Source organism: Mastacembelus armatus, chromosome 9 (assembly GCF_900324485.2).
Source record: "Mastacembelus armatus chromosome 9, fMasArm1.2, whole genome shotgun sequence".
Classification (NCBI taxonomy): Eukaryota; Metazoa; Chordata; class Actinopteri; order Synbranchiformes; family Mastacembelidae; genus Mastacembelus; species Mastacembelus armatus.
In genome coordinates, this window is record NC_046641.1 from 3427398 (window position 1) to 3499486 (window position 72089).

The 72089-nt window shown below is 39.8% G+C and overlaps 2 protein-coding genes across 4 annotated transcripts; both read right to left on the bottom strand.

The window, feature by feature from the left end:
• Window positions 1–647: 647 nt before the first annotated feature.
• On the bottom strand, window positions 648–27986 carry slc4a5a (solute carrier family 4 member 5a). 3 transcript variants are annotated; one of them, XM_026321207.1, is made up of 25 exons: window positions 27941–27986; window positions 26965–27177; window positions 24923–25052; window positions 24094–24254; window positions 22256–22408; window positions 21550–21672; window positions 21065–21120; window positions 19648–19805; window positions 19450–19537; window positions 17370–17524; window positions 16886–17014; window positions 16019–16193; window positions 14531–14664; window positions 13084–13355; window positions 11408–11442; window positions 10877–11068; window positions 7553–7666; window positions 6906–7067; window positions 5768–5946; window positions 5537–5609; window positions 5030–5098; window positions 4236–4409; window positions 3569–3739; window positions 3397–3455; window positions 648–813 (listed from the first exon to the last, which is right to left on the bottom strand). In XM_026321207.1, the coding sequence occupies exons 1-25, from the start codon at window positions 27984–27986 to the stop codon at window positions 648–650; spliced, it is 3387 nt and encodes a 1128-aa protein (XP_026176992.1). The 3 variants fall into 3 exon arrangements, with proteins under 3 accessions (XP_026176992.1, XP_026176991.1, XP_026176993.1); XM_026321206.1 differs by having other exon boundaries at window positions 11408–11469; XM_026321208.1 differs by lacking the exon at window positions 27941–27986 and having other exon boundaries at window positions 11408–11430; window positions 26965–27103.
• An 11651-nt stretch (window positions 27987–39637) lies between these two features.
• LOC113139323 (tetraspanin-15) lies at window positions 39638–57100 on the bottom strand. Its single transcript, XM_026322445.1, has 8 exons — window positions 56799–57100; window positions 52222–52407; window positions 50024–50098; window positions 49840–49935; window positions 48616–48732; window positions 46771–46821; window positions 45343–45459; window positions 39638–40829 (listed from the first exon to the last, which is right to left on the bottom strand). The coding sequence occupies exons 1-8, from the start codon at window positions 56883–56885 to the stop codon at window positions 40494–40496; spliced, it is 1065 nt and encodes a 354-aa protein (XP_026178230.1). The 5' UTR covers window positions 56886–57100; the 3' UTR covers window positions 39638–40493.
• Window positions 57101–72089: the final 14989 nt, after the last annotated feature.

The window sequence follows — 72089 nt, forward strand, 5'->3', positions numbered from 1 at the left end:
GTACATTTCTTGTTGTCATATGTATGTAATGTGCTGGAAGGAAATTATGATCTTATACAGAGTCTTTAAAAGTAAAAACATGAGTATGAACATGGATACTACAGCAACATCAGAACATCAGGACTTTTGGTTGTTTCTTTTTGTTCCAGGTGAAAGTGCCAATGTAGAGTGTTTAAGGAAACAGGGGAAAGGAGAGCTGGTTCTCTGGGATCAGAGACACACTACATCATACTCGCACCAACACACATCAAACCACAAATATGACAAGACTAACATACAGTTAAAGATTTAGATTTAGAGTAATTACAATAAAAGCAGAGTATCAATATTTGACAATAATAAAGACATATGTTCCCATCAAATATATGAAGCTTGAGGGTAAATATTTTTTCTTTCATTAGCATCATTTACATCATACAAGTAAATAAATAAATTCCATTTTTGCATGTTAGTTGGAGTAAAATCTGTCATACAAATGCACCATTTAAAACATTTATTTCTCCATCTGCAACTGTACCAGTCACATTTCAGTCAATGACTTGCTCAGGTGTCTGTGTGCACTCAGCTGTCTGTGCCACTTTGTACTGTCTGTGGGTCAGCACTGGCTGCATTAGACTGTTCTGCCGACAACACATTGTGTCTCAGCTTTATAATGTGGTCTCACTGCTCATGTCCCGGGGCTGGTGGTGATCGATGTCCGAGTCGTAGTCTGATTCCATCTCGATCTTGACCTGGGGCACGGGACAGGCCATCCCTCGGCCCATGGGCATGGCCGGAGATGACGGACAGGAGATCTTCAGGTGGAGGGTGATGCTGAGGAAGGGCAAGTTCTAGTTACCACACACACCCACAGGCAAAAACACAGAGGGAGGGTGGAGGAGCTCAGCCATGAGACATCAGGGCTCCAGCCAAAAACCACAGCAGCTCATGTCAGCAATTAGCAAAAGAAAATAAAGCAGAGAGTGAAAGGAGCTGCTGCAGTGGTTGACGGTGGCCACAGTGCCTTCTGGTGAAGACTGGGACTGAGGGTACAGAGACCGGCAACCTGGATGTGGGCCTCTACAAGCAAGTCGTTTTTATCATTACCTCAAGTGGAGTGCAAAGCTCCCACTCATTTTCTACTTTATACCAAATAAGCTTCATTTCTTTTTTATGCTACTGAAGAGAGTGATGCAGTTTTGGTGCTAAAATTGAAGACCTTAATATAATCAAGAAATTTGATGTAACTACTGATAACAGAGAAAGGCAAGCTACAATATACCTTGACTTGAATTTTACGTCCTAATTCCTTTATGCTAGTCAATAAAATGCTTTTTGCACAGTAACTGTCATTATCTGTTTGTTGTAAGTGGAACATTATTTGGAAGCTATCTTCCTCTAAAAAAAGATGTACTTTACCAAAGAAATGCTGTTAATAGATACTGTATGTACTTTTAAATCACAAACCATAATTATCAAAATCCACAGTTGACAACATGTCACAAAACAAGTGCATTTCGATCAATAAGCAGTTACACTGTCAATTCCAAACCATGCCTCTTTCAAAGCAATGCAGAAAGGATGGACAATCTTGAAACTCCAGTATATTTATGGGGAAAAGCTGCACTTTCAATGCAAAACATTTCCACTGAAACTGCCGTGGCTTCAGGTGAGGGTAGTACAGAGAAAGTTTGGGTTAGGCTGCATTTTCACATGCAGAGATTCAGCACATGGAGGAAAAAGAAACAACCAAAACAATGATGCTTGTTGCATTTGGATAATTATACAGTTTTAGACAAGCCAACCTGCAACAAATCCGTCAATACACTATATGTAGAACAAACAATGGACCACACGTTGTTTTTATTCTTCTATTTAAATTCCAGATATGCTAAACTACACAAAAGAAGCAGCCCAAGACAGAAAACTACACAGCATGCACATGAGTTTATCACCCTGGACCTCAGAGTTACAGCCTAATTTTACACAAGTAACAACCACTTATGATGAATTACAAAATGGTGAGCTGTAAAGGGCAGTAATGTGCACAAACTGTGGTATGTTTAACTCATAATACATGAAGAGTAGCAGCAGGACTATATGGTTAACATTACAATGATCTGCATTGCCTTAAAGTGCATGGAGAGGAGACTGAGCCCAAGCATGACAATGAGGGGAAACTGGACTGTGGTTGGACAATATTACATGTAAATAACCTGTCAAATGTGGAAGCTTATGTTCACAGGCAAAAGTGAACAGGTCTGTAGTTTATATTTCTATTTCTATTTATAAACATCTGAAATTAACATAAAAAGGAATGAAACAAAAGAAGTATTGCAAAAATGAGCTGCTGTTTTTAATAGGTCAGTTCACCCAAGTTACAAAAAGTACTGGTGGGCAGAAAGGTCTTTTATGTATGCTTTAAGACATCTGTCTGATAGAGCATTTCTGTTGCCAACATATTACAAGGCACAGACAAACAGAATTTAGTTTGTGGTGCTCACATCACAGAAGACGACATTAAAAACACAACATTGCATCTTTTCAGAAACAACATACCAGGTCCTCTGGACAATCCAAAGATCTCACTATCAACAATTTTCAGTGGAAACTGCTTTGTGTGTTCCAGGGAGGGATGCTATTTTGGAAAAGAGCTGCTGCAATTTATTTTTAAATGTTTCTTTGCAGAGAGCACCACAAACAATTTCCCATCACTTCCACTGTAATGTGGTGGAGACTGAAATGTCAGCAGCAGACCTCTGCAAATAATGTGAAGCCTGTGAGCCGGTTCAGGCAGTGAGCTTGAGGCTGCTGCTACACTCATCTGGCATAGACTTCACACTGCCACATATATCTGAAACATTCTTTTAATAAAGGCGGTGTGCCTAAGCCATTAATATTATGCTCATTGTTTTTTACCATCATACCACAAAGCTATGTTGCCACAGCTACATCTATGTTCTAGTATTTCATAAATCCCAGCTCGACCCCTCCATCCATCTGTATGTTCCTATTGTCGCTCATCATTCCCTGCTCTGTGCCTTTTTACCTTGTCGAAAGTGTCAGAGCTGGACATTTACATACTCTACTCTCATACTTCATGAGTAGGCTGACTGAGATGAACTATACTGATGGCTTGAAATGTTAAGAGAAAAAATATGTTTTACTTTTGTAATTTTTGTGAACTGGCCCTTAAATTTGGACATATTTACTGTATATGACCAAATGTTTATATGCACACAAGGATTTTATATACACACACATATATATATATATATATATATATACATATGTGTGTGTGTGTGTTAAACAGCACTGTGTGTGGCGGCAGGTTGGCAGTATGCTCCCCACTGGGACTGTGCAACATCAGGATATATGAGATCTTTGTAAGGAATATGCAGTTTGAGGACACAGTACCTGCGATCCACGTCTGACTCTGAGCTGGGTGAGTGATTGGAGTAGGCATGGTACTTGTCCTGAGTAGAAACACACACAGACAGACACACACACACACACACACACAGTTGTCAGAAACTCATGTCATGACCTATTGTTCCTGGAGGGGGCAGCAGAAGCTCATGTTTCTCACCTCTTCCTCACTGTCGTCTGGTTTGGGCTTCTTCTCCCTTTCCTTCCCTTTCTTCTTATCATCATCCTTCTTCTTCTTTTCTTTCTCAGGCAGAAGGTCATCTAGCCAGGCCAGGTCATGCTGTGAGAAGACCATGTCGAGCATCTTTCGGACCACCATAAGACCAAGGATCTGAGGGTTGGTACAGAGGTATGCTGACACAAAGCCCTTGATATAGCTCCCAATAACATTCATTTAATGTAAATGTAAAACATACATGAGTTAACCTGATGTCATTCGTAGATATCATTAAAATGAGTCAGTAGTATACACAGTGAAATTAGATCACTTCCTCTCTTAACACAGTATAATCTCTTTAAAATGGATATCAGGGAATGTTTCGCTACATTCACTTGAAAATCCTGATTAAGTCTCCACAAGACACATTATTTCTGCTTCTCCAGTTTCTGTATATAGAGTGCAGATGCACTGTTTTTTCCCCGAGTACTTCTCAGACCACCTCCGGAGCATCTTGGATGCTTGGATGAGATCTCGATTTCATGTGTTCTGCCATTAAATTCTATTCAACTATATGATCATCCAGTATTAACATTCACACCCAGTGTAAAAGGAGTTAAAAAACAGCTAAAAGGATTCTTTACAAACCCAAGTCTATTTTATTACAGACCATAACAGGGAAGATGATGGCCAAGAATGTGGATTTGAGGATCCAGAGCACAGCTAGACAGGTGATCTGGATCAGCGTGAACAGATGTACTCTCCTCAGAGGAACGTGACGGAGGTAAGAAAAGTCTGGCTGGTGCTTGGACGGCATCATGTACAGTTTAATCCTGTCCCAGAACTGTGGAGGACAATGAGACAAGGGGGCAGATAGAAGAGGAGAGCTCAAGTTCTGAGTGGCACAGGTTAATTACATGCAGACCTGATATAAAAGATTAATCCCACATTATTTAGCTGTGATTTGTATGCATCATATCGCTGTTTGCCTGTGCAAAGATTTGAGGGAAAGCTACTGAGGAGCACCTGCTCTGGCACAAAGTCATCAGGCACTGAGCTACAGGTTTCTAAACTCATCTAAATGCATCTGTAAAATTGTTAGTTTAGATATTGGTTATTATAATGAGACACCTGGCCTTTAGAAAGAGACACATACAAACTGTACAGGTGCAGTTGATATATTCAGCCCACAGTTTGATATCTCTTGTTTTTCCATTCCATATAATTTGCACTTTTACAAAATTTGGATACTTATTAAAAATCCTCCAGATTTTTTTTTTTCATATGATTCTGGTGTGCAGTGCAGTGCCACTACAGATGATGTCTGTCCGCATGCTTGTTTGTTTGCTTGGCAGCTCTAAATGAGCCACTTTCCTCCTGCTGTCAGAAATACAATATGCAAGTCCAACTATAATAACTGTATTTATTACAATAAATAACACCTACCACTGGCACACAGCTTACCTGGATTCCACTAAGAGAGGCTACACCCATGTAGAGAAAGACACCATACAGCACCGGCATGGGGATGAACTGCAGGCAACAGGAAGGACAGACAACATGTTATGTGCGCACAGTTTAGACAGATTGCAAATACATTTTTAGATTGCTTATAGGTACTGTTATATAGTATGGAGCCACAGAGTGTGTCAAAACTGTCTTTATTTCATAATTTAGCTTTTACTAACAATAACAATTTGACTCCATGTCATGTAATCGGAACTGACATGACAATTTAGCTAATTAGTCATAGTGATTTAGTGCAAACTACAAACTGACAACTAGAAGATATGAAAGGTGGCTGTAAAATGATCAGGCATATTTTCAGAGAAACATCTGTTTTGGTTTTCAAGTAGCGTAGATTTAGATGGCTGTCCCCTCCATTATAACCATGATTACAAGCAAAAGGAAACAGCACACAGAATAAAGTCATGTATTGTCTATGCAATTCATCCACCATGTCTTTCATACCTTAAGTACTGGAGCAAGGAAGATGGAAACCCCAGTGAGAACAAACACCAAAATGCCTGTCATTCTTTGTTCTCTGTAAATTGGGGATTGATGAAATATACATAAGAGACCATCCAGTCAATTTCACAAGGCTTTTCTCTATTTCAACTACAAAGGACCTAACAAAATGTTTCATTCTCTGACATTGCCAGTGGCTCTTTTTTATTTCTGTATTCTGTGTTAATTCCCAACCTGACCCCGAGGAACTGCGGCTGCTCTCCAGGAGCACTCGACTCACTCTCCATCTTCAGAGAGTCAATGTGGGCGATGGATATGACAGTGGCAGCAACGTACCACGGCAGGCCAATGAAGGAACAGACGGCCATCAGGACACCAACCCAGAACAAATCCAGGTGGTAGCCACAGCCTTTCTGCCAGGGAAACCAGATCATTGTAATAAAAACAGCCTGCGATAATTCTTTCTGTAATGGCTATGTTATATTTTAAATGCTGTCTGGATGTGATGTTTTTAAATAAATTATTAAACAGATTAAACCAATACATTGAAGGTGTCAACAATACAATGCTAATACTATTTTATAAAATACCGCTCAAAAAAATTAAGAAACACTTAAATCAAATATCAGATCTTGATGTCTTCATTTTTCAAGTTGAAAATCTTACTAATAATCACACTAATACATCTTGTATAATTTGTTCAGAACAAAATGCAATGACAACAGTCAATGGAAACCAAAATCATCAGCCCATGGAGGGCTCACTCATCTCAGTGAATATCAAAGCAAAAGAATTGAAATCATAGGCTTACCCAAAATGGGTCAATTTCAGTACAGCAACTCATAATGTGACTCAGAAGTGTGCATAGCCCTGCGTGCCTGTATGCACTCCCAACACAATCTAGGCTGCTCCTCCCAGACCTGGGCCAGGGCATCACTGAGCTTCTGGACAGTCTGTGGTGGTACTTGGTGGTGTACCAAGACATAATGTCCCATAGGTGCAAGCACAAAATTTGAGAAGAATCAGTCAGGAAGGATAAGACTTTTGTCTGTGGCCACCACATGTAAAACCATGCATTTTTGGGGGGTTGCCTGACTTTCGTCTCTCTATTGCACCAAAGCAGGAGAAACTGATTCACAATCACTTGTTCCTCATAAATGGACAGATTGATATTCTTGATATTTAACTGACTTGGTGTTATACTGTGATGATTAAGTGTTCCCTTCATTTTTTTGAGCAGTTTAATAATAAAAGACCAGTATCGTCCATAAATATAATTAAATTGAAGAAAAAGATCATGTCCAATCCTGCCCTAACATGGGTTTTCTTAAGATTTTGTATGTCCTCAGTAATACAGCAGTAACACTTGTACCTTAAGTTTGTTCTCCTTGCGGTTAACAATGACAGCACTGATCTGCTGATCCATGAAGATGAGGATGGTGACGAGGAGGGCAGGGGCAAAGCTGGCCAAACATACCCACCATGGGTTCTTACCTATCGGCATCACCAGCCAGCCACGGTCAGGCCGAGTTGGCTGGTGGGAGATGAAAGTTAATTTTATTTCCACAGCAACTGAGCATTAACATTTCCACAGTGGCACATGAACATGAACAGGATATCATATTACATTCTGATTATCAGCTATTGCTCATTTGTCTGATGTGTGGGACTATTTGTTACCCAGGAGCACTGTGACAACACAGCTGAGCACGTGACACAGTGACTGTTCCTGACAGAGGGGGACAGTTCCAGGATAGCTGCTTTCCCCTGATTTCAGTCGTTATGCTAAGATAAGCTGACCATCTCCTGACTGCAGTTTCATATTGAGCAGACAAATATGAAAGTGGTCTAAGTTTTATCACAACACTTGCGAAATAAAGGGAATAAGCATAATCCCCAAAATGTCAATAAATTCTATCAAAGCACACATGATCCATTCTCTAAAAAAAGGGTCCCTGATGGCAACAATTTTTTTTAAATAGATGAATAAAACAATAATATGAAAATGACTTGCTGTACCTTAAATTCTGTTGGGACAATTAGCTTGGGAGTTTTGAGTCCAACCAACATATCAAGCCCCACAAATGTCATTATGGACATGAAGATAGAGAAGTCACTGATGAGTTTCCTTAGCTGGTGTGAGAGGGAGAAACAATAAATAAAACAGTTTGAATGAGAAACAAAACCATTTCTTTGCAGAGCTGAAAACAGCCCAGGTGTAATAGTAAGATCTCATAAATACTGAAGAAGCTGAGCTATGTGTGGCTAAAGTTGGCTCAAAAATGAGCCTTTTATCTGAAGTGCCATGTTGGGCCGGAGGGAATTGGACAGGTACTACTACACATTGAACAAAATTCATTTTGCAGCCAAATGCATCATTAATTATCAAACATGACAGTCTGACGACACTCTCTGGTGACAATCTGCTTTGTGTGTGTTGAATTCTTTACAGTTTCTCTGACTAAATCATAAAAAGTCATCATCAAACACTTAAAAACCTTATTTGGAGACTGAAGCTGGGCACACAGTGTGATTTTCACGCTGATTTGGTCTAAGACAATTTTTTAAAATCATAAAAGAGTCCTAAAATTTGGGATAAAACCTGTAGCCTTTGATCGCTGGTTTGACATGTTCACTGACAGCCGATTAATGGCTGTTGCAATCACTTTTTCCTCCAATGAAATTGTGGCAGTGTCAGAAGATTTCAGACACTTTCCTGCAGTGACACTTCTCCTGCGACACTGACAAGCCAAGAACCAATAGGACCGCAGAACCGGATAATGGAATTTGCGTGTGAGTGAATGAACCTATTCACATATATATAAACAAATTCACATCTACAAATAACAAACCGTTCATATGGGGACACTTCTGATGCCATTATTTATAAAAACAAAATATGAACAAAGTAAAGTTTACTTTAAAGTTATTAAGGGGAAGAATGACTAGAAACTAGAAACAAATAACCTCAAGTTCACTCTGTACAACTGGAAGGCCATAATGTTCCCTTTTGCCCAGCCAGGAGTTGCTCCACACACACTGTCTTCATTTTTTTCTGTTTTTATTATCAAGGCATAAACAAAATGAACGCTACAGATTGTTTTTGTTTGCTGCTACCTACCATCTGAGAACGCAGATCTAAATGTGTCACGGATTTATGATGTTAAACTCCGGACGAGTCTTTTTGTGTACATCCATTTTTGACACGTCTTGACTGTCATACAGTCTGACATTATGACAGCTGTGATCCTACAGTGTGACATAGGGATCATGTTTGCACAGTCTGACAAGCAACAATTGTGAAGGACTATTAAAAATCACACAGTCTGTGCCCATCTTTACTCAAAATTTCTGGTATTACATTCTTGTTTACATTCTTGTTTACATTTACCCTTTTGTGTGCATCAGCATTCAAGCATGTATTCACTGCATCAGCATTCAAGCATGTATTCCTCTTAAAGGTGCCCCGTGGAGGTTTTGACAACTAACTATCCTACGGAACAATGTTTGTTATGAAGGGTTTTGTTTCTCTTATACAAAGCCATGGGTAACATATTACAAATTCCTGCCTTTTCACTGATCAGTGGCTTTTGGTGGCAGTAATGGCAAAGAAGCTGCAAGCTAGCAAACATGAATACAAATAGTGCCAGAAGGAAATGCATTCAATATGTTTATTGTACATACAATCAGCCTCATGCAAGAACTACATGTTCAGTCGTTACTAAAATCAACTGAGTCTGTGAAGATTCTCAGTCATACGGGTGAAGTTTCCAAGAAGCTGAGTCATGGCAACTGGACTTCTAATGGTTGAGTTGAAACGTTTCACCACTAATCAAGTGACTTCTTCAGTCTGAGGGAAAGCTGGTAGGAATCTCAAATTTATCTTTCAGGTTGGTTTCACTCCACCTCCTGTCTGAATTGGTTGGACTATGAAAATGGAGTGAGACACCCACATTTTTGGGTGTATTCCCAGGAAGTTAAGGAACACTTGACATGTCCTACAGGGAGGACATCCTCCACACCCAGTTTGTGGATCAAAGGGATCACAAGAGTCGACCATTAGATCCTAACAACGCTCACCTGTGCTCACTTCCATTGTTCACCCAATGAGCCTATTCAGACCAAGTGTAAAGTGAAACCAACTTGAAAGATAAATTTGAGGTCTCTAACCAACTTCGCCTCAGCCTGAAGAAACCTCTTGATTAGTGGTGAAAAGTAGTGAACTCAACCACTAGAACTCCAGTTGCCTTGACTCACCTTCTAGGTAATGTCAACAAATTTAAAAGCAAATAACTAAAATAGACTTCATACTCTTCATGTTATGTTGATCATATCATGGCTTTGACAGTTTACAATGGATTTTTCTTTTTTTATGTTATTGGCATACTTTGGCGAAACAATATATGCTCTTTACTCTCTCCCTCCAGCAGCTGCCTAAATGACTTTAAGCAGGATGCTTTACATGGAAGCATCCTCTCATATAACACTTGACAACATAACATAACCTAATGTTAGATATTTACCTGTTTATATCTTTGACTGTCACATCACTATAAAGGTGCAGTGTGTAAAATGTGAGAGATTTCACAATATGTTGTGGTGCGATTGCAAAATGCAACCCTCTGAGGACCCCTTAGATGTTACCCAACCTGATTCCCTGGAGCCAGTGTTTGGTTTGTCTCTTCTGGGCTACTGTAGAAACATGGCAGCACAACATGGCTGCCTCTGTGAAAGGAGACCCACTCCCTGTGTAGATTTAAAAGGCTCATTCTAAGATTAGGAAAATGCAACAGCTGGTATTGTGATTACACACCAGTGGCAAAATAAATACCTGATTACATTTCTGCTAATAGATCACTCTAAATATTATGCATTAAACCTGTAATTTGACCAATGGACTGCTTTGCTGTAGCAAGATGTTTTTTATTCTCTTTATTTGTAACATTGCTCTAAAGACACATCACTGGAAGTAATGTTAATATTTTCTAATAGTCTCCAGCCGTCTAATACGATGACTAATTCACCTGAATTTGTTAAATTTTTAACCTTTTCTTTTAAATTCTGTGTAGCATTTTTAGAAATAAAACGGTCTCATGTATATGGAGTAGACGCTTTACCCTGATGATCAAATCATGGTGAATGTTTGCGCAGTTGGTGAATATGACCTAGAACACTTATATGAGGCTCATGGAATAAATGATTCTAAAAATGAGAATATGATCATTGTCTTGCATGAGGGCCAGTGTGTTTAGGTGAGAAACACTGAATGAAAAGAAATTCACAGAGCACCACATGTTGTGCCTGGATTTAAAGCATTGTGTAGTGTTTTTGCTGGAGTGTCACCTTGGTGGGGAAGTAGCGGCTAAACTTGAACTTCTTGAGGGTGACTGTCATGGAATAGGTGCCGAAGAAAAGGATGAAGGACATGAGGGCCAGATCAGGGACATACTTGCAGGAGTTTCCCACCAGAGAACCTCCATACTTCAGACACTCCCCTTTGCTCAGCTGGCTCCAGTCCAGAGCTGTCACATTCAACTGGGGTGGTGGGTGGCAGTGGTGGGGAAACAGTAGAGGATGAAAAAGAGTGAAGTGGTTTGGCAAATCCATGTAAAGTGTAATGATAAATAGAGTGAGAATTGTTGGCAGGGATATGAAGTTATAATCAGTGGAGTGTGAAAGGTTGATGGGATAGATGGTGAAAAAGAAACAGAGGAGAGCAAAGTGACTTCTTTTGTCAGAGTGGATATTTTGGGTCAGCTATAAACAAACCATTCTGCTCCGTTCTAATAATGTTGTCATTTGGGCTTTATTTAGTCTGAAAAACAATGTACCAAAATGAGTCAAAAATGAAAATTGAGGAAAACAAGCACTTACCCCAGAGACACTAGAGCTGTTATCTGGTATTGGAACTAAACCATTGAAGATCATTGCAGCCACTGTTGAATGGGAGGGAGACAGGCAGAGACAGGGAGGTAATGAGACAGTAAATGAAGAGGTGATGAAGAGAAATACAAAGGGGAAAGAAAAGGAATGCAAGACACAATGAGAATCCAGCTGCCGGACGTTGCAGAGAACAGGTCCATGCACACAAAGAGATACTTACTTGTAAGAGACGGTAGCCAAATTGTGTGTGCATGACAAAAACAAACAAGAGACAAATCAGTTACAGAAATCAGTGTCTATAGAAGTTACTGCTATTTGCCTTCATAAAAACTAGACATTTAGTGAGCAGAAAGGGAATTTGTACAATGATTGAATGTCATTTACATTTACATAATGAATAGTAAATGTTGGTCATCAGCACCAATCATCCTCGACAAAACCGGCTACAGCTCAACTGACAAAGGTTACAAATAGTTGGTATAGTTGAGATATTAGAGTGTTTTGGGAAGCTGATAGACATCATTTGTTGAAAAGGATCCATTCTATTTGTTTTTTTATAGAATTATGAATGAGATATGCACAAAGTGATCCATTTTAGAGTTACAGCAAATAAAAATGAAAGTTAGCAGTGCTCTGTGGCAGTACTCACAAACTCTGTGATGGTGACACAGGTCATTTAATGACCTGGTCAACTTAGCGACAACAAATAAAAGCAAAATCACAGTTAGATTTTTACAAAAACACCTGATATTTTCCTTTAGTTTTTATTGCCCCACAGGGAGATCCAAATTGAGTCACTGCAGCATGTCCAACATGACTAGAGTTGCATATTGGCAGTTAATGTGGCGGTAAGAGGCACCTGTCTGAGACATACAGTATGACATCATAAACTTTAAGAAACTCTAGCACTGACGACACTGACACCAAAGGAATAAGAAAAACATAGAGTTAAAACTTAGAGCTTCAACTAGAAAGTGCACTTAACTGTGTAGGACAGCTTTTTATTCCAGTCCTAAAGGACTTGGCTGTTCAGCTTGTGCCTTACATTACTGGCCCTGATTTTCCAATATATACCCAGGATTATCAGACAGATTTTTGTGTGGCCATTGAATTCCTTTAATTTCAGCTTGAAATGCTGCTAAATTTTTTTAGTGATATCACCCTTTTCTAATGAAGCTTTGCCCACTTAAAACCAGTGAGTGTAGTTCAAATATATCAAATATATAATACAGAAATCTCTTATGTTCGACAACCAAAACTGTTGTTCATTCATTTATGTCAAAATTATCTAATGGAGCAGAGCAGCTGTGAGCAGGAACCTCGTTTAGCAAGGGAAATCATAAAAAAAGATCTCAGAGGATTTTGTCATTTCTTTTATGTTGAAGTGTTTTCCAATATACCAGACTTGCATGTTTCTCTGGTTAAAAAAATGTATGCAGTTAAAACACTGTGATGGATTATCTACAACTGAACCCACGTTTCAAATGTCTACAAGTTGACTTTATTGCAGGAATTGAATCTATTAGCCTATGGTATGCTTTAGGAAATGATTAGCAATTATATATTTGTAATTAATACATAACTGGCACATAATTGGGCCAGTTTAGCCTCCTCTCTGTCCTCGCGATAACCCTGCTGTAACTCCCTGAGCCAAGGGATGAACTCACTCGGGTCTGGTGCCAGGCACTCGCACTTGTAGGTGGTGACGTAGTCGGGCTTGAAGTTGGTGTTGATGGGGTAGTATTTGAAGGAGGCTATCAACTTCTTGATGGCATCGGAGATGAAGATGAAGGAGATGAGGCTGGAGAAGCCCTCCTCAGTGAAGCGCGTCATGTACCTGATGATGTAACTGGCGTCAGTAGCTACCAGGATGAAACACTGTAGGCAGGAATGGATGCCGATCCACAGACGCAGCTCCATGTAATCTATGCTGTTGTTCCTTTGAGAGAGGAGTCAAAGTTGTGGTGAATCCATAGATGGACAAAGTACTGTTAATCAATGTTATCGATTTACATTACCTGTATTTATAGTGAATATGTATTCATGAGATAAATATGAAAACACTATTGATTTTGTGTGTTGGGCATGTAGAACAGCATGTTTACAAATGTCAAACCATAATCTACATAATGAAAACATCATCAAACAGTAACAGATACCTTTGCTGAATCCATTAGTTACACACTTAAGCTTGGGCTTTTATTCTCTGGGTGATGTTGTGATATTGGTGATTGCATGAACCTTCTCATGAATACTATCAAACATTTGTTCTTTGTAGCAGTACAACTTTGAAATGTTCTGTAATAATATTTATATGTTTGATCCTCCTTTAGACATTTAAAATGGCCTGCTAAATAATGTACCTATTTATGCGCTTATTTCATTCATCATGTCACGTTGTATATACTGTATATACAGATGTAATAATTCTGTGAATAACTACTCTATCTTTTGACTTTTGTGTTTTTATTTATAGTTAGAAGTGCACAGTAACAAAGAATATAAGCACGCTGGACTATATTTACATACAGTACAGGAGCAGTAGGGTTTATATATAATATTTAAGTCCTGGGGGTCTGAGGACATACAGTACCAGTCAAATGTTTGGACACACTTTACTAATAACTGAATGAGAAAGTGTGTTCAAACTTTTGGCTGGTACTGTACATATTGTAAATAAAGTGATCACAAACAACAGCAAAGTTTGTTTCATTGCTAGAAGGAATATTTTTTTCATCTTTAAACTTTCAAGACCAGAACCCAATTAGACCGTCTTCAGCTTTCACTTGGGGCAAATTAAATTAAATCAATGTTTTGTTCATCTACAAATCAAACCTGTAAATATGTTTTTGATTTGAAAAAATGTGCGTTGGCTTTGCTGTTGACTACATATGTATAATTTTCACTTGGAGCAGATGCGAGTGCACATCTTGAACAGAATGATGAACGGGCATACACTGTAGAGAAAAAGATATTGTTCTCCATGATGACTTCACTGCTTCTTAACTGACATCAAAGTGTGTGTGTACACAGTACTCCACAGTATTCCCACAATATGAGTGTATTACTAGAGTCAAATACGGTACATGATCATTTGGCTATAAGGAGGCTCACTTGCTGAAGTCATAAAGGAGCTTTTCAAAGATGAGGATAGGTCCAGTGGAGCTGAGGATGATGAGGGGCTGACCGCTGAAGAGACAGAAGACAGAGCCAGCCAGAGCTGTGCCCAGAAAACTCTCCATCACACCCTGTTGGAAAGGTGGGAGGAAGAGACAGGGGAAGTTGTTAGGGAAAGGGATTTCTAGACCAAATTAATGGGGAAAGAAAATGCAGCTGAAAATAGCTACATGACTGGGACAGCAACAGTTACAATTAGCAAATTAAGGCTCGGGTGAAGAGAAGAGCAGATGAATAACATACATCAAAGAAGAAGGATCAACTGCTGTAAGTGAATGCTGTATAGACACAGGTGTTGTATTTCTATGTGACAAGGAGAGAGGATGGTGAACAAGTCAAGAACTATGCATGTGCCTGTGTGTGGGCTCTGATGGACAAACAGAAGAAACCAGCCCTGATCGGATGTAAAACCATAATGAGCTAAAACACTCTAACCTCACAGAGCAGTGGACATCTTTATGATGCTACACACTCTCTGGCAAGAAGTTCATATTAGTAAATCACTGCAACATTATCTGACAGTAGCAAAATGAGGTGAATGCTGATGTAGTTTTTCCTCACACAAGACGATTGACATGCTGACGTAAATGATTTGATTCAGTAGAAACTTGATTAAATAAAGGAACACAGTGTCACTTGTATGACAAACAAGTTCCATATAGGTTAACACACACACACACACACACACACACACACACACGCACACGCACACACACACACGCACACACACACACACACACACACACACACACACACACACACACACACACACACACACACACACACACACACACACACCATATATCTTACTGGATCTAATCTAATAAATATGAGACACAAATTACAGTCGAACTTCCCGGGCAGGCACAACTTGATTTTAATCTAGTGACGCTACTTGCCTGTGTTTATATTTGGCTCACTGTAAGAAACATCCCAAGCATGTTAAATGATCACTGCCTCACTGCATAACTCACTGTTTAAACAGCCTTACCTTAAAAGAGACAGGTAGACCTGTTACTCTCATATACTGAGAGAATTCACAAGTTCTCGTCTCTTCCTGTCCTTTCTGCTATCTTAACCATTGATAGGGTTGAAATAGGCCTGTAGTCCTGTAGTTAGAAACACTGTTTGCTTCACCAGACTATGGTGATTACTCCAGTCCCCCTATTTTGATTGGTGATATTATTTTTGCCACTACCTAGATTTCTTTTAGCGCTTTCATAATCTTTGCCATGTTTCAAGTTAACTCCTTTCCATGGAAACACTAATTGACACTTTTCCTATCTAAACTGTGCAGAGTATGATGAGGAGTGATGTTCACATTGTTTCCATGATGGTAAACATGAATCACTAGCCAGGAATCCATGGATGCCACTATAAACGCAGGTTTGTATACCCAAATACTGAATAAGAAAATGTTTTTACCTGGTAATTGTCTGTAGCGTCTCCCAGCAGGCCACCGAAAGTGATAGCATTGGTGATGCACCCCAAGTAGATGAAGAGCACAGCAGAAATGGACTGAATATGGAAACCTTCGTAGAAATCACTAGGCAGCCAGGGCAGCTTCCTCTTTATGTCCAAGTACAAACCACCACAGAAACTATTGAACACACAGTGATTAGCATGCCTCACACATTCTACCGCTCAGTATGACATACGTTAGTTTCTCTAAAGCAGACGGTGAGAGTATTTAGCAACCACCATTTCCCATGTCTTATTGTGATACGTAATTCAATTTTATTTGTGTAGCGCCAAATCACAATACAATCATCTTAAGGTACTTTAATGCATGTAATACTTTAAGGTAAAAGACAGGCACACATGTAGGCATTAGCATTTGTTACTTTCAAGTCTCCTTCTTGAAACTTTAAAAATAACTCTATACTGTGTCTTGACTTTGACAAAATGAAAATGTTATCTGCACTTTTCAGATTTTTACATTTTTATTTTCCAAAAAAATCTTTTCAAGATAATCAAGATAAAATTACATATTTAGTTTCATTGTAACATTCACTGCTGTAAATGAAAACGAGATGTGGGACATTTGGATTTGTTGTTTCTGTTTCAGATACTGCTGAAAGTTGCAGTCCAACCCTGCTAATCTGACAGACGATTAATCTTGATCCTCAGCTCATTAGGGAGTGTCTGCATTTTGAATTTGTTCCAAAATATATTTGTCCATTTTGCCAGATTTTGATTAATACATATTCAAATTCCCTTTCCATATGCCAGAGTCAGGTTAAGCTTAATTCAATCCTCTCAGCAGTTTGCCATGTGGCCTGGACTACCTACCGTCCAGTGAATGCCAGCTCCTCCCCAAGCTCATGGTGTTCTGGCATCTCTTCATCTTCAGCCAGGCCTCCCCCTCCTCCAGCTGTACCATTCATCTGGCCTAGTTCGTTCAAGGAAAACACTGACTTCCTGCAGAAGAGATACATATGGCACAGATGGGACCAAATATTGGGCATATAAATTTATTCATTTGTGTTTATTAGAAGGGTATTTTATTATGTTGTAAACATTCTGCTTCAGAGGATTTTCGACCAAAAAGCTTTGGCTGATGCTTTTTGCCGTAGAGGCATTATTCCTTTAATTTAGGTCTAATGTGTGTCGTTCATTCAGTAAACACATTACTCTGCTGTATCTCTGAATCTTTCAGAAAAGAAGATTCTGGTAAAGGTTTAACTTCAGACAATTGTAGACTTATTGCTCATTTGTGCCACAAACAGGAGCAGAGTGTGATGTGCATTATTGAGGTGAATGGTGAAACCCCAACCTTTTGTCAGCTGAGGGGACTTTCTTTGGTGGCTCAATGCGGATTTTGGGATCCCATTCTCCAGGTGGAAGCACAATCACCTCATCTAAAAACTCATCTATGCCTGCGATGAGGTCTTCCCGATCTCTGGCCTTATAGGCTACATCACTGAAGAGCTGGGGGGGGTGAGATATAGACAAATGGAAAAGACAATGGACATTTCACATGCCATATATCATGGTGATAATGATCAATGTGTACTGCTCTAATAACTAAGATTTTACTCTTTTCCATCCTCTCTGATGGCCTCTGGAGACTTGTTAAACATAAATTGTGAAAGCTGTATTGATTTTTGACCCCAGCTGGATTACGTTTAAAAACAACTGTCAAGTAAGCAACTAATCATGTCCTGGATACACTTGTAGTGAGGTATGTGAGAGTAATATAGATGAAACATTCAAAGGGCAGGTTCGAACTGGCAATGGCTTGGGTCCAGCTCTAGTTTTGTAACTGGTCAGCGCTCACTGCTCAGGCTTTAGGTCATTAGGACTGTAAAACCAAAAGACAACACAAACCATATATCAAACTGAAACTTTTTAAAATTGAAAGCAGCAGGTGTCTGCGGTTTTGGAAAGACAGAAATGTTTTCCCAAGAGTGGTACCTTCATTGAATTTCACCCTCCTGCAAAAACAGCCAAACTTAATTCTGGTCTGTAAGAACAATCAGTGAAGATACAGGAGCCTTTTGCAAACAAGTTTCTAGATTAACCCAAATCTAGTTAATAATGCCACATGTAATTTACAGGTTGTCTGTAACTTCAGTATGGTAAATAACAGTAACAACTCTCAAATTAAACCACTTGATAAGACAAATGTTATACAATTAAAGTCAGTGTTACAATCTTTGGTCTTCTGCTGCCCTGTTGCCAGTTTATTTGTGATCACATACAGATAAAGTAAGCAAAAAGCCATGGCAAACCACAATAGGCAACATTATGGTGAGGCTCAGAGTCCGTGGGAGTGCTACAGAAAAGGTCAGAGGATCACCAAAGTCATTAGGCTTCATCCTCTGGGCATAATCAATGTCTGTACCAAATTCCATGGCAATAGTTGTTTGAGATATTTCAGCCTCAGCCAAAGTAACCAGTGAGCTGAGATGTCCATCCATAGAGACATGTCACAAGGGGGGCTAAAAGCAGTACTACTATCAAATTCAATTCCTAGTCATTTATGCTGCTTCCTTTGTTGAGTGGTCATATTTGTCAAATATTTGTCATGTTATTTAAAAACTGAGACTTCAAAAGAAAAACAAACTATAAAACAAAGGGAAATTGACCATAAAACAGGAGTCAAAATGTCAACCCCTGAATCAAACTGAATATAAACCCATCAGCAAGACTGTATAAATATGTGTTAAACAAATAATAAACAGTGTTTGTTACTCTTCAATATCTATATATTCTGTATACAATATTTTCTGTAAGGCTTTAATGCATACGTTTTGTGTTACTGAACATCTTTTCACAATAGAGATTAGATGTTAAGAAAAAAAAACTGCACTGCATCATCACGTTATGACAATATTCTGTTTAAGAAGAACAGTTTAACTCCTATTGAAATCCCAGATTATAATGGAGGTCAACTTTAAACTATCAACCATAAACTTAAAGTGTTTGAGGCTGATAAACATGCTATTGCTTTGCCTTAGCTTTACCAAGTTTAGTGTACAATAACAGCCTTGTATTTTATACTACTAGTAGTACTGTTAAAAGAGCACATGGGGCTTTTTGTCCAGGCATATAGGAGGCAATAAATTCTATTCAGTATCTATATAACACTGCCATTATCAAACCACAGGTGGGTTGTTATCCGAATAGAAACCCTGCTTCTGTTACTTAATTAGTATTTCTTCCAGATGTAATTAAAACACAATAGTGGGTATCTCAGTGGATCAGCAGGCTAAATCAGGGACCATACCTGATGCACACATTTCACAACCTGACACTTTCTCTTTCCACAGGTTTACTGAGACAATGTCAGAGCCAACCTGTGCTGTCTAACTAAGAAGGCATGGCACGGAAACACACGGACAGATACTTACATCATCCACCATTAGGGTCGCTATGGCTCGGCCAATTTCATTATATGATTTGGCCTTTCCTTGGGGTCCCAAAAGAATAAACAGGAATCTGTATAGTCATGAGACATATGTAAGGTATGTTCAAGCATGGCAGGTGTCTGTGAAAATGTCTTTGTTCAGTGAGAATGAAGAAGCATGAGATTTTGCTTGGCATTTCACCTGGTGGGTACAGGCACCTCAGTCAGACCTCCTAGTGTTGTGGCTTGGGCCAGGCGGACAAAAGCTACAAAGGGTCTATTGAGGAAATCCACTTCACCCACCAAGACGTTGGATGCCTCTGCATCTCTGGGGATCTTCTTCATAAATTTATTTTTTAGCTACAGAAAGTGAAAGGACAAAAAACATGTTAAAACATCGTCCTCTAGAATTTGTATCACTTTTTTTTTTTGAGGAAAAAAGACCTTTCCCTGGTTCCAGTTTGTCGAATCTGAGGATTTGCTGCTTTTCTTGGGCATGTGTCATTGTAAAGTCAATATCCTTCAGTAATAAAATAAAATAAGCACTTCAGAAATATCATCTTAGGCCCTTGGAAGTTTCTTCAAGAAAATAAATGAAAATGAAGGGCAGTGCAAACTCAGGTGAAGTTGGCATATAATAAATCAAGAACTATGCACAGCCATTTCAAGGCAGGGCAAAGAAAGTCCCTCATCACAGTTGCACACACTCACGTTTTCTCTGTATAATGGTGTGGTGTGTGTGTGTGTCTGTGGTCTTCAAATAAGAGTTCCTAGCAGATATCTCATAACCTGACCCGTCTAACTGAATGTAAAGGTGTGGCTGGACACTAGACAGCAATACAATAACACTCAGTAATGGAGAGCCTTTTAAATAACCCACATCCCGAGTCTGAGGCTACATGTGAGGGCCCAGCACGCATACTGGACAATGAGATCCATGTTTTCTCTGGTGCCAGCTCGATATTGACACAGACAATGTGGCACACACATACACACACAGCAACAAACTATCACCTCTCCATTGTCACATGTGACCTACTGTAGTCCTGCAAATACAACCACTCATAAGTGGGGGTATTTAGAACAGCACAGCCCTTCCCCACAGTTGCACTAACAAATAAAGTTAATAGCCTACATCACACACACCTAATCAAATTCTCATTCATTCACTTTTTTATTTGGTCATCACAGTGAATGACACTTCATCCTGACCTGTTTGTTTCAAAGCTTAGCAGCATAATCCAAGCAACAACAGCATGCCTGTGCATTGATCCATGCATGACACTGGGTTTAAGTTGCACTATTGAATAATCAGTGAGTTATGTGTTTGCACGCTTCCAGTAACATTAGCTGTCACCTTCACTAGCAACTATAATGAGAAAGTGATGACACTCAGGACAGGATTGGCTATCACGCTCCAGAGAAGCATCACTTCAACACCCTCTCGAGACATAAAACAGGTAATCTAATAACAGCAAAGTGGAAATTGCATAAACAAGCTGTTCCGTAAAAATATTCAGTATCAAAAATGTGTATATGATGAAAGTATATGAAAGATGGATTGGCCCTGAAAAAGACTGAAACCATGTTGAGCCATAAAAATCTAAATAAAAACTCACCTGGTCTGTGCTCGGAGCGTCAGCAATATCATTCATGCTCCTACTCTGAGCGTGACCTGGAAGGAAAAACACCTTAATCACATGCTAATTGCTTTAGACAGAAAAGAGAGAGAATTTTGGTACTGCTTCTATGGTTTTTCACTTCAATCAACATTATGCATGACAATATATGACATAATATTTGGAGAATAATTGCTGCACAATTACCCTCTTAGTTTACAATACTAAATATAAAAATAGGAACCTTCAGGCCAATCCAACAGTTTTACCGCATTAATTCTTGCTGAATGCCTATTAACTATTTGTTTTATGATTTCTTCAAATATGTTATTTCACCCACAAAGGGAGTGAACACTTCTTGAATTTGAGGACATCAACAGCCATTTAATTGATAAGTTGGGGTCAATAAAAAAACGTTTGTGTGTTGGAGTGTAGATGGTGAGGGGTTAGTCTTTCTTGCTGAGAACCCATTGACCAGCACTCACGCAGACGGCCATAGTTAGCAGACTGCTGTTTCATTCTGAGGTCTTCCGTGGATCGGTTAAAGTTGGCCACTGGCCCCAGACCTGGCCCTGGACCCAGACCACCTCGAGACCCTACATTACGATCTTGTAAGAGAAAGGATACACAGACAGACACATGAAACAAAAGAGTAGTTGGAGGTGACACTTTACGACTTATCTAACAGTATGTGCTCTGCCCAGATAACGTGAGGAAATGCAATTAACTCATCAAACATTAGTGTATCCCCTGTGGAGGTTATGATCCTTGTTGACTACATGAGTGTGATCATTTATTTATTCATCACAAATACAGTATATGCATAATGACTTTCTTTTAGGTTCCAAAATTACTTTTTGGAACCAGAATTGACCATTGATCATTGATAAAGAAAAAAATGCTTTACCTCAGGGGGACACACTGTTATTTCATGTGATGGCATGTGATAATATAATATAATATAATGCATGCTGTCCAGTGCTGTATGTAGTAATATTAACTATGGAAATAAGATAGAGCAAGTCACCACTACCACCTTTTCAAATTTTACACATGCAGCAGCGTTTAATAAGTGACCTGGTTTTATGTTTTGGTGTAGGTCAGTAAACTAAAAGCCTCCTGCCCTGCAATGTGGTTTGTAGCTAAAGCTAAATGACAATTTCTGCTGTAGCTACAGATAAGGGCACTCACTGGTGGAGGAGCTGGACTTGCCAATGTCCGCTAGCGAGCGGTGGATTGGTTTCTTGGTCTGGTGTCGATGTTTCCTTAAAAGGACAAAACTGATCTTCTCTCTCAGATCAGGAGATATCATGCCTTCCTCTATCTGTCTCTCAATTATGTCATCTGGAAAAACACATGGGAAAATACTGAGGCACTCCAAAACTTTAATAGTGTGGTTTGTTTTGCAGAATGTATACAGATCTATGAAGGCATGAAGATGCATGTAATCAGTACATGTAGTCAGCAGTACATGCTTTACATGCAGCAAAGTGGCATTTTCTAACAACAGATAAATAACCAAGGATTCAAGCCAGTCACTTTAAAATAGCAGCTACATTAGAAGCACAGCAGGACACCAAATCAGACTTTACTATACTAAGAGAGATGTGTGATGCAGTGTAAAGTAGATGACAGGGGAAGATATTTGTTTGTTTACCACAACACCCTAGATAAAACACTTTTAATTGTTCTAAATGAACAAACTTACCTCCCTGATAGCTGTGATCCATTTACTCTATGTTTTATCTATACATTTAAATCCAGATAATGCATCCACATAGCAAGTAAACAGGATATTTAGTAAAAAAATGTGTCTGGCAAAAGGAAATAACTTTAAAGCTATTTTGTATTTTTTTCCCCAGTGTTTTTAATGAAAATGATCAAGTGAGTAATAAACATCTGTCACTATTGAAACAAATGTAACAGATTTTTCAGAATAAGTGGTAAAAATTAGCCAACTAATCTTGACCAAGAAGTGGAATATTGGTTTACAAGCTATTAACCAATAACATGGAGTTTTAAGAATATAAGAAGAAGATTTATTTGTCCCACAGCAGAGAAATTCACATAGTCAAAACAGCAAGTCACAAGATTAAAAAAAAGGCAGCATATGGTATTTACAATAAAAAAAATATTAAAAATTGAACAAATATAAAAAGTCAAATTTAACAATATAGAACTCTGTTATATTGTATATTTACCAATTTTTATAGTCTAATGTATGTACATGCACATAAAACCTGTAATGTCGTGAATCATCCATTAATGTTACCAGCAGTTAAATTTGGTGGCAGCACGGGAGAAGCTGCAATTGTTGTCGTGCTGCGTCACTCTTTAACAACATGAAGAACAGTTTTGGTGTCGGGGTATGCATAGTGATGTAAAATAATACCTTGTACATTACATCAGAATTGTAGGTTAACCTAAAGTCACATTGCCTTACAGAAAAGAGCTCAATCTGTTCTTCTATAGTGTTGGGAGTATGGGTCTCATTATAATTATTATTTATAATAATAATAGTAATTGTTAGTATATATGTGTGTAACAATAAGTTTTATATTTTTAACATATTGTATAAAACAAAACAATAATAATAACAGACTTTATATTGTATTTAGCAATCCAGTGTATCCCAAGGATACTACCATTCTGTTATAGCTTCCTGTGAAAGCACTATCAATTTGTTCACCTGGGCTAAATCTGTCCTTAGTTTTAGAAGGTAGGTGGGCCATGACATTGGAAATTACTTCCAATCTGTGCACTGAGAGCAAAGATGTTTATGCCAATTTCCCCTTAATATCTCCTGTGCAATTTACTATATTGCACTTTGGGGGTTTTGTAGGAAGCTGAACTATTGCTATGCACTAAAATAATTTTGCTTTGGGAAAACCTAGGAAACAGCTGACTTCCTGCAAGAACTACATCAGGCCAAAATATTGCTTCCATAACTGAATGTAAAACCAAACATATATGTGAAATTCAGTGTCAGATGCAGTTGTACCACGACAAAACTCTCCTCAAAACCTCACCAATTATTTGAGGCAGTGAGTAGCCTTCCAGGTCCAGTAGCACCGTTCCAGTCTGAAGACATGTCCTGAGCTCGAAAAGACTGTGCAGAGACAGCGTGGACACATGGGGCTTACTCCATCTCTCTCCACCCTCCTCCACCTTCTCTTCAAACTTCACCCACCTAAAGGAAGCAAAACACACAGAGAGAAAGAGCAGGTGAGATTTCTCTGAGCTCTGCTCTGTTGGTGGTTACCCCTGGTCAACAGTCTGAGCTCCCAGGTTCACCCTGTGAACGGGAAGTATGGTGCTTATAGCACAGACACCACAAATACCCTGTATTGCTGATGTCAGTTAATCACCTTTATGACTTCTTCAGCAGTTCTTTTGGCACCAAGGGTGAATCTGCCTGAGCAAGACTTAATTTTATGTACACTGTGCAACTGAGGATAGGCAGTTTTTCCAACACCTGATTGCACAACCACATAACTTTCTGAATTGGTGTTGGTCTTTGCTTCCATTTTTCAAACTGAAAAACTGTTAGATTCCTCTGAAAACCCCCACAACATCAATTTCTAAATACATGTGGAATGAGATATTATCCCTGCAGTCACAAGACATTTTTCAGAGTGAATCATCAGTAATCCATGACTTAAATGTAATGCAGCTGTAGTTATTGTTATACAGCTCTGTTTGACAAGTCAAAATGTCAATGAAAGTGGTATATTTCAAGTTTTAATATTTTATACCTCACATTTTCCATGTTTCAAAAGTCAGAAATAGAACAATACTAGAAGAATCTTATTTTTAAGTGGCAGAAGCGTGACTGTGTTTGCGAGTGTAGTCATCCACCTGGCAGACTCCTTCCACTCCAATTCGTCTCCTTCTCGCTGTAGAGTGTCCATCTCAGTGAAGAGTGTCGGTGTGGGCATGTCATCATCTTCACTCAGGATGTAACGTAGCCGCTCTGCCGCTGGAGACACTTGAGGGAATTAAAAATGTATTTCATATTTTAAGATTTGTAATATCATATAATTGAGATTTAACAGGGTTCAGTGGCCTGAAGACTATAAAAGTTAAAAATATAAAACATATTGTTAAGTGCATGTTGTAATTGCGTGGATTTTTATCTGTTTGTTCTCTTAATTGACCTTGTCATTACAACAAGCTGTGAGCAGCACTAATTGCTGTATTGAAATGTACATTCAGAGTACACATTACTACCTGATTATAGTTATTCAATTATAAGGCTGCTGTACTACAGTCCATTATATTGTCATCAGTTGCATGGAGGTTGAATTAGGACCACTGCATGTTCATGAATGCTGCTGCAGGATAATGACATCCAGCCAGCCACAGTGCCGCTAACCTCTGGACCTAACAGTATGATAATTAGTGCACACAGGGTGATGTAATGCCACCAGTGATCAAGGTTACTAAAGTGCTTTATTGACAGCTACTAACAACAAAAACAATTATGCAAAACAAGAAAGAAAATATAAGGTCAATTTGAGTCCCATATTTCAGTGAAGTAGGTTTTGCCATGTAGATACCAGCTCCTCCTGCCTCAGTAAATACTCATTATCTGTGGCTGCTAAATAGAGCTCAACTGACTTTATTTGTGCTTTGAGAATGAGGATAGTCAGAGTATGCCTCCTATGCTTTTGAAGTTGTTTACTTTCCCTTACTATGCACCATTTTTTCCTCTGGCCTAATATATCTTTATTGTCCCTGATGCAATCCTAATACTGGTAATGATACCATATGCATTATTGATATCCATACTCTCAGGTGCAAAAACTATATTTGTGTGTGCATATAGCCCAGACAAGGTAAACACATCTGCTGTCTTGCCACTGATTGCAACACATTGATTTAGCAAGGTAGACAGCCTTCCCAGCCAAAGTCTTTAAAAGCCAAAGCAATGGTGTTCTGCCAGGCTACTCATTACTGCAACCTGAAACAGCGGCTGTGTCTTAGACTCCTGCTGTTCACTCCTAAAACTGCTGGAAGGAAGTAAAATCAAATAATCAAATCAAAAGCAGAGTAAAAGAGTCCAACAAAATGGTAGACTTTACTGGAGTTATTTCTAAAAGTGTGCAGTCTAACCACTGCATTGACAGCATACTATTAAAATGATAGGCAGAAAATGATTGAGTTTTCTCTTAATAATGGACTCCAGTGAAGAAATCTGAGAATAAGATTTTTTATAGAACCAATATGTCTTATTTGACACATTTTTAAATTTTAGTTATAAAATTATGTATGAAAGGGATGCACAGGTGAGGAGTGCCAAAGGGTAGACTTTCTGCAGAAAGTTAGTCAGAGACCAGATATTTGACCATCTTTAAATAGGTACTTCTACAGTTTAGCATTGCACTTCCCATGATGTATTTGGACTTACAAGTATCTGAATTCAAACAGACTTCATAACTCAGAGCTTTCAAACTCTACATGCCTCTGATTTTATGTTAACAATCTGTAACCCAAAGCCCAAACTAAAAAAGACGCTGTTGACATCACCATGGCATCATTATCATCAGGCACTTTCTTACATTTGATAGGAGCCTCCAGAGCCGTAAAAGACCTCACAGCGTTGACTGTGATGAGGAAGGTGCCTCTTTAACAAGGTTTAATCCCTGTTGAACTGATGTAATAAAATGGTTGAAATAATTTCATCTTGTGAGCTCAGACAAACAGTGTTCAGTCTCTCAAAAGCAACTGAAATGCAGAAACAGCAAGGAACACTTGGGGAAACTGACCAGATCTCAACTCATAATGCTCTAAGGGCCGACCTTGTGAGACTACTGTTAAAACTGTATCAGGATGTTCTGCTTTGTCAAATATCCTACATCATTTTGTGTCTTTCTGTTGCTCTCTGGCCGCTGACTTACTTGTGTGGGTGATGTCTTGGAGACTCTGCTCATTTGAATCCATGAGTCCTTCCTCCATGTCTATGTCTTGGTACTGGTCATGCTCATGGTGTCTGTGGTGGCTAAATCGTCTGTCCCTGTCCATGTCAACAGTCTCGCGACTAGAGCCTCGTCGCCTGCGTTTGCGTCGATATCCTCGAGGGACTGGAACACCAATGTAGATGGACTGATGGTCTGGGAACAAATATAAATGATTTCACTTAGTTACAAGCAAAGCTGTAGTGCCAATATGGGTTTTGAAAAAAAGGGGGTACTTTACCTTAAAAACATATAGGGCTGCCCCCAACAAGTGACCAGCAGATTGTATAGTGAGATCTTTCATTAATGCTCAAAGGAGTGTTTTCATGAATGTTAAACCATTTTTAACAAACTGAATAAATTGGATGAGTAAATGTTTCATGCCTGTGCATTGAAAACAGTGGCATTGTCTGATGGCATATTCACAAATAAAAGCAAATCAAGTCTATTGAGAACGAGTCCTTAGCTGTCATTATATGTTTGGCTTTATAATCACTGTTTTGCAACAAAAACCTGGGTGATGTGAATTTGATCATCTGCAGGCAATTAAGGCAACATAGAAAACTAATTGCATACAAAACTCCTCATGGAATAACAAAACAACAGGGAAACACAAACCAATATTGGATATTTGAAAAAAGGACAGACTTCGCTAAACTACTGTGCAGTGTGAACTCACACAAATATGCAATACAGCTCCCCAACCCCAATGTCAATCTTCACTCCTCATGTGCAGCATTAACATTAACATTCACCCACACAAACTCTCAGAAGAAATTAAAAACAAAGAGAACAACTACAACGTACAAGTTACTGTTATGAATCAACAGCCTCATTTTAATATAGTGGGTGTGGTGATGTAGCTTTCTGTTTGAATTATTATCTATATCATAGGTCTATCATATGTGCACACACTCACCCTCCTCCTCCTCATAGTGTAGGTGAGAGATGCCTCCATGATCCATCCTGGTAAACAAAGAGACAAATGTTGGCAATTCTTTCAAACAGTCTGTGTGAAAAGATACTTCAGGTATGTGTAACATTAGGCTGACTTTACTTTAAATGTTGTAGTTATTTGGATTGGTGTACATTTACAGTACCATTTAAATATATGTGCATAAGTGTATGCTTACCCCTCCATCTGTGTTATATCTGTGATACATTTTTATGTGAATGTGCATCTGTATTAGTGTTGTCATTTCTTCATGTGTTTCAGTGATGTATGTATTTGTGTCTCGTTGCTTTAGATCTGGGATATGAGTCTCCAGCAGCAGCAGTGGCAGCTTTGTCCTGCATGGTGGGCTACAGTGCTGATCAATGGGACAATAATTAGGGGTGAGGCTAAATCGATGGAAATGTATGTAATTAAAACAAATGTGAGGCTAACTTAGTGCACAAGGCACACATTCTGGGAGACTCAGGAGCAGTATATGTATTTTTAGCATTGCATACAGTTGCAGGTTAGATGCAATATAAAATCTGAGATTGTCTATTTGCCTAGGAGACCTGGGGCTGTGACACTGTGCAAGAATTGGCAAGTTTTGTTTGTCAGTGAATGAAGTCATTATAACATGAAAACAGTGTGATGCAAACGCAAACACACATTTCAAAAGTAATGTAATAAAACACAAAACAGTTTCATCATGAGCACATGTTTTGTAGGTTGGCCCCAAGTTAACAAAGGTAGCCTAAAATATCTATTTTTCCCATCGGGGGAAACATTTTTGCGAACCAGGGTGACAGCCAGAAATCCCTGACATACTGTATCATGACTGTAAGTTTCTCTGTCTATTATACTAAAACTCAGTGTCATTCATTCGGACTATTTTTGGTTTCATTTTGTAATCCTGTTGAAAATTTTGTGCAATATTTTGTAATCAGTCATTTTTAAGTGTCAAGTTACACCTTATTAGTGCAGTGATTATCAACATTATTAATTATATTTCTCTTTTTCCTGTTTGCCAAAATATTTCCTCCTAAAAAATATATATTATATCACATGTAAATTAGCCACTAGCTGGAAAACCTCCAGCCCAAAGTACAACAGGACATTATTAAGTATACTGAAGGATTGAGCAAACCTACATTTTTATCTTAACAGTGGATCAAATGATTATGTGCAGGGATTAAACCGGGCCAGGCCTGAGCCTTCTGACATCCACATCACACCGTGCTGGATTTCAGCTCAGTCTTCTTCAGCAGCTTCTTGGCAGCTGTCACACTTCTGGCTTGAAACATCCACTGTCAGATACAGTCTTACACTGACAAATTCATCCATTCATCTATCCATCCATCCAGCCAGAGCCAATCCCAGCTGACAGTGGGTGAATCAACAGCCTGGGCAGATCACCAGTCTATCACAGGGTACACAGGGACAGATTCACACTCACAGTCACACCTACAGGCATTTTCGAGTCACCAATTAACCTGACCCCAAACTGCATCTTTGGACTGTGGAAGAGAACCGGAGAACCCAGAGAAAACCCACACAGACATGGGGAGAACATGCAAACTCCACACAGAAAGGCTATGGGTTCAATTCCTGTTCAACCTTAGAGCAATTTTGAACCTTCTTGTTGTGAGGCTACAGTACTTACCACTCCCCCACTGTGTCGCCCCCAACCAAACAAACGTAAAATCTAACACCTGTAATTTGATTCTATTAAATTCAATAGATATGTAAGTGACTGCAGGATTAATGAATTCATAAGTAACTGTTTTATTAGTTCAGCCCCATCAAACATTTTTATTTTTAGCACAAGGCCAAATATCATCACCTCTGGAACACTTGCTTTTGGCATGTTGAGTGGTTTGTTACAGAGACGTTTGAGTTTAGCTGCTTAACTGCAACAATACCTGCACCTTTGCTGTCAGCAGGGAAATGAACAGACCATTGAAGCAAATAAAATAATAAACCATCACCTATACTAAATACTGAAATACAGAATACACAGGGTATACATATTCATCCTGTAGGTTACTGTAGATAGTGTGGTTGGAAAGCTACTGTATATCCATTTTGATGTACAGTGTGAGCAGGAATTTCAGTAAATTTCAATACAAAAACAAAGCCATCTGCCACTGGGTAAAGATCTTGGTATATAGGTGTCATATGATTTTTGCGGCTTCACAGGCTTATGGAGGTGAACATTTTCTCTGAAATCGATTAATAAAGGGTTTCTTCATTCACATTACCAATAAATAAATAAAAGATTTCAGTTTAACGTTATTCAAAGGCATCAAGGTATCTGGCTATTTAGGCAGCTTAATTTTAAGATGTCCGTCACTGAAATATCACCAATATAATGCATCAATGCAACGTTGATGCTGATGCCAGATATTTCCCACCAGAGTTGGTGCAAATTGACACATTTAAATATGAGTAAATATTTGCCCTTGTGACAAATCTCAACTTTAAATGTATGCTAATGTTACACAGTCTGCTGAATCTGAAAACAGACAATTGTACCTTTATTAATATTGATGTTTCAATGTAGTGTTTATGTTGATGCACAGCCCACAAGTGGCAAAAAATCAACACAGATTTAAGAGAAAAAGTACATATCAGATTCATATCAGGCTTAAAGCAGCACTATGTAGTTTTTCTGGAGCCTATCCAGTCTCTAAAATTGTTTCAGTGGTAGAACAACTCTTAACCGGGCAAATTCTCTCCCTGCTGCAGCCTGAGTGGACTCACATCGGCTGCAACAGCACTATGCCATTTTCGTGTTCGGGTAGGACCACTCAGCCCTGCCCATCTGCTGACAGCAGGAGAGCGCGATCTGCTTTACGGCATATGTCACGTGTTTTACTCTTAGCCTGGGTGGAGTTAGCCAACAGCAAACTATAAAACAAAATGATCTAACATGGAATTCTCAAAACCAATGGCATGGCAGAGCCAGTGAAGAAGCAAAGAGGGTTTTGTTGGAGGAAGTGAAGAAAAGAAAGAGACAGTGATCAGACATGAGCCTGAACACGAATCACTATCAGACGGGTTCTGTCAGCTCAGTCAACAAATTCAGGTGTATTGCGATGCTGATGGGGAAGCTTACACAGCAACAGTATTAACGACACAGGTAACAGACAATTGTGCTTCTCAACTAGATGGAGGAAACCATGAACAAAAGTTACATAGTGTTGCTTTAAATACAGCCACATATAGCAGGGCTATATTTGTGCTATTGCTAATGAGTCATTCCTCATGCTAAGCACTGTAGGGAAAATTATCTACATCCACCTGGAACCTCATTATGTCCATGCGACTCATATATAAGTGGCGGTTCGGGTGGGATCTTTCCTTTCTTTTCTTCAGCGTATTCTATCCTGTAAGATGGTTTTCATGCTGGCTGGGCCCTTCAGCCTCAGCAGCTGATGGCTCTGTGTAAAACCAGCTGTCCCTGGAAGAATTAATGTTAGCGTAGGACCTGCGTGTCTCTCCCTCACCCCTGAGGAGTTCTAGCAGACCGAGGAGCAATCTCCTCCCTCTGCTCCCGTCGGCGCCCCTTCCACCAAAACCCTACCACCTCTGTCCCAAGAGATGAGTCAGACCCCGTACTCAAATTCATTTTGGACTGGGAATCAGACAATTGTGCCTCTATCCCTGGCCCCTCTCCGGTGGCCTACATGCCACATCCCTCCCCATCTAAGGAGCCATAGCCAGAAGGTGGAATTCTTCATTCTTGCTGCTGAAGAGTGTTGGTAGACTGAGGAGATGCCTCCTCCCTCTGCTCTGCCCTTCGCTTCCATGGTTCCCCTTGCCAAGGAATTCCCCAGCTGGGATGATCTACTCCAGCCTATTCTGGAGCTTACCTGCCACCTTACCCCCCCAGTGTGTAGCCGCTCCCTATTGCTGTGGGAGCGGCCTGCATCATTGTCTGGCAGATTATGGCGCATAGAAATATTTCACTACATCTCTCTCCCATCCTAGACACGGTGAGGAGGGATTTGTTGGAGGGTCCCATCAGACACAATGTCTATTTGTACTCCACTTTCAGGAGCTGGTGAAGGAGATCCGATCTGCTGCAGACGAAGTGGAGAGTTCATCCCTGTCTCATGTTGTCCTAGAAACATCCCAGTAATCAGAGTGGCAAGTCCTGGGTGTGTGCGCAGTTTGTTACACAGATGCTGGGCAGGCACTCGTCTGTTACCCATCATTAGAGGAATGATTTGGTTTAGTGCTCAGTTGTTTATTATGTCAAGTCGAGTCAGGTGGTCTTTTGCAATTCCTTTTGTTTCTGACTCTTCTCCTGGGTTGCCAGGCCCAGTGAGGCATGGAGCATTTCTGGCTATTGCTTTGACCCACCGAGACTCAAGATTCTGTGAATTGGGCACAGCCCTCTGGGCTAGGGCTGTGCAATTAATCAGATTTTGATTTTGATTTCGGGTCTCAACTATGTAATCAAGAAAAAAACAATTATTCCGTTTTTCAATTTATTTTGTTATTTTTGTGATGACGCACATGCACAGTCACCGAACTCTTTCAGCCTATACTGTCGGCAAAACAAGTCGTGTATGTGGTATCTGGTGGCATTTAAAAATCAGCGTGAGTGAAGATGGCAGAAAGAGAGCAGCCACAGAAGTCTTTGGTCAACAAGAAGTAGAAGCAATTCCGGTGTTTGGGAACAGTTTGGATTAGAAGAAGCGGACGTGGATCAAAAATATATTATGTGCAAGATTTGCTATGCGTTGGTGTTGGCACTGATATTTTAAACATTTGAATGTATTTTATATTGTTTGTCTTAAGGAGAATTCATTATTTTGTTCAATAAATGCAACATATTTCCAAAGTCAATGAATAATTGTGTAAAATTATCGTGATTTCAATAATGATTTCCATAATCGAGCAGCCCTACTCCGGGCTGTGGGCCCCACTAGTCCCTCAGACTGGCTAAAGAAAAGGCTGGTTCTATTTTCTTGGAAGGATCCCACCCGAAACCCCGCTTAAGTGGCACAGACATGATGATGTCACTCGGTTCAGACGGAGGTGGGCGTAGACAATTTTCTCCTCAGTGCATAGAGTGAGGAATGGGATAAGATCCATTAGTGATAGCCCAGAGGGCTGTGCCCAATTCACAGAATCCTGGGTTACAATACATAACCAATGGTCTTACATTGTTGAACTAGAAGGACACTCAAAGTGCACAAATGTCAGTCATTGCAGAACAGGAAGGTAAACTGAACCCATGGTCCTGCAAAATGAACACATGTATTAGGATTTAGATGGATTTTGATCTGTCCAATGTAAAAACAGCAGCACCAAATTATTAAGTCTATAGTGTATTTGTTTATGCTGCTTCTTTCATCTGTTTGGAAATCCCAACACGATTCATTTGAAGTAAATTATTAAGATACTCTGAGATCTGGCACCCTGTAGAGTTTACCCTGTTATATACACATACAGTGGTGTGAAAGTGTTGGCCCCCTTCCTGATTTCATATTTTTTTGCATGTTTGTCACTTTAATGTTTCAGATCATCAAACAAATTTAAATATCAAATGCTTGATTGCAGTTGTTGCCGATAAGGGTGGCCCAACCAGTTATTAGGTTTAGGGGGCAAACACTTTTTCACACAGGACCATGTTTTGGATTTTATTTTCCCTTAATAATAAAAACCTTCATTTAAAAACTGCATGATGTGTTTACTTGTGTTATCTTTGACTAATATTTAAATTTGTTTGATGATCTGAAACATTGAAGTGTGACAAACATGCAAAAAAATAAGAAATCAGGAAGGGGGCCAACACTTTTTCACACCACTGTATGTCTTGTTTTTACATCCTATAAGTCCAATTAGCGTTTCTTCTGACTTGTCTTTTTGTGGATAATATCTCATTTAGGCACGACACTTTTGAAATCCACTCCGCCCTTCAGGGATGACCAATGCAAAGTGACTGGTGGAGGATGGATATAGCCCAGCAGAGCCTAGTTGAGCTGCTGCTGTGAATGTTTGTAGCACTGGCTTCCTGCCTCTGTAATTAGTGCTGTCACATCAGTGTCCTTCACACCCAGTGGGCAGCTGGAGCGAGAGCTGCAGGCTGCCCCTCGTCACAGGCAGATCAATGGGCTTGCCCTGCCTCCAACTGCCCCCTCCCAAAAAAATCCATGAATCCATGATAGAGACATAAACACATACACACACACACACACACACACAGTACAGCACACTCATAAACCTGCACATGTGCACACGTGATAATGTATTTATGTGCTCTCTGACAAACACCAACAGGTAAAATGTGCTCATGGTAAACTGACAATAAAACAGATCTTAGACTGTGGTTAGTCAAACATCTGCCAGTGAGATGAGATAATTCTCTTTAATCCTACCTAAATCAGCCTGTTAGCAATCAGCCACATTTATATCTTTTACAATGTACAAATGACACATACCCATTCAGAGTCACAACCAGCACAAACTACATACTGTAGACACACACAGGCAGACTTGCTTTTTACACTTTGTGGGGAAATTACACTTAGATTTATTTCCTGAAGACCCAGACCTTAACTATGATCTATACTTGCCTAACTCTAATCATTACCCTGACCTGAAACTGGGTCTAACCCAACCCTAAGCTTAAACCAAGTTGTCTTTAAACTTCAGTGTCACTGTGAAAACAGCTTTTATTTCCCACAGTGTAAGAAAACCATGTACACATACCCCGACACACAAGTCTCTCAGAAGTTTAGGGCTCTGTAAAAACTTTAAAGCTTTAAGTGGCATTTCTGATATATATGCAGATATTTGTTTCTGTGCATTTGTGTGTATGGAAATAAAAATAAGTTAGAATTATTAGGATAAGTGGTACTCAGAAGTACTTTAGTACTGTGAAGAAATTACTGTATGTAGTTTTAAAAAGCTTATTTAATAAATGTTATTATTTAAGCATATTTAATAAATGTGATTTCTTCCAGAAGAGGAAGGTGAAAAAGGTTCTGCAACTAAGTTTTGTAGAAATAACAAAAGAAAATGTTGTGCCCACACATCTATTAGTGCTTTCCCCAACATCACTGACTGTGATATTACTGCCATTTAGATATACTTGGCCTGGAGATATGGAAAAAAAAAACTGAGAAACTAAATCCTAATCTCGAATTCAACATGCTGAAAATGAAATTCACAAAATGAATAGATACCCTTAGCATTTGTACAGGACAGCTCATAAAGACAGCGAGAGGAATCAGTGGTGCAGAGAAAGAAAAACAAAAAAAAAAAACAGAATCAGAAAAGAAGATAAAGGGATAGGACAACCTACCTGGATTAGTTGTCAGCTGGAATGACTGAAAGACGAAGAGGCCTCTGCTGCTTGAACTGTTGCATCAGTGAAAACATGCCAGTGGAGCTCCAACAAACTATTGAATGGTACAAAATCCGCATAGAGGAAAGCTTCTTTTTATCTGTCTCTCACTGTCTATGTGAATGGCTCTTGCTCTGTCTCTCTCTCATGACTGGTTCAATAATGGGTAAACTAGTACTCAGCAGTAAAGAGCTCCAGGCAGGAGGTTGTATCAGAATATGGTTGGCACCAACCACCAATAGAAAATCCCCTGATATATGGTACCATCAGGTCGATATGTAGTACTGTGGAAAAAGTCACACAGCTCATGAAGTTACAGGTTGCAAGTAATGAAAACACACTGCAGGCCAAAAATAGATATATGTGCACCTATTAAATTATGTCTGTGCAACAGTGTGTGGAAATAGATTTGGAACTTGAGAGGGGAATGATTAAAAACTAAGATCAGACTAAATAGTTTATGCATCAGTCTTGATGTGCTTTCTTGATGTCGGGTTTTTAAAAGCCTCACCTATTACTGTTCTCATGTCCATCTGGGTTTTCTCTGGGTACACCAGCTTCGTCCAAAAGGCCAAACACACACAAAAATATTTCTCAGGATAGCTAAAATGATCTGATGGCAACCATTAGACTTCTTTTTGTTTCATTGTTAAGATTTTCAGCAGATAAAATCAGAACTAACTGTGGTTAGATAAAGCCAATGGGCAACTGATTTAGTATTTTCCTCTGTTTTCAGATGATCATAAGTACCTGTAGGCTATTGGTTGCTCTTGGGTTTTCACAGACTACAATAACCTAGATTTATATAATATTATGTTATTTATATTCTATAAAAGAAACTTTTATAGCTTGAAGAAGAAATGTATGGTGTGTTGGAAATTAGCTTTCAAATTCTATCCTTACATTATTTTTCAAGGGAGGATTTTACTGTCAGTCTTAATTCATGCACAGTGTGTGCTTAATGACTGTTAAATGGGAAGCCATTCATCACCCTTGAAGTTGTAGGGGCAAAAACCATATAAGAAAAGATGACTATTAGAGCAGTAAAAGTATTCCCCCTTCAGGTTTTCACAGTGATAAATGACAGAAACACTCTGTTTCTAAAAAAACTCTAGGCTCTTAAGAATAAGTCAGTTGTTGTTGCTCAGTTGATTGTATTGTAGATAGCCCCCGTACCCCTACTCTCATTATATAAACTCGTAGAGTGGAGAAGACTACAAACAGGCTATTAAAGTAAGTGTGTTAAAACCTAATGGACTGGGACGGCAGATTAGAAGAAGTGCAGATATAAAATAAACCACTGAATCTATAAAGAGGTTAAGTAGGAGGATGAGACATAGCAGATACATATGATGCCCATATTTACCATCCAGCTCAAGAAATGTGTAGCATTGATAACCTGAGTGAGGAGTTTTAGGTATCAAATCTTAGTCTTAATCTTATCTTTAGTATCAAATCTGTCTTTTGACCCCCCAGCACGTAGACTGTTTAGTGTCAAATTAACTGCAGAAAACATGACCAAGCTATCCCTGATATGCAGGTCAATCATGGGCGTGCATATCAAACACACGTCCTTCTGATGTTCTAATGTAAGAGTCAGGTTGTCTAACACACATGTCAAAGACTGATCCAGCTGACAGTCTGCTTTTTGGAAAAGCAGCTTAAAAAAACTTCATTTCACAATGGGAACATGCTTACTGAATACATCATTAACGTTAAATGAAATAACAGAGATCCCAGAACCCACTGATAGGTGTTAATTGGATAGGCCTTCATTGAATTACTGTGTTTATTCCTTCACCCACAGTCTGACTCCCAGTAGCCAAAGAGAGGCATTGCAATGTTTATGGCAGTACTGGATTGTAAATAAGTATTTTACTCAAGTACTGTATTTACGTAAAGTTTTGGGTTACTTTGAGTATTTCCATCCTTTGGTGCGACACTACTTCCACTAAATTACCCAGAAATATTCGGTTTTTACTCCATTTTGTGTATCTGGGAATTACTGTAGTTATGCTCCAGATTAAAATTTTACATAACAAAACATATAGTCACCTTTTAAAGCATGATGCATTGTTACAGATTAAGCTGTCTAATAGAGTACAAAGTAAGTAAAATTAGTGCAGAGTTAAAATGTAGGATTTTGAAACTGACTTAGTTCAAAATGAAATTCTTGCCCTGGTAGTTTTTTTATGAATACATTTATGAATGTGGGATTTTACCAGTGTGCACCATTGGTAACGCTTTGGGGAACAGATTATAATCATGCATCATTAGAAAATCACATCACATCATTTATTTTTTTCTGCTTACAGTTTTGGGTTTCTTTGTTTAATCATTTTTCATTTGATAAAATAATGTATATTTCCTCATCAGTCACAGATCAATTCAGGCATGTGTTGATCAGTTGTGGCAGAAATTCAGATATCTATTTTGGTGAACTCTGGTTCTTCTTTTCCATTTCAAGAAACACACTCATCTTAACAGCACTAATACTGGGAATGGCATAATGATGAACAACAATCTGATCTAATCTATCTACTGTTTGCCAGCTCTCTCCACCATGTGGCTGTAGGTTGTTGACAGTACGTGCTGGTGGCTGCTGAAATGATTGTTTGCCATAATTTCAGCAATTTTCCAAGAATCCCAGAAATAGTATATTATAATCTGCGCTCCACACATATGCTCTTTGCAACAAGTGATATTGATACTGAGGCTGAAAAATACCAGAGGCCTTTTTCTGGGGTGTGGAAGCTGTTTGTGTGTATGAGCTCTTCCTTTCATGATTGTAAGAACAAAATTCATGTCCATATTATCATAATCGCAGCTTGTTTTGAAATGTGCACATCCTGCACTCAGGCCGTTGAGTGATTTTTTTTTTTTTAAGCTGATGCAATACATCTCACTGTAATTATTCCACCCGCTGCATCTTGATCATCATAATGACAGAGGAAGAGAGGTGAGAAGCAAATGAGGAGAGATGACCTGCAGGAGATGAGAGAGCCGCATGCGTTCATGCGCAGCTTGTGAACTGAATTAACATGGCCAATGTGTCTCTGCCAGGGTGAGGTCTTTAAGGAGACAAGTGGATACAACAGCAAGCAGATGTCTTTTTTTTTTGTGAAAGAGTAAACACATCTGCATATGTACTAAAAAAGATGTGTAACTACCTCTTCTAGACCAGGTTCAAGTTGGGACTATAAGCCATAGTTCGTCACTGTCCAGCAATTAATTTAATAGTGTGCCTTTGCCTTTGCAGGTTTTGAAGGAAAAGCTCAGAAGCTAAAAGATCGTTCTTCACTTAATTTGGTAATGAAGATTGACTGAGAATGTGTTTAGTTGAGACACAGACAGGAAGTTGGATGGTTTGGAAATTACACTTGTTTCTAGGCTTCTTCCTGACAGTTAGATGATAAAATTGATACAACTGTCAAATCTGTATACTAAATAAGAAGCTACCTACCTCAGCATAAACACTGGTAATAGGGATGAAGTCCTGGGACTGTCTGGAAGCCTCTGTTTTTTTAATCTGTACAAAAAAAGTGTAAGAAAGACAAATTAATTCTTCCTGGCAACTGACTCTCCTAGAGAAAAACTAGTCTTCTCTGGCTCTGCAAAAATAGCATATTTCTCTAAATGTTGAGCTTTACCTTTAAATATTTTTATTCCTAATTAACAACAGTAGGGCTGTCAACTAATTTTATTAACACGTGATTAACACAGTGGACATTCCCTGTTTGACCCGTGGCCTAGCCCATAGTAGAAGTTGAAAATACAGCCATAGACAGTAAAGAGTGCAGCAGCAAACAGAAATGGAGAAAGAAAAAGTCTTCTGAACAGTAAATTCATTTACAAAACGATGTCTGCAGATACTTAGCAACACCTGCCACATTCAAACCTTGTGAAAGATTGTTTTCACTGTCAGAGCATGTTGTTCAGAAAAAGCAAGCTGCCCTTTCATCTGAAAATTGAACCTTTGACTACATGGGGTGCCTGGACCCCACTGTACCCATCAGAAATGTTTGTTCAAGTCTGCATTTCACAGTATTTGGACTACTCACAACAGCAGTCCTCAAACTTCTGGCCTTTCTGTTTTTCTTTTCTTTTTTTTGTTCTTTCTGGGGGATTTACAACAAGATAATGCAACAAAACACACACACAAAAAACAATTTTGAACAATTATGTTCTTCATTATAGAAATACTGTTGTTGCCAGGATTCAAATACAGTGTGAGGTGAAAACTGGGAGGAGCAAACATTGGACACAGGAAAATCATTCCAGTTTGGATTCCTTAATATGGGAAAGTAACAACTCAAAACCAGTAGACAAATTCAGCTTTATTGACAAGAACAGTAGTGCTGATACAAGGCAGGAGCTGGGGGGAAGCTCAGTGCATAACTCAGGTACAAAAAACTGTCAGTTTAGTTTTTCTGCTGGATTTGCAGTCTGAATAATCCATTTAGTTGTTCCTTTAAAAGATGGAAAGAATAAAAAGTTTAGTTTAAAAATGAAATATACTGAAGTCCCCCTGACGAGAGCCCAACATGTAAACTGAGTTTTTTAGTTTTTTTTTTTAACTTACTTCATATACAGTACAAAACATGCATCCCATGTTATTCCACAACTATCAGTCTTACAATGTTCACTGATTGCACAAAAATCAAATAAAAGTCATAAAAGGAAATAATGCACAAACTGTATACATCCGTCACAGACGCTACACGCAAGACATACTTAGCTATTCCTATATTTCTTACACTGAAAAATGTCTTTTCAAGCTACCGTTAATTTACACACCAAATAGTACTGTCCTCTGACTACTGGGCTATTTTCAAAATAGCCTGAGGTAAGCTTTAGCACATGAGACATAGCTCAATTTCAAAGGCTAAAAAAATTAAATAAAAATGTGACAATGCCATAAATCTTTGAATAGCAACACAAAAAAGACAAAGGAAATGTTTTTAAAAAGCCAATGCTGCATGTTGTCCCATCAAATTTTGCTGTAAACAAATTCATCAAAGTGCCAAAGTACTTTTTCAGGTGACAAAAATTTTCTTGATCTAATGACTCACCAGTTCAACCATTAAGTAGTGCAACACCTCCAACAAATGCAATGATTACAATGACAGAAAAAAGGCAAAAAACCTAAAAGGCAAAAAAGGGCATAAAGACCACTCAGTGTTCCCTTTTCTGCTTCCGACCAATGTCCACCTCATCTAGCCCTGTGGCCGATCTGGACTGCTGCAGTTCTCGCAGCTGGGAGTGTGTGCGAGGCGGCTGCTTCTTCAGCTTCTCCAGGTGAATATCAATGGGGTCGAGTTCAGGCTCAGAAGCAGGGACAGGCAGGTAGCCGCCATCTCTTGGCAAGCACATACACCAGCCGGCGCCGGCTAAGTCCAGCTCGTTGTACTCAAACTCTGCTTTCTTCAGCTTGAAATCGACCATGTCAGCCGACTCACTCATGTCCACCAGTAGGTTCCAGAAGATGCAGCTCAGGATGATGCCCAGCAGCTATGGAGAGACATGGGGTCTGGGTTATAAAAATACTCACAATGTGGCGTTAATTAATTTAGTCCAGCAAAACAGTTGATACACAAACAATTTTATATTTACAGATGTGATTCATGGCTCTGTCTGCTGATGGGATTGTAGTATTTAAAGCTGTGCCAAGCCAATGTGACAGCTAAAACATCTTACATATTGTAACCCAGATTTCTTTGAACTGGGCACCACTCTCTGGGCTATTGCTGTGTGTCCTATACCATCCTTGCTGAAAGGAAAATTGCCCACCTAGGAGTGGACCCTACTACCCACTTGAACCGAGTGGCTTGATCACATCTGCACTACTCACATACAGCGGAGCAAAAAAGTATTTAGTCAGCCACCAATTGTGCAAGTTCTCCCACTTAAAAAGATGAGAGAGGCCTGTAATTTTCATCATAGGTATACCTCAACTATGAGAGACAAAAATGAGAAAGAAAATCCAGAAAATCACATTGTCTGATTTTTAAAGAATTTATTTGCAAATTATGGTGGAAAATAAGTATTTGGTCAATAACAAACAAGCAAGATTTCTGGCTCTCACAGACCTGTAACTTCTTCTGTAAGAGGCTCCTCTGTCCTCCACTCGTTACCTGTATTTATGGCACCTGTTTGAACTCATTATCAGTATAAATGACACCTGTCCACAACCTCAAACAGTCACATTCTAAACTTCACTATGGCCAAAACCAGAGAGCTGTCAAAGGACACCAGAAACAAAATTGTAGACCTGCACCAGGCTGGGAAGACTGAATCTGCAATAGGTAAGCAGCTTGGTGTGAAGAAATCAACTGTGGGAGCAATTATTAGAAAAAGGAAGACATTCAAGACCACTGATAATCTCCTTCGATCTGGGGCTCCACGCAAGATCTCACCCCGTGGGGTCAAAATGATCACAAGAACGGTGAGCAAAAATCCCAGAACCACACGGGGGGGACCTAGTGAATGACCTGCAGAGAGCTGGGACCAAAGTAACAAAAGCTACCATCAATAACACAGTACGCCGCCAGGGACTCAAATCCTGCAGTGCCAGACGTGTCCCCCTGCTTAAGCCAGTACATGTCCAGGCCCGTCTGAAGTTTGCTAGAGAGCATTTGGATGATCCAGAAGAGGATTGGGAGACTGTCATATGGTCAGATGAAACCAAAATAGAACTTTTTGGTAAAAACTGTACTCTTCATGTTTGGAGGAGAAAGAATGCTGAGTTGCATCCTAAGAACACCATACCTCCTGTGAAGCATGGGGGTGGAAACATCATGCTTTGGGGCTGTTTTTCTGCAAAGGGACCAGGACGACTGATCCATGTAAAGGAAAGAATGAATGGGGCCATGTATCGTCAGATTTTGAGTGAAAACCTCCTTCCATCAGCAAGGGCCTTGAAGATGAAACGTGGCTGGGTCTTTCAGCATGACAATGATCCCAAACACACCGCCCGGGGAACGAAGGAGTGGCTTCGTAAGAAGCATTTCAAGGTCCTGGAGTGGCCTAGTCAGTCTCCAGATCTCATCCCCATAGAAAATCTTTGGAGGGAGTTGAAAGTCCGTGCTGCCCAGCGACAGCCCCAAAACATCACTGCTCTAGAGGAGATCTGCATGGAGGAATGGGCCAAAATACCAGCAACAGTGTGTGAAAACCTTGTGAAGACTTACAGAAAACCTTTGATCTCTGTCATTGCCAACAAAGGGTATATAACAAAGTATTGAGATGAACTTTTGTTATTGACCAAATACTTATTTTCCAACATAATTTGCAAATAAATTCTTTAAAAATCAGACAATGCGATTTTCTGGATTTCTTTCTCATTTTGTCTCTCATAGTTGAGGTATACCCATGATGAAAATTACAGACCTCTCTCATCTTTTTAAGTGGGAGAACCTGCACAATTGGTGGCTGACTAAATACTTTTTTGCCTCACTGCATATGCAGCGGTCTGGATGAGGAAAGTGATGGCCCTGTGGCAAGTGCAGCTCTGGTTACATTTTCGGGGATGACCTGCTCCCCTGCTCTGTGATTTGCATGAGGATGGAGCACAGGATCTTCTCAAAAAAGAACCAGCCTTTTCTTCACCCAGTTCAGGAACCAGTGGGTTTTACAGAATCTTGGTTTACAATAGAAACCCAATATTTTGTTTCACTAATGTGCAGGCCCTGGGGTCATTGCAGTGGGTCAAAGTGAGACAGAAATGATTTCTGTAAAAAACTGTAAACTGTAAACACTATGTGGGGCAAACAAGCATACTCATAAAAACCTGGGCACGTAAACAAAATCCAGGTCCATGACCCATAGTCCTGCACCTCAGCGATGCGTAGAAAGCTGTGCACGTGTCTTCACTGCCTTTAATAAACAATGAAATGATAAACTGTGCGCAGGTGGCTGAAAATTGACCTGTCACAAAATCCCACATGACAGGCGCAAATCGCTGGCGTGGGTCCTGATGGCACTAAAACCCAGATTTCTCTCTAGGAGTAACTAGAAGAAAGGACAATCAATACGAGTGGACACAAAGCAAGAGAGACCCCTTACTCCATGCACGAGCAGCCATAGTAGAAGCTGCACCAAGTCCTGGCTATGAATTCAGGGGGAAACCCCAAGCACTCTAAATGCCCCCTCTCAGCGGTCAGACCCTCAGGGGCCGTCCTATGACCAGAAAACTTAGGATGGAACCTCCAGCTCGTTTATGTGTGCCAGTATCCCAGACAGCCACTGGCTTCGCACCACTTGGGAGAGATATGTCCCTCCCCACCCAGATAGGGATGTGCAGATGCCTGAGGGGAACCACTGCAAGAGCTGCAGCCAACATTCCCAGATGACTGTGGCCACGCTCTCCATGGAGAGGCAAGCCAATATAGTGAGCAAGTTCAGCTCCACTACTGGGTAAACAATAACCTGAGGAGTGGGAAGAGCTCTTTTTCCAGTACATTCTGCAGTCAATAGCCACGACTCCTCAGGGGAGTGGGGTAAGAGCAACTGGCCATTTAAGTATAAAAGTACCCCAAGGGGCAATATAGCTGTGTCCACGCAGTTCGACAAGGTGTGGTGAGAGCCAGAACCAGGTGTGACATGTGGCCCCTCATAGAGGGGCCAGGGCTGGAGGCAGGGTCATCTGGCATGAGCCTGAGCATCTGCTCACTCTCTTCTAAAGCAGCTGTGACAGATAGCATCGACAAAGTAGTGGTGGAACAACCAGTGTAGGGGAGAAGGAGCAGAGGGGTTAGACAACTCACTGGTCTGCCAGCACTCCTTGCCGGTTAGAGTGAAGAACTCTGCATGCTGGTTTAGCTTCCACAGAGGCAGCAACTTAGGGAGCACGTCACCTGGGGCGTCAGAGCTATGCAGCTGTGCATTGGCTCCCAGGCAACCCATGCAGCAGAAGAGCAGGTCGTCCCAGAAAATGTAGCCAGAGCCTGGGTACTGCCGCAGGTCATCTTTTTTTTTTTTAAAAAAAAGTTGCTTTTTAGAATGGAATAATTCTCTTTAATGAAAGAAGAAAAGCAAGAAACGATCCCATCCTGTATGACTAATGTGGATGTAATTGAAGCACTCGGTTCAAGAGATAGTGGGGTCCGCTCCTAGGTGAGCATAGAGAACTTCCTCTTCAGCGTGCTACCACGAGGATGGGATAGAACATGTGAAAATAGCCCAGAGCACTGCGCACCAATGAGACTTTGAGCTCATCAGCTCAAAGTTGTAGTGGCACATAGCCAATGGGGTATGGGTATTGGGACATCCCTAATAATAGCACCATTGACATTCTTAAACAAATCTTAAATATTTTATTTGGTATGTGTATTCATTTTTTATGATGTCAGTTAAAGGCAACCTACCTACACAAATCCAATATGCACAGGATCACACACTGAAGGAAATCAGAGTGAAGTATACATAAGCCATGCCAATCAAAGGAATGGCATTTTAATCATATCTGTTACCAAGTTAAAATTAAGACTTATTTACTCCCAGAAAATAGTATTGTGTGGGAACTATTAAATGCAAGAGAATGTGTTTATTCCTAATTGGACAAAATTTCTTGCAGCTTGTACGAGAAATCATGCAGGAGAGAGCGAATGCTATTTATGCAGCTGTTCAGAAAAGTAATTACTATAATTAATCCTCTCTGGGGGGGCTGTGAAAAATCTAAATTTATATATGGCAAGACTGCGGGATACTAAAATGTGCAGGAGACAAATGCATATTTATCAAACTATATAAAATAATCAAAGTGTCAAAAACTGAATAATTTTTCCGAAAACTTAATGTTACACTACAACCAGTCTAGTTTCTGCTAACAACCTGGGGGTGCTAATGTGAGAATGTGAATTATTTGCCAGGTAGTATCACTGTGAAGAAAATTAAAATGTGAATTAGCTTTAACAGAGTTTCTAGTTCAAATATCACGACTCAAATTGAAAAGGGAATTTGGTGGAAAGAGGGCTTCAAAGCACAGTTTAGTTTCAGTGAGCTGGTGGTATGAGTTTTAAATTACCTGTGGCAGCCCAATAGCGCAGCAGAGTGCAATGGTTATTCCAATGTTGTCACTCATCCAGAGGTTGACAGCATGGATGCAACCTCGCACATGGATCACCTCATGCAGGGTTTCACGCTGATACACAGACCAGAGGAAAACAACAAGATGACACTTTACCCTCAAACTGAACAGCCTCAAATCCCCAAAAAAGTGTAAAAAGTGTCTCCTGATGAACAGCTCGGGACCAAATCAGCTGTCAAGCTGCCAAGAATTACCACTTTTACAGAGGAACTGCAAGAAAAAAAAAATCATTACTTGAAGAGCCTGATAGGAGAATAGGAGAGTATTATAAGTGTATAATACACTTCTCTATGTGACTGAGGAGATTTATATTCTGCTTTAATTTCTTTACAGCAGAAACTGCTTCAGAGATGAGACGTCTCTTCCCCCTGGACTGTACCCTGCAAAAAATACCTGGAAAAGAGTACTCAGGCCAATACCAAGTACCTGCTCCCACACTGTAACAAGGTTTCTTTGTGGTCAGCACCAACAGTTACTAAATAATACATTCTCTTAAATCTATTTGGCATTGTTGAATATTACATTTCTATTTGGATTTTGTTTTCTTATCATTATCACACAGAATTTTGCATCAATATTTAAAATATGTTAAATATCCTGATACACGGAACAATCTGATTATTTCATCTATTGTGGGTTTATGGATTCAATTATGGGGAAGTTGTCAAAATGCAAGACATACAGTGCAATTTATCATGAATAGGGATTGGAATTGGTAAGCTTTCATTGATGCTGATACCATTAGGGATTCTGCTTCTTGGTTCAATTATTTATCGATTCCCTCATTGATTCCTGATTTCTGTGTTAAAACACTGGATCTACACAGGTTATCTCTCTGAACACAGAATTACACACACACAAAAAAAAGTCTGACAAGAGACTAAACACTGCACAGACAACGATTAGTTAAAGACAGCATGTGTGCAGTAACAGTCTGTCAGCTTCTAAAATGGATAAAATCAGAGAATATTTCTATAGTATTTGCTGTGTGGCTGTGTGTTATTAACACAGGGCGGCATTGATAAGAAGAACTGCGATCCCATCCCTAATCATCATGTTAGATTTGGTCCATATATCCTATTATCAATATGGCATAGTTAAAATTATAAGTTATCATGAATTTAAAAAAACAGAAACAATGTTAAACATACAGTATTCGTGAAAATACAATCAAAGAAAAAAATAGGAACTTCACCCATATTTTAACACTAGTCATTATTCAGTGGGGTTAACATGGCTGCAAATAAAAGGTTTCTAAGCAGTTCCATTAAGTGTTATAAGTTTCATTGTGTGAAGCATTGACACTCTGTTGGAAGTTATAGATGCAAACAGAGTGTGTCTACAATAAAAAGCAGTGCTTCTTACCTGTTGGTCCAGAGTCTTGTAACCACATAGAGTGTTGATGACCTCTCCCACCTGTCCAGAGAGCCAAGATTGATAGAGTCAGAGACTAAGACTTCAAATGAACCAAGGTGACTTGATACAACACTCTGAGGCCATCTGTGAGAGTAAAACCTCCTCACAAATGGGTGTACCCTGTCCCCTGCTAGCCAGTGCGTGAACTTAAGCCCTGACAGGTAGGGAAAGAGATAACAGCTGAGACCTAGCCAATGTTCAGCGTTTCCAATCAACTCCTCAATCTCTGATGGGTGTGTGTGTGCGTGCGTGTGCACGAGTCAGCACTGAATGATTCCGTCATTAATTTCTCCAGCACAGCTCCAATGCTTCCACAGGCAGTATCAGTGCTTGGAGCTGAGTGACTGAGAAGAGAGGTCTGATACGGGACATATAGAGGCTGAAGGGGGCTGTAAGGGACCAACATTTCATTTAGAGACAGGCATCTCCCAAATGCCAAATACCTTTAAATTACAGCACAACTCCAGTTAGCTGGATGAGGCACTTCTCTCACACAATCAATCACAACTGTGTAGTCTAGATAAAGAGTGTCCCTCCTTGCTTTGATGAAACAGGATATGTCACTATTTTTTTCGATGTCAGTCATCTGATGGCAGGGTTTGGAATTATCAAACAGGAGAGCTGTCTGTAGCAGACACATTTATCATCACTGACACTCTTTCCAGATAACATGGTATCGATACTTGCTAATTAACTGGTTACTCTGACATGTGGTGTTGTCTTACAGTAGAAATTGAAAGTCTGTGGACAGAGAGGCTTATTTCAGCAAGTTATAGTCTAGTCTGTGCACACTGAGTCTGATTTGAGCCTTCCAAACAACCAAATATACATACATTTAATGTGACCTGTAAAAGTAGCTACTGAATCTAAGTATTGGCAAATTACAGCTTTAGTTTGTGTTGTTTTACTTGTTAGTGTTTTGTTTCCAAATAATCACTTCAACTCTTGTTTTTTACAATATTTCTTTTTATATATCCATCCATTTTGGTTTGCTGTTTGGTGCAGTTTAAACAAACTGCTGTTTTTACCTTTGATTCAGTTCAGTTAGGCTGATGTGAAAGTGAAGCTGGCCAGGCACAAGATTATGTGAAAGTGGGTGCATGACAAAATCTGCAATATATAATGTTTCATTATTTGTGATAAGAAAGCAATATCCCATCCAATAAGCATAAATAATGATTTTGTTAGATTATTTGGTAATCATGCTAACACAAGTGTGCATCAGTATGTAGCCTCACTATGGTGAATATCACTGATAAGACAGTAAAGAGGAGTTTAAACGAGTTTGTGTTTGAGCACAGGTCTTAGTCTGTGTATCAGGTAAAAGTGAGTAAAGCTAAAACTATTCCACTTCTGCAATGTTACTGTGAAACTGTGTCCTTTTTTATCCCATTTGAAACAGTTTTCCACTATTTATGATAGACATTACAGTCTCAATTAATAACACCCACAGTCAATTACTTTGTGATACCAGAGAAGACCAATCAACACACAAGGTTCAATAAGGCAGCCCCTAGAATTTGGGTTCACATAGTACCAATGATATAGCATGACAGTGGCAATAGATGTACGACTTTATGTCTACTCTTGTTTCATTTGTAATAAGTGAGTGTGAAGATGAACCAGATTAGAGTTCAACTAAAAGGCCAGAAGGGGTCTTTTTTAATAATAGTCCAGACCACATGAAATGAAAGAGAAGCATGAAATACTTTAGCTGTTACAGGAAGTCCTACAAACAGCTGTTGCTGATGTTTAAAGGGATATTTATGTTGTATGTGTGGTGCCAGCACTCACCTTGCGCCGAACACAACAGGTGTATGGAACCCCACAGGCTAATGGACCAGTTCCATTGCAAAGATGGTACTGGTTGACTCCCCAGTCCTTATACTCATCCCCTCCACAACAAGAAAACTGGAAAAGAAAACAGTATGACCATGAGGCAATTAGGAACCAAGTGTGCTATTAAAATAATGGGTTATGTCAAATTAGGGCTTTTAAATTATGGAAAATAATCACGATTATTTTGGTCATTATTGAAATCACGATAATTTTACACAATTACTCATTGACTGGAAATATGTTGCATTTATTGAACAAAATAATGAATTCTCCTTAAGACAAACAATATAAAATACATTCAAATGACTAAAATATCAGTGCCAACACCAACGCAGAGCAAATCATGCACATAATATATTTTTGATCCACGTCCGCTTCTTCTAATCCAAACTGTTCCCAAACACCGGAATTGCTTCTACCTCTTTTGTTGATCAAAGACTTCTGTGGCTGCTCTCTTTCTTCACTCACGCTGATTTTTAAATGCCACCAGATACCACATACACGACTTGTTTCGCTGACAGTACAGGCTGAGAGAGTTCGGTGACTGCGCATGTGCGTCATTACAAAAATAAAATAACTTGAAAAACGGAATAATTGTTTTTTCTCTATCACATAGTTTTTGTGATCGTTGAGACCCAAAATCAAAATTCGATTAATTTCACAGTCCTATGTCAAATTAATATAGGAAACTATTTTTTTCTGATCTCTCAAATGAAACAACGTACCGAGTTAAAATTATGCTGTGTGCAATCCACACCTGTGTTTCACATATATTTGCCAGACCTCACCATTCACCATCTTCGCAAGCAGGCAAAACTGCTTTTTTTTTTTTCCTGTACTGTTTCTGTGGCAGTCTTCAGTCCACCCAGATACACACTCACCATTTAGTCCTGTAGTGGCTCTAAAAACGCTATCCCACAGATGTGGAGTCTGTTTGTACTGAATGATGCACAATGAATTCCTGTGAATGCATTCAAGTGTTGATTCCATCTAGTTAATAAAGCCTGTGCCTTTCAATCTGATATAAATTTATCGCAACAATATTAGATCACACCATCATTTTTTTGGTGTGATGATTTGTAGGTTAATACTAGTCTCAAATATAATATATGAAACTAATATATCCATATAAATTATTTGTCTGCCTATATTTTTGTTAATTAAAAAACAATATATAACCTTTTGTTGCACATAGTCCAAGATGTTTTTGAAGTCCAGGTCATCGTAGTAGTGTTTAATTCCCTCTCGTATACTGCTCTGAAACAAGGCCGATGTCTGAATCAAACACAGAAGAGAGGTGGTCTGTTATAAAAGATACGTCTCTGAAGCAGGACATATGAACAAGTGACACAAAGGTCTTTACCTTCTTTTCAAAGATAAGAGCCATTGCGAGAGCGATTGCCTGGAGAAGCAGCAACACACAGAGAACGCAGAGGAACTGTGGAGAGAAGAAGACAAAATTCAAGACAGGCCTGAACTCAGCAGTGTGTTAATGGTAATTTAACAATAGACTTAATTATGAACAAACATGAAACTGTATTGTTGTCTGATTTCTGTGCTCTCTATAAAGCATTATTAGTACTTAGCCAAAGACCATTTATCAGGGAAGAACCTCTGCCTTATAATACTTCCACTACAAACCCCAGCATTGTTGAGAGCTTTTGTACTACAACAGCGGGATATGTCTATTTAGCACAAAAATGTCCTTAGGGCAGACTAACATTTTATATTATCACATTTTCAGGTTGTAGCTTCAGTGTGCACTGGGCGGCCGTGTCACTTAGGAAAATTTAAGTACCAGATCAGACTGTGCCATCAGAAATCCACTATTAAATGACTCAGATTGGGGCTTAAAAAACACCCAAAAAATATGAGCCAGACATCACTGACTTGTGCTTTTACTGCTAACTTTTAATCTCCTTTTTAAATTCACATTGCTGTGCGAACACAAAGCAGACAGTTGCATAGCAACCACAATAATATGTCCCTGTTCCCTTTGAGTTCTTTGTCTCTTATTGGCAAGACCAACAGCTGTGATTTTGCATTTAAGGACAAAAAATAAAAATAAAAATCACCAAAGTGATCAGTGATGTAGATAGTTTATGAACTTCTGCTGTGCTCTCTATGAACACACCAATAATTGTTAGGAACCTGAGTGTAACTGCTATACTGTACTGTACTTACATAAATATATACACAAATATATGGGGCGACTGTTGCTCAGGAGGTAGAGCAGGTCGACCATGAATGTGAGGGTTAGTGGTTCGACTCTTTGCTTCCCTGGTCCTTGGACAAGACACTGAACCCCAAGTCTCCACCAGTAGCTGTTCTAACGGTGTATGAATGTGTGAGCAAGTGGGCGAATGGACAAATAGTGTAAAAGCACTTTGAGTGCACTTCCACTCAAATATTTAGACAAATACTGAAGACAAAGATCATGTATGGAAAAATGTATTAAACAAAAGTGTTAAACAACCCAGAATATATTTTATATTCCATATTGTCCAAAGTTTAGTTTTGATGACGGCTTGGCACACTCATGGCATGTTCTCATCAGATTGACAAGGCAGTCAATGGATTTCAAGTCAAAGGTGTGCTAGTCAAGAGTTCATTTGTCACATTTCTTGCCTTCTTAACGTGCTTTAGACCATCAGTGGTCTTGGGCAGAGGAAGGGTGGGTATAGAGTCAACAGCCCTATTAGGGCTACTACAACTACTCTACAAATCCATGTTATGGCAATAAACAATTAAGGTCCATCATTATTTTAAGAAATGAAGGTCAGTCAATCTGAAAAATCTCAACAACTTTGAATGTGTCCCCAGAGAGAGTTGCAAAAAAACCATCAAATGCTATGATGAAACTGACTCAGGAGGACCGTCGCAGGAAAAGACGACCAAGTGCTGCTCTCTGCAGGAGAGAATATGTTTCCTAGAATTATCTACCTCAGAAACCAGATTACAGAAACCTCAGATTACAGCCCACATAAATGTTTTTTGGAGTTCAAATGGCAGAGAATTTCTCAATATCCACTGTTCAGAGGAGACTGTGAGAGTCAGGCTTTCATGGTCAAATTGTGACAAAGAAACCATTACTTTAGAAGAAAAATAAGCAGAAGAGACTTGCTTGAGCCAAGAAACACAAGGAATGGACATAAGATCAGGGGAAAACAGCACGTTGGTCCAAGTTTGGGATTTTTGGTTCTGAGCTTGTGTCCCTGTTAGACGTACAGAGGGTGAATGGATGGTTCATGAATGTGTAGTTCTCACTGTTAAGCATAGATGAGGTGTGATGGTGTGGTGACTACGTCATGAGTCTGACAGGGAGAGTGCCAAGAGTGTGCAAACCTGTTATTAAAGCGAAAGGTGGCTGCTATCCAGAACTAAAAATATAAAACATACTCTGGTCACATGTTTCTGTTGACTAAATAATTCATAATTTTAAGGTTTTCAATAATATAAGAAAGACCTACGAATAAGAACGTGTGTCCAAGCTTTTATATATATATATGTATACAATAAAAAAAGACCTGCAGTCATGCACATCACCCCCACCATCCCTACCATGTGCAACAGGGTCTTATTGTCCCTGAGGGATCCAACCATGCCCACCACAGACACAGTGAACATCACCAGGCCCAGTAGGATGAGCACCACAGCAGGAGCCAGGAAAAGGCCCTCCAGGGTTCGATTCTTCTGCCTTTCCACTTCAGCATACACCCCCACACACAGCACACAAAGACCCATAAGCTGGAAGAAAAAAGACACATACACTGGCTTTATGAGATATCCTCATTATGCAGAACAAAGAGCATCAAGCCTTAGATTTGTTCTTGTGCACGTGACATTTAGGACACCAACAATTGAAAACTGTACTTTTTTGCTTTCTTTATAATTCCTCATTTTATAAAATTCTGATGCTATTTTGGCCAAAACTTTCTTGAAAATGCCACTTCAGTCTTAAGAGACAATCCTGAAGGTGCTGAATAGCTGGTAAGCTTTTCTATTTTATTACAGTATAAGCTTAGCAGCCAAACAGTGATTTAAAATACCAGTGTGAAGGCAGAAGCTCTCAGTTCTTTTTGAAGCTAAGGCATACTTAATGATTAATAATAGGACAATGAAATATGCCATTAAAATCCAAACTAATTAAATGCGTTTAAGTGGATTTGTTGCTCCTTAAGGCAGGATACAGTTCCGGTCCACATAAACTGCAATTATATCCACTTACTGTAATTAGGCAGTGAAGGGCATTGACTCCTTCATGGCAGGAGACTCAGAAAGGATTAGATCTAAATGCCTCATTAGAAGTGCAACCAACTAGTGGCATACGCAGTGTGCAACAAGTCAAACAAATGGTGGCACCATGGAAAATTATTTTAATGACAGTGACATGATTTAGTCAGTTCTAATCAGAGGTAAGAGCAAAGTAAAAAATGTGAATTAAAAACTGTGATTAACCACTGTAATTTTCTTCCATGTCAGGGTTGTCAAAGTCCAGTCCTCGAGGGTCACTGCCCTGCTTGTTGTTCCTCCCCGAGGACTGGAGTTTGACGCCACTGTTGTTATAGCTTAATGGTTAAGTGGGCCAGCAATCCCGATTCCAGGAAAATAAATTCCCCCAAACAAAACAAAACTGATCTGTCCAGGAGAAATACGGCCACCATGATGTCACTTTCAGCCCCTTTTCCTCTCATTTGTTGCCATCGTTTAAAAATGCCACAGCAACATTAATTTTGATTTTCGTTCTTGCAACATCCAACTTTTTTAGTTGTCGTTTTCTCAAATACAGTCTTCCACTTGTGACGAAAGACCATCTCTGCCATAGCTCGATAAGCTGTAGCTATAAAAACAGAGCAGTAACATGTCTGCCTGTGCTGCCTTGTGGGAGACTCTTGGCTCAGGCATTGAGCGCAAGGGCAGAGTGCATGCAAGTAGGAAGTACACTGACGGGCAGTGAACCATCCAGTGGTTTTTTGGGTTGAGTCAAAAGACTGGACAGGCTTTTTTCTGCCTTACTGCTGCCACAGATGATGGATTTTTTTTTTTCTTTATATTGCCATTGCATTTAATTTAATCATTACCCATTGGTATGAAAAGAGAAATTCAAGAAATGTAACAAAAAATGCTCTTGAAAGGAATCGCCAAACCTATAGTTAAGAACTAACAACAACACATTGTATTTTCAGTGGAATGTATTTCAAGGAGGCAATGACATGAGTACTTGTTCAGCAGAAATACTGCCCTTGAGAGTGTTTCATTTCTGAATATGACATTACTGATGATTGTCATTACTGATCCATTCAAGTATAAGTTGCACTTTTCAGTTGTGGCTGTTAACCCTGGTCTTCTTCCAAACGGTTAATGTTAAGTCTTTGGACCCAACAAAACCCATCTTCAGAGAGGAGAAACATGTTCTGATGTAAAGCTACTCCAATACATGTGAAACAAGACAAGTCCCCAACAAGACACCACTTATTTGTAAGGACTAACAAGCCAAAAAAATGCTGGCAATCAAAAGTTAAACATTTAATAAAGAGTAAGATGAACTGTAAAATATATAATATTTCTCTTTGAAATGGAATAAAAAATACTCAGGTATAAGCATCTCAAAACTGTACACTTCTGTACACTACTTGGGTAAATGTACTTACTTCTAATCAGTGCATCACACTAGGAAATGGAAAATATGTCATTAGAGCACAGGCTGACAAATCAGTGAGACAGCGAGCTGCACTGTTTATATTTAACAAAGGCAAGTGCTTCAAAAAGAGAAGTAATAAACTGTATTTGCTTCCCTGTTATTGATTTTCAATTTTAAACTGAGGCAATCTGCCTTAAGAGTAAGGCTGATCTACTTTAACTCCATTTACTGGTCACAGGCACTGCCAGATACATTTGGCTTGATTCCCATATGCACTGTTGGCCTTTCTACCTTCAGTGTAGATAAGACTTTATGGAAGGGTATCTGATATCATCTGGATAAAAACTGGATTGCAAGTATAATAACCGTCATCACAGGACATTGGAAAGCAGGACATCTTGCAGTCTAGGGGTTTGTTGGTTGGGATTCAGATTTTTTTGACAGCTCAAAGGTGAAAATATGCCAAAGCCTAAACCTTATACTTATGTGTTTAAACCTGATCTGCAGTAACAGTGGCTTCTGAAGCTAGTACTTAATGTTTTGCAATACTCTTATATAGAAACAGGATGTACTTGTACTCTGACATGAAAAATAAGAAAAAAATTACAAGGTAAAAAGAAACTGAATCAAAACTTTTGATATTCAACTAGATCAGACAGTAATTCCCACTTGATGTTTGCAGCTGCATTCCTGACACAATAAACCTATTTAAACTACAATAACCAAACTTGGTGTTTCAACTACAGAGACATCTTTAATTAAGTCTAAATGATTATCTTAAAGTTAAAGCGGATTCTGTCTGTTGAGCTGAGCTGGGCCACACTGTCTGAATTCACAGCAGTAAGAGGATGAGACAGCAGAGAGGAGAGATGAATCATATGAAAGGGACCCTAGAGTGGTAATAGAATCAAGCCACTGATATTTTGGAGTCAGTCAATAACGCTACTATATGTATGTAAATATACATGGGGTGAGACAAAGGAAGTCAAACTAAACATTGTGTGTAAGTGGGGGGGTGATAAAGTCTGAGGATGACTCATCTTTACTACTTATTGTCCTGCATTTATCTGGGCAGAATTTAAAGCAGCTGCTGGCCCCAAATAAACCACAGCCACAACACCAAACAAAAATACAAGCAAACCCCACCATATTACTAGATCATTTATTTAGCTCCCAAAGTGCCTGGTGGGATAAACAGACTTTTCAGTCAAAACCAAAGTTTACCAAATTCAACTTATCTGGAGCTTAATAAACAAACGATTGGTATGAGCTGATGCAAAATACCAAGCTCAGTGTCACCATTCATTATAATATACCTTACAAAACTTTATTCGCCACACTCTGAGGTTTCCATCAAATTAACACTGCTGTTTAAAAAACTGTGCAGCCTAACTTTTCTGATGTTCGGGGAGCAGATAAACTGCTTTATCATCTCAGTTTGTGATTTCAGGGAGATGACAATAGTAATTACCAAGATGTAATTCACTTTTTTAGTCATAATATGAAGCTAAACTGGTCCAGCATGGAAACCTGTTTCTGCCCCTGTAATGAAAAATAAAACGACCCCCCAAGTCAAAAATAATGAGATACTTTGTCAATATTCTGACTTGGCTAAATTACTAAGTAAGAATATTGAGAAAGTATCTCATTATTTCGATTATTTTTCATCACAGTGGGGGAAACGCACATCCATAATCCAGTGACCACCACGAGCACAGCTCAGCCTGCTCTTAATTTCTGTCGGCAAAACCACGATCGCCCCTTTAACTGGATCCAACGCCCTGCACCACCGTGCTGTTTGTTAGCCAGTGGTCGCTGTGTATGGTTTCAAAACCAAATGCAACTATTACCACATCAGTATAATCTTTTAGCGTCAGAATACACACAATTCCTGTGTTAACAGCAGATTAAAATTTAGGAGGACTCGTATTTTTATAAATCGTTTTGTAAGCTAACCATTCATCTAGCTAGTACCCACACAAAATCCCATTTAAACATATAGCAACGTATCAATTCATTGCTCACCAACAATATAAACCGTGGTAATCACGGCTGATAACTTTTTTCTAATCAGTACAGTCTTCTGGTAAATACGGAATCTGTTTTATTTTACAAACAGCGAAGACTTTCAATAAAACCTGAGATATATCCCGTCTCACGTCTCTCATCTTTAATGAAATGTAGGTGGAAATTTGCTTGAGTCTGGTACGAATCTGTGTTTCAAACTTAAAAGTGTAATGAAAAGAGCCGGGCTGATTGTCTGGGGAATATAGCCGAACTGTAAAATGGGTCGTACTGATTCGTAATATGCCTGAAGTTATGCTTTAAAATGTAAGCATGTGCTAAGGGGCTGATTGTACATATAACCGCACCTGTTTTCAATGAAGTTTGGGGAGACTGTTTCGCGTCTACTATAATTAGCCGGCACTGTTGCGGCTTAGGCGAAGTTATTGTGGTGCACGGAATGCCGAAGTCGACAAAAGGGAGCAAAACTTACCGAGAAGAGCATAGAGTAGATGTTTAAGGTAAATTTGATGAAGTAGTAGAAGTGGTTGGTTTTTCTCAGCTCAGAGTAGGACGGCATTGCTGCTCGCGTCAAGTCAGCTAGCAAACACGCTAACTAGCTATCCTTCGTTCAGTTCAGGTGATATCAAAATAATAATATTAACAAATTGTTGATGAAATTCAAACGCTTTTGATAGAGCTAGCTGAATTTTATATATGTATCAGCTCTCATTTTCACACAGTATTATTGGCAATCGCCGAGACGAAACCACTTCCGTGCGGCCAGTGCATGCTTTGTTTTGACTACAGTCTTAAAGGCGCAGAGCGCACGGCCTTATTCTCTTGGACTGAACCGCCACACTGCAATTGTAACCTAAATTTGTTGAAGGTTTGTGTTTACTGCAAGCTGTTTAAGCTATATTTCTTTTTTCAGTGTTTATTCATGAAAAGTGAAAACTGCAAACACTACCATAAGTGTTTCTTCTTTCACCTGAGTTTACTTTCAGTTCCTTCTTGTTTATTATTTATTATTAGTCCTGGACAGAGGAACATTTAAGGAGCTGTGGTGCTTTGTTTCAAATTCCTTTACCCCTCATAGCACCATGCTGTGTGTTGAAGAGAGAAGCATGAGCTGACTATGGGTCACATCAGTAATCAGGTTGTGCTTATTCAGTTACTGTACTAGAGAACTTCAGTCCAGTCTTTCTGTGCAGACCACCTAGCATGTCTTGTGAGCAGGATGTGGCTGACCCTGACCTCTGACCTAATAGCAGAGAGGCGATATCAAAATAAAAATTAAGTGGGAGGATGGGGAACATGGAGACAAAGTTAGTAAAGGCCAATCAGTCTAAAGGCCGAAAATAACATTCAGAATTCATCTCCCCAGGTTTCTCTGGATCATCAGCCTGACTGCGGGACAGTCTGCATGGACTGAGTTCATATTCTGAAGCCCAACTCATTTCTTGTGCTAAGTCATCTGAATCCAGCACTTCCTCTGCCAGCCTCGTTTCCAGCCTAAAACCACATGCGCATGCATACAGCACATACACATAGAGCCCCTGCCTTTTCTCATCACTATAGGCTGTGAGGGAGATATATTAGATTTTCATTCCAAACCTGCTTTCACATTTATATTATGTTAATATACAAATATCAACCATTTCACATAGTGATGTATCAGTGCTTCAACTCTGACAGTACTAGATGGCTTCTCTAACACAGTATATAATAGATCTGTAGAAAAGTTCCTTTTCCAACCCAGAATGATACAGCCAACAAATATTAGTCTATCCTAAATTGGTTTACCATCAGTAATTGTTAAAATACTACAAACCTTACCTGTTCTACAGTACATACCTAGTACAACCCTGGCTTGTGTCCTTGCCCCACATGTTTCCAGAGTTGGAACTGGGGAATAAACAATGCCAGGTTTGGGGTTTTCTCACAAGAAGTCCTTTTTCATTCATTATACTAACATTTAATCTTTTTTGTGTGCACAACATTCCTTCCATGGGAGACTGTCTGTAATGGTGCCTTTTTTATCACATCTCTTTTTACCTGCTTTTCAGTGCAGCTGTTTGGAACAGCTATAAAGATCTTTTTATCTGACTTGGTTGGACAAGCAGTTGTGCAAAGTAGTTAATTTTAAGACTACTGCTGCCTCTGATGCTTCCTTCAGCACCTTGTAGTGGCACTAGTGATAACAGCCTTCTTTTATCACCTTCAGGCAATTGTAAGATTCTTGGACTGTGACAAAGCGGGAATGTTGGTACCCAACTCTTGTTCATTGCATGGTGGTTGAAAGGACAGTGTAGTAGAAGCACACTTTCCCTCCAAGTCTATGCTCCCTGCTGCTGCATAATTAAGGTTAAGTTTAATTAGATACTGTTATAGAAAATTTAAGTAATTATTGCCTAAAAGCCAACAATTTCACATGAAGACACACTAAATAAAGCCTTGTCATCCCAGTGGCATGTCCCTTACTGATACATGCCTGCAGGGGTTAATGGGATTTGTGAGGCAGAAGAGCTTTTGTCCAGTGTAGTGGTGGGAGGATGGTGGGGGGTCATCACAGCCCACAACATTAGCAAGTTTCACAGGGACTATTTCTCCAGTACAATGTAGGGGATGTGGTGATATCTTTAAATGAAACACTCCCTAAACGCCACATACCACAACTAGGGAGAAGCCTGAAGTTTTTTTTTTAAATCAGCATTTTTATTTTTTATTTTTTGGAAATGTGAATGAAGTAACCTTTAATTAATTTAAGGGAAAAAAGGTCGAGCAAGGTGAAGCCTGAAAAGACAATCTGTCAGAGATAGTTCTCTTCATTAGATGAACCTGTACTGCATTAACAATGACACTGACTCGAGTCTTTGTACAATGGAATTTTACTATCAGTTCACTGGTAGACAGGTGACATTCAGTGTATACTACGCATGTGCCATAAAACAGTAAAAGAGCACCAGTACGGTGTGTTATTAGGACAAAATGTACAACATTTAAAGTGCAATATACAACAAGCTGGACTTCGGGCAGGGGATCTAGTCATGGAAGACTGATGATCAGTTGTATGTGAAGCAGTGATCCAGTGAGGATTGGGCATACAAGACTGGAAGGACCAATAATTCGAAGTCATACACCAAATGACAGAGATCCATTATAATGAGTGGTTGACGGGATAAAAAGACAATAAGATCCGAAAGACCATGAAACCAGAAGGAAATCTCAATATTCAGCAAAGTAATTGTGGTTCGTGAACTCAATCAAGAAATCCAAAGAACCCAACAAACTACTCAAAGTCCATAAACCTATAAGGGCAAACCAAACATCGAGCTACAGGTCAGGTGTACTCAGAACAAGACTTTCTGCCCAATATATATGGGTGCTTTTTTTCTTCTTCGATTTGCCCCATGACAGTAGTGCTCAGCGCTGTCTATGCCTGGCACCATGCTTGATGACATTTCTGGACCATGGCCACCACCAAGGGAACCTGTACCTGACACTCTTGACCTGGGAACAATGGGGGTTGGTATCCATGTAAAACCTGGAAAGGTGACATTCCTGTGGAGGATGAGAGCAGAGAATTGTGTACATATTCCAACCACATGAGTTGTGGACTCCATGTTTCTGGGTGAATTGAACAGAGATAATGCAAACCTGTCTCTAATACCTGGTATCTGTTCATTTGTGCTTGAAAACCAGCTGATAAATGAGCTGTGGCTCCAATTTGTTGACAAAACTCCTTCTAAAAGTGACTAATAAATTGAGGTCCTGTATTTGACACCGCATTGACAGGAAGTCCATGCAGCTGGAAAACGTGTTGACACAAAATTTCAACAGGTTCCATTGGGTAACTTGGTCAATGGAATAAAGTGGGTCATCTTGGAGAATTGATAAATCAATGTCAGGACTAGTGTTTTTATATGAAACTGGCCAACAAATTTAAAGACACATATGACCAAGGTCGTTCTGGGATTTCTAATGGTTGCAGCAATCTCTGTGGTGTATGAGTACCAGGTTTATTCTGAACACATGTGGTGAAGGTGGAAACAAAAGATCTATGATCTCTAGACATGGTGGGCCACCATAATAGTTGGCTGAATAGTTGGCTGAACTGGGTTTCTCAGGCTCCAGGGTGGCAGGTGAAAGCGTAGTTATGACCTCCTTGGAGGACCTGGAATCTTAATGAAACGAATAACTGCCCAGGAAGGGCCATCGGTAGTGATGCCAGCTGTTCTAGAGTCTGTTGAACCTCCTCCTCTATTCCCGTAGTGACTGCCGCCATTAAGCAAGATGAGGGTAGAATATTTTCTGGGTTTTGGGAACTCTCTGAGTCTCGAAAGCATCTGGCTTGGTGTTTTAGAGCCTGGATGATAGGATAACATGAAGTGGAAATGCCTGAAGAAAAGCACCCATCGGGCTTAGCATGCATTGAGCGTGGAAACCTCCGGATTCCCAACTGTCGAACTAGGTTTTCATCCATCATGCAAGTGTAAGCTCCTGAATCAATAAAAGATGCCATATCCACTGCACCCCCTAAAAGAACCAATTTAGCTCTATGAAAAGCATTGGAGGAAATCTTGGGCTTACCAGTTGGACGGATGGAAGGTAGATGGAATGTCCCGTCCCGCCATCTCATCTTTGCATCAGACAAACCTCAATAAAAGAGATCAAACAGTGGTCCCAACAGCCAGTTACATTTTGCTGCCAGCATAATTCAATGGCATATTCAGTAACAAAACTATTGCCTTAGCAAACCTCCAACATTTCCCAAGCAGCTAACCAGGCTGATCGTCATGAGGTGGCAGGAACCACCTCTCCCTCTCGTGTCCTCACCTTTTCCTCGTGTGTCTGGGCGTGTGTTTTCCCCATGTTTATCCTGATTGAGCACAGGTGCGCCGAGTCAGCTCTGACTAATCCCCTTGGCCCAGAGTCTCCGCGCTGATGCCTTAGATGGGTGGCTATTAGCCCACATCACCCACGCAACTGAGCCACTGACTCTCCTCCTGTCGGGTAACCACTGGGAGGGGCTCGGTTCGAGACGCTTTCTGTTCAACTTTCATTAAGACTCTTTGGGTTAATAAAAAGCTTGTGCCTTGGGATCTGCGTGTGAGTTCTCCTCTCTTGCATGTAACACTGATGACACAGGGTCAAACACCCAATGCAGTTCCCGAGTGAATGACTCTACTGTCTGACAAACTTCTGCAATTCCCCATTGAATGAAATGAAATGAACCGGTGGAGAAATTTCTGCAGTGGCACTGCTGACGTGTGTCTGAAATGAAACGACAGCCTGCTCCCCAGCTAGCTCACACTCTATGCAGCTCCTTGACCAGTTGATGGAGCGTTAGTTCTGCCTCATGTATGAAAGTCAAATGAGCTTCATGGTTACATGCCACATTGACTAGAGCTGAAAGACTCTGATTGAAATCACCAGATTCTTCTGGACCCATAATTGGTTGGATTGTAATGTCAAGGATAGTCAGAAGCTGAGGAGGGGTTCCAATCGTGAAAAATTGATAATCAGGATCATCAGTGGTATTACAGTGTAGTGATCACCAGCAATGATTGGGCATATGTGGCTGGAAGGACCGATAATCTGAAGTCATACACCAAATGACAGCGACTGGTAATAATGGTTGGTGAACGGGATGAAAAGACAACAAGATCCTAAAGTTCGTAAAACCTCTCAATACTCAGCAAACTAATTGTTGTTTTGTGAATTTAATCAGGAAATCCAAAGAATCCGACAAACTACTAAAAGTCCATAAGGGAAATCCAAACATCAAGCTACAGGGCAAAACACAGATAATCCAAGGCAATAAATGTAAGATCTTCTATGAAGTGGCTTAGAACAATCCAGCAAAGAGCAGAGATCATGACTGAGCATACAAACAATTATTCTAGGGTCCGCACCTGCGCTGCTGCAGTTCCATGCAGGCGTGGTCACGTGACCTAGGGACTTCCTGACCTAGGGACTTCCGCTCTTGCTGGGTCATATGCATGTTCATTTAAATGCTTTATCATCCCTCAGGTACTTCACACTCACATTAAGTGGGCCTCATCTTAAATGCAAATCTCATGAGGTTTGTACATACCTGTACATTTTGTAAAGACTGCCATTTATCAGCATCCCTCTCCAATGGCACAACTGCTTTAAAAGTACCAGTATAAGTGGAGGTCCTAGCCTAGTCTGGGTTGAATATTGGGGTGTTTGCGTGGGCCCCGATGGCTAGGGATGCATCTGTCATAGGTCTGGTTCTGGACATGCCTCTGGTGCCTTGGTTTTGCTTGTTATCCTTTGCTTCTAGATGCAGTGCACACTGGGTGTGCAAACATACACATGAAGCACACAGGCACACACACAGACACACACACAGACACACAAACAGAATTATTAAGCACACATATACAAATGTATGTGACAGGGTTATATTATGACAGTTATATCTTAGTTTTCTATGTAACATATTTATTGTATTTATTTAACACCCCCCCACCACCACCACCCCACCCCTTTTTTTCCTATCCCTATCCTCTTCCTCTCCCCTATTCTCTATCCTCTCCTTTCTAACCCCCAGCTGGCCTGTGGATTTTGATGAATACCTCAATAAAAAAAAAAACATGCTATAGGAGGAGTATATCAGACTCCCCCTCTCGCAGAGAAATTTTAACATTTAACATCTTTAGAAAATGTCAGTTGAGAGACGATTTCTAAAATGGGATCCAGCAACTCAGAGGCCCTCTGAGAGCTGCCGAGTTCATTCGCAATAAAGTCAGACACAGAGGAGTCACTGAACATGATGTAACTACATGAATGATATTTTTGCAAGGTTTTTAAAAACTCACAACATTGGGAGAATGAAGGAGATGAATTCGGGGGAAAGCAGTTGTTAAGATCTAAACATCCATGAAGGAAATAGTATTTTACAATAAAAACATCCAGTCTATATAAGTAATATTTGTAGTACAAAAAGTACATTAGTGATTCCTATAGCAGCCATAAAACATGCATGGGTTTCAACTTCTTGTACACGGCAGTGCCCTCATAGTCTAAAGGGGGACATTAAGATTATGCTGGAGGCCATTCCTCTTCACTCCCTTTCTCCTCTCTTTTTCCACTCCCTGCTGTCTGCTATTGTAAAGCCAGAAAAGGCATAAAAAAATTGAAAACTTTGTTTTACATGCATGAAAAGAAGAAAGGGGCCAGTTGATGCCTCAAATGCATGACTATGCACGACAAACAACTTAACCGTCTCATATCATGCAAAACCTCTGAGGTACTGTCCAACTATATTCTGCCAGCTGGTTAATCATTATTAGTGAGTGTACTAGTAACATGCTTTTTCATTTCTTCTGAGGATTCATACCATCTGGCACTTCTCATCAGAAACTGGTCGCTGGCCTGCTCGCAAGATTCCTTCCAGGACTTTGTCCATAGGGACCTGAAATGTTTGTGTCTCAGCTGTTGGAACCACTTGAATCACATAGTGCATGACTCTGGACAAGGGCTTGAATGGAATCAAGAGCTTGATGATGGAGATAATGACAACAAGGGAAAAGGACAACAGGGAGAATGCAGACTTGTATTTCTTGAGCAACATGTGAACTACTAACTAATTTTCTCTTGAAATATAAAGTAAAGTATGTTTAGGTCTCACTTGAGAGTTACAATATAAGCATTTCAGAGTAATGCTCACATTAAACATAAATGCTGTGTTTACACAGGGGGTTTTCTCTGTGATAAAATACACAGCTGAATGAATGGCAGCCATTTTATAGCAATCATCATTATGACCTATTACAACAAAGATGCAGCTGTCATATTTTGCCCTTTTACAGCTCATATAGAATATTATGGGCCTTTTACCAGAGCTGCCTGGTGTTATTGTAGTCACCTCAGACTCACACAATGCGGCCTTCAATCACAGTTGGTGAGACTAGGGGCCAGCAGCCACTGAGAGATGGTCAATCACAGTCACAGTACACAGCCTTTGGAAGCTAAAGAGAAACCTTGTCTGTAATGTAGCACAACAGATAGGACAGACTAATGCTGTTTTTGATGGTTTTGAAAAGTAGCTTCAATAACTGAAGACTGTAGGAGCAAAATGGCTTTCAATTTAAGCAACTTGGGCAAATGCTGATCGGACTGGATTACATCACTCGGAGTAGTGAAGTAAACAACTTCTCATAACCATAATCAGCCTCATTTACATCTTTGAGACTGGTGACTTGTTTTTCTGTTAGCTGTGATTGGATCTAGCTAACCCCTTAGATTACACAGGATGACTGAGATTAAATGACAATCATAACAAATCCCCATGAATCTATGTCCTGTTAACATTTTCAGGTTTGGTTAGCACATTGCCAGTTCTTTTAAAATAAAATGTTATATAAGACTATTCATTATAAATATAAGAGGCTTTTTCTCTTTGTTATTCAGGGTGAATGTAATTTTATTTTAAATTGTTATAATAATGTACTTTCAAACATGAAAAATGAAAACTGAATCAGTGAGTTGTCATGGATCATGTTCACACAAATGACATGTCAGTTTAATAGAATGATTTCAAGTGATGTCAGCCCTGGACAGCTATATTGACACAGTGTGTCAAAACCCACTTGTTAGCAGGAACCAGGATGTAAATTGATTTAACCTTGTGATTTGGTTTTCTACCCTTACCTTGTTGGATAGATGTCTGTGTTAGCAGTTTATACACATGACAGATAATAAATACAGTATATTTTGGATCACTGAGGAGAGGATTCACATCTTCTGTGGCTGACTGAGAAAGGGAGGAACTGTTCCCTAATGCTAAAATTAAGATCTATTTAAGTAATTTATTTATAGCACAAAAGTCCATTACTAATATAAATTGATTTAAGTGTGACAATTGTGAAAATTATAACACAGCTATAATCATTTACCTCTAACATGACTAAAAGAAGGAGAATGTATGGGTACTTGTTTTCTGTTATCCTCTGTCTCAGCCCATGGCCATCAAATTTAAGGACATCATTGCAGTGTGGTGTCCTTCTGGTCTGCCTGGTTTGAGCCACATATCATGTAACTACATGACATCCTGTGATTGAATCTGGGAAAGTTACAGCATGTCAACCCCCAGTTGGTCCAATTGGTCCTGTCTCTCTTCAGCATCAAATAAAGGCAAAACAACAACCCTCCCACTGTAAAAAATCTAGGAATTGTACAAAGGCCTCTCTAGTATTTGAACTGTAGTTAATGACACATGGCACACAATCAACAAAGGCGATTCTCTCTGTGTGTAAAAATCAGGACTATTAGCCATGGATGGTAATGGTCCTGTTGGTTTGTGAGATGGCTGTTCCACCACTTTGATCCACAATGAAATAACAGTGGGACAAATTGCCAATCAATTTCATTTAAACATTTGTGGTTCCCAATATTGATTTTGATGATTCCCTGATACCGCCATCATGTGGATTGCATTTGTAGTTTTAAGTCAAATGTCTCAATTGATAGGATGATTTCAAGGGGACGAGAGGAGAGGAGAGGAGAGGAGAGGAGAGGAGAGGAGAGGAGAGGAGAGGAGAGAAAGATAGAAAAAGGAGTGGAGAGGGAGGGAAGAGGCCTATAGCAGCATAACTAAGGGATGGTTCAGGGTTGCCTGAACCAGTCCTAACTGTACGCTTTGTAAAAAAGGAAGGTTTTAAGTCTAACCTTAAAAGTATAGAGGGTGTCTGCCTCTGAACCCAGACTAGGAGCTGGTTCCACAGGAGAGGAGCTTGATAACTAAAGGCTCTGCCTCACATTCTGCTTTTGGAAACTCTGGGAACCACAAGTAGACCTGCACTCTGAGAGCGAAGTGGTCTATTGGGATAATATGGTACTATGAGGTCTTTAAGGTATGAAGGAGCTTGATTATGAAGGGATTTGTATGTGACAACTGTTTGCAGAGTTTCCAGTCTGAAGATCATGCCAAGCAGCTAGTGAGTCGACAGCACACACTACTCCTGGAAGGTGGATTTGAGCTCAGAGAATGGGCCAGTAATGTTCCTGCTGTCATTGGACACTTGCCCAAAGAATCACAGTCAGAGAGTAGCACACTCTGGTTCACACAACAGATGGCTGAGCCTCAAGAACGCACACTTGGACTATTGTGGCAATGTAAGTCCGACACACTTTGCTATAAGCAGCACTACAGTGAATGTCCAGAACCGATTTTCTTCTTGCCCAACAATATGATCCTCTGGGATATATTGTTCCATACACAACCAGAGATAAGATCATTGTGCAGTGCATTTGGGACAAAAGGAGACAATGGGACGATCCCAATCTCCCTGGAGACCTGCTCCAAGACTGGAAATCATGGGAAGAAGAGCTATCTCAGTTGTCACAAATCACATTGCCACGATGCTACACGGACCATAGCACAGATTGTAGCAATGCTAGTCGGACTATCCACGTGTTCTGTGATGCATCTGAACATGCTTACGGATCAGTGGCGTATCTATGCACTGATACTGGTGATGGAAAGGTCCTAGTGACCTTTCTAGATGCCAGATCTAGTGTTGTACGACAGAAGCAGCTATCCATTCCCCGACTTAGCTTCTGTGCTGCTCAAAGAACTCACAATCCAGATCCGAGAAGTGGTATATTGGACCGACTCCACCACCGTACTCCACTGGATCCAATCAGACTCCTGTAGATATAAAGTATTTGTCGGTACAAGAGTCACAGAAATACAGGAGTTGTCAGATATCAGAACCTGGCGCTACATCGACTCAGCTACCAACCCAGCCAATGACATCACGAAAGGGAAAACACTCTCCCAACTTACGGGAGTAAATCGTTGGAGTCATGGACCTGCCTTTCTCCTACAACCATCTGACCATTGGCCTTTGGCACCAGCTAGCCAAGTCACAGAGGGAACAGAGGAGTTGAAGAGTATAGTGTTTTGTGGTTTGACATCTAACGCAAAGGATCCTATTATACCCAATATTCAGCAGTTTAACACCTTTCAAGAGCTACTGGAAGCTACCACGCGATTGCTACATGGGGCAGTCAGTGATACATCTCCTACTGCTGCTGACTATCGCAATGCTGAGTTGGTGCTCCTCAGATGTGCACAGATGGAGAGCTTCCCTGAAGAAGTAGCACTACTCCAATCTGCTCTCCCATCTAACAGTAGGGTGCTCACGCTAGCCCCTGAATATGATGATACTTCAGATCTGATCCGTGTAGGAGGAAGGCTTCGTAGGTGTCACAGTCTGAGCCAAGATGTTTTACATCCTATACTTCTATCCCCCTCTCACCCTCGAAGCTCCTGATTCAGCATTATGACGATCAGCGTCACCACCCTGGAGCAGAGCGTGTGTTTGCCAAGCTACGCAGGAAATATTGGATCCTAAGAGGCAGAGAAGCAGTCAAGAAGCATCAGCATAACTGTGTGGACTGCAAGAAATGGAGAAGTGGCCCTCAAGTGCCAACAATGGTGGATTTACCCCCTTCTAATTTGCAGCTTTTCAAACCTGCCTTTTACTGGTGTCGACTGTTTCGGCCCTATGCTTGTGAAAGTTGGACGACGCACCGAAAAGAGGTGGGGTATCCTGTATAAGTGTATGACCACTCGAGCCATCCACTTGAACCTCCAACCAAACATGGATACTGACTCATTCTCAATGTCATTGAGGCGCTTTATTGCTCGTAGAGGAAAGCCCCATGAGCTCCTGTCAGACCAAGGCACTAATTTCAAAGGAGGAAGCAAGGAACTGCATAAAGCCTTCAGTGCCCTGGAACCCTCAGTCAGAAACCAACTTGCCGCTGAACAGATCAGCTTCCATTTTAACCCCGCTAATGCTCCACATTTTGGGGGATCTTGGAGAAGAGAAATGAGATCTGTAAAGAATGCCCTTTGCACCACTTTAGGAGCTCAAACAGTGCCAGAGGAATTGTTAAGGACAGTCCTTATCGAAGTAGAAGGTATCTTTAACTCCAGATCACTAGGCTATGTTTCCTCTGATCCTGCTGACCCCGACCCAGTTACTCCCAACTGTTTATTGATGGGGCAGCCAGACACCTCCCTTCGATAAGTGGATTATCCAGAGTCAGAACTGTTAAGTCAAAAAGATGACATCATTCTCAGGTCTTGGCGGATCACTTCTGGAAGCACTACATCCAGCATTTTCTTCCCACCTTACAAGCCCGGAAAAAATGGCAGACAGCTTGATCCCCAAAACGCCAAGAGCGCTTTGACAAGTAGGAACGGTGAAGACAGTCATACCTGGATCAGACAGATGCGTGAGGAAAGTTATGGTTCAAGTAAAGGAGAGGACCTATACTCGTCCGGTTGTTCGTCTCATCAAGCTGCCAGCCTTAACGCAGGACAATAAAGACTCTTAGTTGTCAAATTTGCATGCCAAATTTGGGGGTGGCTGTACAAAAGACTGCATCATTGTACTCATCTCTATCCTATTTGGCTAGTTTACGTTAGTATTACTACATGTAGTTCACATTTTCAGCCACTAGTTGGAGTTTTGAACCCACTAACGCATGGTTTGCAGTAACGTAGCTCAGAGAGATGCCAGCGTGACACGGAGATTGTGTGGTTGATTGTTGTGTGCGTCCTTTGAAAAAAACCACACACACACACACACACACACACACACATACACACACACCCAAAGGCTGTTCATGCAAAGGCAATTAAAATCAAGATAAAACACAGACGTGGACATTATCATTTCATCTCCATCTGAATTCACCTGAATATATAATTGCTGTCCTGACCCGACACTCTGAAGTGATTGCTCATCCATACAAACATACAAACCAGTGACAGTCTTCAATACCAATAGAATCGGTCCTAGCACAGAACCTTGTGGAACTCCATAACTAACTTTTGTACTCGTGAAAATTCATCATGAACATGAACAAACTGGAATCTTTCCGATAAATAAGATTTGAACCATTTTAATGCTGTTCCTCTGATACCAATCGCTTGCTCCAGTTTCCTTAATAAATAAGATGCTGTGGTCAATAGTGTCGAATGCAGCACTAAGGTCTAGTAGGACAAGTATAGAAAGGAGTCCATTTTCTGAGGCTAAGAGAAGATCATTGGTTACTTTTAACAGTGCTGTTTCTGTTCTATGATGTGCTCTAAATCCTGATTGAAAATCTTCATATAGTTCATTCCTGTGTAAGTGGTCTGATAGCTGCTTAGCAACAGCTTTTTCAATGATTTTAGAAATAAATGGCAGGTTGGATATTGGTCTATAATTAGCCAAGACTCCTGGATCAAGACTAGGCTTTTTGAGTAAGGGTTTGATTACTGCAGTTTTAAAAGCCTGTGGTACGTAGCCTTATACTAGAGATAAATTTACCAAGTTTAATAAAGATGAGTTCATTAATGGCAGGGTGTGTTTGAGCAGTCTAGTCGGGATGGAGTCTAAGAGACATGTTGATGATTTAGATGAAGCAACTACTGATGTGAATTCAGAGAGATCTATGGGAGAGAAGCAGTCTAAACATAACTGAGGTCTTACAGATGATTCAAGAGCTATTGCAGTAGAAGATTCATTTATGGCAGACATCCAATAGACCCTTATATTCAGTGCAATAATGTCAGCGCAATAAGGCCATACTTACTTAACATCATGATGAATGCTGAGTTATAGGAAGCATTTGCTGAATTTTATCTCTAATAGTTGTGATTTTATTTGTAAAGAAACTCATAAAGTCATCACTGCTGAGAGCTAAGGGAACACTGGGCTCAACAGAGCTGTGATTTTTTGTCAGCCTGGCTACAGTGCTGAAAAGAAACCTGGGATTGTTCTTATTTTCCTCTTTTAGTGATGAATAGTATGCAGTTCTGGTTTTACAGAGAGCTTTTTTATGTGTTAATAGACTGTTTCTCCAGGCTAGATAAAATTCCTCTAAATTTGTGGAACGCCACTTCCTTTCCAGCCTTCGTGATGCCTGCTTTAAGCTACGAATATGTAAATTATACCATGGGGCTAATCTCCTCTGATTCACTAACTTCTTCTTCAGAGGGGCCACAGTATAAAGCGTTTCACAATTTAGTAGGGAGTGGGATTGAGGCAGCTGCCGTCCAATGTGTTGGCACATGGCATAGATGCAAATAAAGAAGGAATCAGATAAATGTCTACTATAGTGAAAGTTTCTTCCAAACGCTGAATGATCCATTATCTTAAATTCAAAAGTTATTAAGGAATGATCTGACAAAATAGGATTTGGGGGAAAAACTATTAGATGTTCAATTTTGATGCCATAGGTCAGAACAAGGTCAAGGGTGTGATTGAAACAGTGGGTGGGTTTATTAACATTTTGAATGAAACCAATTGAATCTAATATAGAATTAAATGCAATGCTGAGACTGTTATTTTCAACATCTACATGAATGTTAAAATCTCCCACTATAATGACTTTATCTGAACTAAGCACTAAAACAGACAGGAAGTCTGGAAGTTCAGTTAAAAACTGTAAGGGACACAAGTAGAACTATTTTTTGTGTTTTCCAGTTCAGATGCGAGAGACTAAGACTGAGGCTCTCAAATGAGTTATAATTGTTCTGAGGATGAAAGTTTAATAATAAGTTTGAGTGGAAAATTGCAGCTACTCCTCCACCTCTACCTGTGCTTTGAGGAACATAATTTTTATAACTGTTGATTCATTCAGACTGACATATTCATCCTGCTGTAGCCAGGTTTCAGTGAGACAGAGTAGGTCAATTTGGTGATCAGTTATCAAATCATTTACTAATAGAGATTTAGACGAAAGAGACCTGATATTTAAGACTAAGTCTCTACATCCCCACTCTGGATTGTCAAACTTTAGGTTGGCTAATAAACTTGGCCAGATTTCTAGAGATGAGAGCTGCACCATCCAAAGTGGGATGGATGTTGTCCCTCGGATATCAGACCAGGTTTTCCACGGAATGTGGCCCAATTTTTTATGAAGCTACCATCGTTTGCTGGACACCACATAGACAGGCAGCAATGAAACAACGGCATGGCACTTAAAGTGTTCACTGGTAGCATGTAATCAAGCTAAATTAAATTCTATACATAATTTATTTGTTGAACATCAACAATGTCATTGTGAGGATGTAAGTGCACAGACAGCACTTAGCTCAAAGCACAGCAGCATAAGCAACAATATAAATCTAAATGACAATGCAAGAACTTTTATAATTGAATCTCTGCAACAGGATCATGCTGCCTAAAGGTTACAGGTTTTATAAATACTGGTAGTGTAATCACACATGTTCATCTACAGCCTAATTTAAGAAATTTCAGCACTTTCGGTTTACAATTATACAGGATTACTGTGACTGACCTGGTCATTTTATGGCTATAGCTGCAACTGTGATGAAGGTGAAAGAGTTGTGTACTGAATAATAATGTGTGAGCTAGAGAGCATTGCTCATCTCTTGTTTTCCCTTATAGCACTTTGTTCACCAGCATGGGGGCACTGACAGATGTGATGGAAAGGACAGTCCAGAGGGGATTGAAGCTTCTTCCAAGAGAAAAACAGTGTCCTTGTGCAGATACAGATTTGCCATGTTTGCACCCTATACATGAATTATTCTTGGAGGAGATAATATTTCAGGTAGTATATTGCTAGAGACATTGGGGAACTGTTGACTTTTTAAAAAAAATCTTCCCCCTAAAAATTATATGAATATCATTTTTTTGCAATGACAGTTATAATGTGCACAAAGTTGAAAGTTTGACCTGATGCTAGTATTAAAGGAACATTCAATGTCACCCGTGTGGCCATG

Bases quoted from the DNA above. Each gene is read 5' to 3' on its own strand.
- slc4a5a (XM_026321206.1), bottom strand. From the start codon at position 27,986: ATGGATCATGGAGGCATCTCTCACCTACACTATGAGGAGGAGGAGG. The intron at 19,806-21,064 runs GTGAGTTTTTAT...CACTTTCTGTAG, and splicing joins ACGCTCCGAGCACAGACCAG to CTAAAAAATAAATTTATGAA. The intron at 7,068-7,552 runs GTACAGCAAGTC...ATCTCCCACCAG, and splicing joins TTGTCCCAACAGAATTTAAG to CCAACTCGGCCTGACCGTGG.
- LOC113139323 (XM_026322445.1), bottom strand. From the start codon at position 56,885: ATGCCGTCCTACTCTGAGCTGAGAAAAACCAACCACTTCTACTACTTC. The intron at 48,733-49,839 runs GTTATATATTGT...TTTCTTTTCCAG, and splicing joins TGGACTATGTGCAACAAAAG to TTTTCTTGTTGTGGAGGGGA. The intron at 40,830-45,342 runs GTAATTTAAAAC...GTCTCTCCATAG, and splicing joins GCGCTATTGGGCTGCCACAG to CTGCTGGGCATCATCCTGAG.